The sequence below is a fragment of the Lissotriton helveticus genome, chromosome 1_2, assembly GCF_964261635.1.
Source record: "Lissotriton helveticus chromosome 1_2, aLisHel1.1, whole genome shotgun sequence".
Classification (NCBI taxonomy): domain Eukaryota; kingdom Metazoa; phylum Chordata; class Amphibia; order Caudata; family Salamandridae; genus Lissotriton; species Lissotriton helveticus.
The window spans coordinates 323,666,972-323,730,363 of NC_136058.1; the positions used below are offsets into that span (position 1 = coordinate 323,666,972).

Sequence of the window (63,392 nt, forward strand, 5' to 3'; positions counted from 1 at the left end):
TCCAATTGCACGCCATCTTTCTAGCCCTGAAGTCCTTTCAGGTGACCCTAGAAGGTGCCACAGTCTTGATCCGGACAGACAACACCACCTGCATGCATTACCTAAACAAGCAGGGGGGCACAAGATCAGCCCGGCTGTCGCACCAGGCACAAGAGATTTGGAGTTGGGCCCTAACTCACAATATCCATCTGTCAGCTGTCCATGTCCCGGGAATCGCGAATGTGTTAGCGGACTCTCTCAGCAGGTCCTCAGGTTGCACTCACGAGTGGGAGCTACATCAACCATCTCTAGACCGCATCTTTCAGACATGGGGGCATCCGGATCTGGACTTGTTTGCGACGCATCAGAAACGGAAATGCCCATACTTTGCAAGCTGGGTTCCCCACAAGGACTCATGCGGGGATGCCCTTTCGATGAGTTGGTATCAAATATTCGCTTACGCTTTTCCACCGATACCACTGATCCCGAAAGTCATCAAGAAGATGAAGAAGCAACCATGTCGGTTGATCCTGATTGCTCCACGATGGCCCCGGCAATACTGGTTCACCGAGCTGCTCCTTCTCTCGGAATGCAACCCGATCCAACTTCCTCGCATTCCGAATCTTCTCTCTACCCACAAGGGCAAGGTGTATCATCCGGACCAGAACTCGCTGAAATTGTCGGCTTGGCTCCTCAGCACATGGAATTTGCACACTTAAACATTCCGCAGGATTGCCAGGAGGTACTGGCGAAGGCCAGAGCTCCATCTACGATCAAAACCTACAAACTTAAGTGGAGGCGTTTCTGTGCTTGGTGCCAGTCTAATGGTCTTCATCCCATTCATGCCAAGCCAGAGCAAATTCTACCCTTCTTTTTGCACTTGGCCAGATTGGGTTTGGCGCATTCTACTCTTAAGGTCTTCCTGGCTGCCATTTCCAGATTTCGTCAGGATGGATCAAATTCTTTGTTTTCTGTGCGGAGTATACAGCAATTCTTCAAAGGATTGTTTCGTATGTTTCCGCCTGTGTGGAAACCTTCTCCTACATGGCATCTGAATGTCATACTAACTCAGCTCATGCGTCACCCTTTCGAGCCGATCCATAAGGTGGACCTGAAATTTGTAACATGGAAAGTGTCATTGTTACTAGCTTTAACATCTGCTAGAAGGGTTAGCGATGTTCAGGCATTCACATCTAAATCGCCTTTCATCCAATTTACCACGGACTCGGTAGTACTACGTACTAATCCAACGTTCATGCCAAAAGTGCCTTTGGATTTTCGTCTAAATGAGCCGATTGTTCTCAAGACATTCTTTCCAACCCCACAGTCTCCGGCTGAACGAGCACTGCATTCGTTGGATATTAGGAGATGCCTCAAGTTTTACCTATCAAGAACCTCTACCATCCGCAAGACAGACCAGTTGTTCGTGGCTTATGGGCGGCAACGCCAGGGCTGTGCAGTTTCAAAACAGACCATTGCTAGATGGGTCTCCTCTACAATTGGACTTTGTCATCAGCAGGCCGGTAGACCCTTACAGGCCTTGCCAAGGGCACATTCTACAAGGGCGGTTAGCTCTTCCACTGCCCTTTTTGATGGTGTGCCTCTTCGACAGATCTGCAGAGCTGCTACGTGGTCTAGCAGGCACACCTTTACTAGACACTACTGTCTAGATTCAGCAGACGACGCAGATGCTTCGGTTGGAAGAGCAGTGCTGCGCAATCTTTTCAAATAAGGTGAGCCTCTGTTTCCACCTCCTCATTTATGCTCTTTAGACGTTTGGCCAGATGTTGATGATTATTGTTATACATGTATACTGTATATTTATATATATATATTTGATACTCTGACGTCTACGAGCGTTATGCTGTGAGTACTGCTTACTATTCTGATTTATTTACAACAAGGGGTGGTGAGGGACAGAGTCTCTGAATTAAGCAGAATACTCTCACCCAGTCAAGAGATCAGGGCTAGATCCAACACCGTTTTTTAGCTCATTGCACCATCCCAGTTTCAGAACCTGGCTGTATGCAAATTAGTCTGTCCCTGGCCCAGTGCATCATGGGAACAGGGCAGACCAGACTACAAAAGCCAATTCTTACACTGGGAAGGAAACAAGCTTCCGGGGACCGGTTTCTGGCATTTCAGCCGTCTTCGGAACAGACTAATTTGCAAGGGTATACTCAGAAGTGAGTCCCTTGCTCATTGCACCATCAGGATTCAAGCAAGCCGGTGTTGGATCTAGCCCTGATCTCTTGACTGGGTGAGAGTATTCTGCTTAATTCAGAGACTCTGTCCATCACCACCCCTTGTTGTAAATATTTTTGTCCACCATAAGCGTGGAAGGGTATACTCAGATGTGAGTCCCTTGCTCATTGCACCATCAGGATTCAAGCAAGCCGGGCCGAAGACGGCTGAAATGCCAGAAACCGGTCCCCGGAAGCTTGTTTCCTTCCCAGTGTAAGAATTGGCTTTTGTAGTCTGGTCTGCCCTGTTCCCATGATGCACTGGGCCAGGGACAGACTAATTTGCATACAGCCAGGTTCTGAAACTGGGATGGTGCAATGAGCTAAAAAACGGTGTTGGATCTAGCCCTGATCTCTTGACTGGGTGAGAGTATTCTGCTTAATTCAGAGACTCTGTCCATCACCACCCCTTGTTGTAAATATTTTTGTCCACCATAAGCGTGGAAGGGTATACTCAGATGTGAGTCCCTTGCTCATTGCACCATCAGGATTCAAGCATGCCGGGCCAAAGACGGCTGAAATGCCAGAAACCGGTCCCCGGAAGCTTGTTTCCTTCCCAGTGTAAGAATTGGCTTTTGTAGTCTGGTCTGCCCTGTTCCCATGATGCACTGGGCCAGGGACAGACTAATTTGCATACAGCCAGGTTCTGAAACTGGGATGGTGCAATGAGCTAAAAAACGGTGTTGGATCTAGCCCTGATCTCTTGACTGGGTGAGAGTATTCTGCTTAATTCAGAGACTCTGTCCATCACCACCCCTTGTTGTAAATATTTTTGTCCACCATAAGCGTGGAAGGGTATACTCAGATGTGAGTCCCTTGCTCATTGCACCATCAGGATTCAAGCAAGCCGGGCCGAAGACGGCTGAAATGCCAGAAACCGGTCCCCGGAAGCTTGTTTCCTTCCCAGTGTAAGAATTGGCTTTTGTAGTCTGGTCTGCCCTGTTCCCATGATGCACTGGGCCAGGGACAGACTAATTTGCATACAGCCAGGTTCTGAAACTGGGATGGTGCAATGAGCTAAAAAACGGTGTTGGATCTAGCCCTGATCTCTTGACTGGGTGAGAGTATTCTGCTTAATTCAGAGACTCTGTCCATCACCACCCCTTGTTGTAAATATTTTTGTCCACCATAAGCGTGGAAGGGTATACTCAGAAGTGAGTCCCTTGCTCATTGCACCATCAGGATTCAAGCAAGCCGGGCCGAAGACGGCTGAAATGCCAGAAACCGGTCCCCGGAAGCTTGTTTCCTTCCCAGTGTAAGAATTGGCTTTTGTAGTCTGGTCTGCCCTGTTCCCATGATGCACTGGGCCAGGGACAGACTAATTTGCATACAGCCAGGTTCTGAAACTGGGATGGTGCAATGAGCTAAAAAACGGTGTTGGATCTAGCCCTGATCTCTTGACTGGGTGAGAGTATTCTGCTTAATTCAGAGACTCTGTCCATCACCACCCCTTGTTGTAAATATTTTTGTCCACCATAAGCGTGGAAGGGTATACTCAGATGTGAGTCCCTTGCTCATTGCACCATCAGGATTCAAGCAAGCCGGGCCGAAGACGGCTGAAATGCCAGAAACCGGTCCCCAGAAGCTTGTTTCCTTCCCAGTGTAAGAATTGGCTTTTGTAGTCTGGTCTGCCCTGTTCCCATGATGCACTGGGCCAGGGACAGACTAATTTGCATACAGCCTGGTTCTGAAACTGGGATGGTGCAATGAGCTAAAAAACGGTGTTGGATCTAGCCCTGATCTCTTGACTGGGTGAGAGTATTCTGCTTAATTCAGAGACTCTGTCCATCACCACCCCTTGTTGTAAATATTTTTGTCCACCATAAGCGTGGAAGGGTATACTCAGATGTGAGTCCCTTGCTCATTGCAGCATCAGGATTCAAGCAAGCCGGGCCGAAGATGGCTGAAATGCCAGAAACCGGTCCCCGGAAGCTTGTTTCCTTCCCAGTGTAAGAATTGGCTTTTGTAGTCTGGTCTGCCCTGTTCCCATGATGCACTGGGCCAGGGACAGACTAATTTGCATACAGCCAGGTTCTGAAACTGGGATGGTGCAATGAGCTAAAAAACTGTGTTCAATCTAGCCCTGATCTCTTGACTGGGTGAGAGTATTCTGCTTAATTCAGAGACTCTGTCCATCACCACCCCTTGTTGTAAATATTTTTGTCCACCATAAGCGTGGAAGGGTATACTCAGAAGTGAGTCCCTTGCTCATTGCACCATCAGGATTCAAGCAAGCCGGGCCGAAGACGGCTGAAATGCCAGAAACCGGTCCCCGGAAGCTTGTTTCCTTCCCAGTGTAAGAATTGGCTTTTGTAGTCTGGTCTGCCCTGTTCCCATGATGCACTGGGCCAGGGACAGACTAATTTGCATACAGCCAGGTTCTGAAACTGGGATGGTGCAATGAGCTAAAAAACGGTGTTGGATCTAGCCCTGATCTCTTGACTGGGTGAGAGTATTCTGCTTAATTCAGAGACTCTGTCCATCACCACCCCTTGTTGTAAATATTTTTGTCCACCATAAGCGTGGAAGGGTATACTCAGATGTGAGTCCCTTGCTCATTGCACCATCAGGATTCAAGCAAGCCGGGCCGAAGACGGCTGAAATGCCATAAACCGGTCCCCGGAAGCTTGTTTCCTTCCCAGTGTAAGAATTGGCTTTTGTAGTCTGGTCTGCCCTGTTCCCATGATGCACTGGGCCAGGGACAGACTAATTTGCATACAGCCAGGTTCTGAAACTGGGATGGTGCAATGAGCTAAAAAACGGTGTTGGATCTAGCCCTGATCTCTTGACTGGGTGAGAGTATTCTGCTTAATTCAGAGACTCTGTCCATCACCACCCCTTGTTGTAAATATTTTTGTCCACCATAAGCGTGGAAGGGTATACTCAGATGTGAGTCCCTTGCTCATTGCACCATCAGGATTCAAGCAAGCCGGGCCGAAGACGGCTGAAATGCCAGAAACCGGTCCCCAGAAGCTTGTTTCCTTCCCAGTGTAAGAATTGGCTTTTGTAGTCTGGTCTGCCCTGTTCCCATGATGCACTGGGCCAGGGACAGACTAATTTGCATACAGCCTGGTTCTGAAACTGGGATGGTGCAATGAGCCAAAAAACGGTGTTGGATCTAGCCCTGATCTCTTGACTGGGTGAGAGTATTCTGCTTAATTCAGAGACTCTGTCCATCACCACCCCTTGTTGTAAATATTTTTGTCCACCATAAGCGTGGAAGGGTATACTCAGATGTGAGTCCCTTGCTCATTGCAGCATCAGGATTCAAGCAAGCCGGGCCGAAGATGGCTGAAATGCCAGAAACCGGTCCCCGGAAGCTTGTTTCCTTCCCAGTGTAAGAATTGGCTTTTGTAGTCTGGTCTGCCCTGTTCCCATGATGCACTGGGCCAGGGACAGACTAATTTGCATACAGCCAGGTTCTGAAACTGGGATGGTGCAATGAGCTAAAAAACGGTGTTGGATCTAGCCCTGATCTCTTGACTGTGTGAGAGTATTCTGCTTAATTCAGAGACTCTGTCCATCACCACCCCTTGTTGTAAATATTTTTGTCCACCATAAGCGTGGAAGGGTATACTCAGATGTGAGTCCCTTGCTCATTGCACCATCAGGATTCAAGCAAGCCGGGCCGAAGACGGCTGAAATGCCAGAAACCGGTCCCCGGAAGCTTGTTTCCTTCCCAGTGTAAGAATTGGCTTTTGTAGTCTGGTCTGCCCTGTTCCCATGATGCACTGGGCCAGGGACAGACTAATTTGCATACAGCCAGGTTCTGAAACTGGGATGGTGCAATTAGCTAAAAAACGGTGTTGGATCTAGCCCTGATCTCTTGACTGGGTGAGAGTATTCTGCTTAATTCAGAGACTCTGTCCATCACCACCCCTTGTTGTAAATATTTTTGTCCACCATAAGCGTGGAAGGGTATACTCAGATGTGAGTCCCTTGCTCATTGCACCATCAGGATTCAAGCAAGCCGGGCCGAAGACGGCTGAAATGCCAGAAACCGGTCCCCGGAAGCTTGTTTCCTTCCCAGTGTAAGATTTGGCTTTTGTAGTCTGGTCTGCCCTGTTCCCATGATGCACTGGGCCAGGGACAGACTAATTTGCATACAGCCAGGTTCTGAAACTGGGATGGTGCAATGAGCTAAAAAACGGTGTTGGATCTAGCCCTGATCTCTTGACTGGGTGAGAGTATTCTGCTTAATTCAGAGACTCTGTCCATCACCACCCCTTGTTGTAAATATTTTTGTCCACCATAAGCGTGGAAGGGTATACTCAGATGTGAGTCCCTTGCTCATTGCACCATCGGGATTCAAGCAAGCCAGGCCGAAGACGGCTGAAATGCCAGAAACCGGTACCCGGAAGCTTGTTTCCTTCCCAGTGTAAGAATTGGCTTTTGTAGTCTGATCTGCCCTGTTCCCATGATGCACTGGGCCAGGGACAGACTAATTTGCATACAGCCAGGTTCTGAAACTGGGATGGTGCAATGAGCTAAAAAACGGGGTTGGATCTAACCCTGATCTCTTGACTGGGTGAGAGTATTGTGCTTAATTCAGAGACTCTGTCCATCACCACCCCTTGTTGTAAATATTTTTGTCCACCATAAGCGTGGAAGGGTATACTCAGATGTGAGTACCTTGCTCATTGCACCATCAGGATTCAAGCAAGCCGGGCTGAAGACGGCTGAAATGCCAGAAACCTGTCCCCGGAAGCTTGTTTCCTTCCCAGTGTAAGAATTGGCTTTTGTAGTCTGGTCTGCCCTGTTCCCATGATGCACTGGGCCAGGGACAGACTAATTTGCATACAGCCAGGTTCTGAAACTGGGATGGTGCAATGAGCTAAAAAACGGTGTTGGATCTAGCCCTGATCTCTTGACTGGGTGAGAGTATTCTGCTTAATTCAGAGACTCTGTCCATCACCACCCCTTGTTGTAAATATTTTTGTCCACCATAAGCGTGGAAGGGTATACTCAGATGTGAGTCCCTTGCTCATTGCACCATCAGGATTCAAGCAAGCCGGGCCGAAGACGGCTGAAATGCCAGAAACCGGTCCCCAGAAGCTTGTTTCCTTCCCAGTGTAAGAATTGGCTTTTGTAGTCTGGTCTGCCCTGTTCCCATGATGCACTGGGCCAGGGACAGACTAATTTGCATACAGCCTGGTTCTGAAACTGGGATGGTGCAATGAGCCAAAAAACGGTGTTGGATCTAGCCCTGATCTCTTGACTGGGTGAGAGTATTCTGCTTAATTCAGAGACTCTGTCCATCACCACCCCTTGTTGTAAATATTTTTGTCCACCATAAGCGTGGAAGGGTATACTCAGATGTGAGTCCCTTGCTCATTGCAGCATCAGGATTCAAGCAAGCCGGGCCGAAGATGGCTGAAATGCCAGAAACCGGTCCCCGGAAGCTTGTTTCCTTCCCAGTGTAAGAATTGGCTTTTGTAGTCTGGTCTGCCCTGTTCCCATGATGCACTGGGCCAGGGACAGACTAATTTGCATACAGCCAGGTTCTGAAACTGGGATGGTGCAATGAGCTAAAAAACGGTGTTGGATCTAGCCCTGATCTCTTGACTGTGTGAGAGTATTCTGCTTAATTCAGAGACTCTGTCCATCACCACCCCTTGTTGTAAATATTTTTGTCCACCATAAGCGTGGAAGGGTATACTCAGATGTGAGTCCCTTGCTCATTGCACCATCAGGATTCAAGCAAGCCGGGCCGAAGACGGCTGAAATGCCAGAAACCGGTCCCCGGAAGCTTGTTTCCTTCCCAGTGTAAGAATTGGCTTTTGTAGTCTGGTCTGCCCTGTTCCCATGATGCACTGGGCCAGGGACAGACTAATTTGCATACAGCCAGGTTCTGAAACTGGGATGGTGCAATTAGCTAAAAAACGGTGTTGGATCTAGCCCTGATCTCTTGACTGGGTGAGAGTATTCTGCTTAATTCAGAGACTCTGTCCATCACCACCCCTTGTTGTAAATATTTTTGTCCACCATAAGCGTGGAAGGGTATACTCAGATGTGAGTCCCTTGCTCATTGCACCATCAGGATTCAAGCAAGCCGGGCCGAAGACGGCTGAAATGCCAGAAACCGGTCCCCGGAAGCTTGTTTCCTTCCCAGTGTAAGATTTGGCTTTTGTAGTCTGGTCTGCCCTGTTCCCATGATGCACTGGGCCAGGGACAGACTAATTTGCATACAGCCAGGTTCTGAAACTGGGATGGTGCAATGAGCTAAAAAACGGTGTTGGATCTAGCCCTGATCTCTTGACTGGGTGAGAGTATTCTGCTTAATTCAGAGACTCTGTCCATCACCACCCCTTGTTGTAAATATTTTTGTCCACCATAAGCGTGGAAGGGTATACTCAGATGTGAGTCCCTTGCTCATTGCACCATCGGGATTCAAGCAAGCCAGGCCGAAGACGGCTGAAATGCCAGAAACCGGTACCCGGAAGCTTGTTTCCTTCCCAGTGTAAGAATTGGCTTTTGTAGTCTGATCTGCCCTGTTCCCATGATGCACTGGGCCAGGGACAGACTAATTTGCATACAGCCAGGTTCTGAAACTGGGATGGTGCAATGAGCTAAAAAACGGGGTTGGATCTAACCCTGATCTCTTGACTGGGTGAGAGTATTGTGCTTAATTCAGAGACTCTGTCCATCACCACCCCTTGTTGTAAATATTTTTGTCCACCATAAGCGTGGAAGGGTATACTCAGATGTGAGTACCTTGCTCATTGCACCATCAGGATTCAAGCAAGCCGGGCTGAAGACGGCTGAAATGCCAGAAACCTGTCCCCGGAAGCTTGTTTCCTTCCCAGTGTAAGAATTGGCTTTTGTAGTCTGGTCTGCCCTGTTCCCATGATGCACTGGGCCAGGGACAGACTAATTTGCATACAGCCAGGTTCTGAAACTGGGATGGTGCAATGAGCTAAAAAACGGTGTTGGATCTAGCCCTGATCTCTTGACTGGGTGAGAGTATTCTGCTTAATTCAGAGACTCTGTCCATCACCACCCCATGTTGTAAATATTTTTGTCCACCATAAGCGTGGAAGGGTATACTCAGAAGTGAGTCCCTTGCTCATTGCACCATCAGGATTCAAGCAAGCCGGGCCGAAGACGGCTGAAATGCCAGAAACCGGTCCCCGGAAGCTTGTTTCCTTCCCAGTGTAAGAATTGGCTTTTGTAGTCTGGTCTGCCCTGTTCCCATGATGCACTGGGCCAGGGACAGACTAATTTGCATACAGCCAGGTTCTGAAACTGGGATGGTGCAATGAGCTAAAAAACGGTGTTGGATCTAGCCCTGATCTCTTGACTGGGTGAGAGTATTCTGCTTAATTCAGAGACTCTGTCCATCACCACCCCTTGTTGTAAATATTTTTGTCCACCATAAGCGTGGAAGGGTATACTCAGATGTGAGTCCCTTGCTCATTGCACCATCAGGATTCAAGCAAGCCGGGCCGAAGACGGCTGAAATGCCAGAAACCGGTCCCCGGAAGCTTGTTTCCTTCCCAGTGTAAGAATTGGCTTTTGTAGTCTGGTCTGCCCTGTTACCATGATGCACTGGGCCAGGGACAGACTAATTTGCATACAGCCAGGTTCTGAAACTGGGATGGTGCAATGAGCTAAAAAACGGTGTTGGATCTAGCCCTGATCTCTTGACTGGGTGAGAGTATTCTGCTTAATTCAGAGACTCTGTCCATCACCACCCCTTGTTGTAAATATTTTTGTCCACCATAAGCGTGGAAGGGTATACTCAGATGTGAGTCCCTTGCTCATTGCACCATCGGGATTCAAGCAAGCCGGGCCGAAGACGGCTGAAATGCCAGAAACCGGTCCCCGGAAGCTTGTTTCCTTCCCAGTGTAAGAATTGGCTTTTGTAGTCTGGTCTGCCCTGTTCCCATGATGCACTGGGCCAGGGACAGACTAATTTGCATACAGCCAGGTTCTGAAACTGGGATGGTGCAATGAGCTAAAAAACGGTGTTTGATCTAACCCTGATCTCTTGACTGGGTGAGAGTATTGTGCCTAATTCAGAGACTCTGTCCATCACCACCCCTTGTTGTAAATATTTTTGTCCACCATAAGCGTGGAAGGGTATACTCAGATGTGAGTCCCTTGCTCATTGCACCATCAGGATTCAAGCAAGCCGGGCTGAAGACGGCTGAAATGCCAGAAACCGGTCCCCGGAAGCTTGTTTCCTTCCCAGTGTAAGAATTGGCTTTTGTAGTCTGGTCTGCCCTGTTCCCATGATGCACTGGGCCAGGGACAGACTAATTTGCATACAGCCAGGTTCTGAAACTGGGATGGTGCAATGAGCTAAAAAACGGTGTTGGATCTAGCCCTGATCTCTTGACTGGGTGAGAGTATTCTGCTTAATTCAGAGACTCTGTCCATCACCACCCCTTGTTGTAAATATTTTTGTCCACCATAAGCGTGGAAGGGTATACTCAGATGTGAGTCCCTTGCTCATTGCACCATCAGGATTCAAGCAAGCCGGGCCGAAGACGGCTGAAATGCCAGAAACCGGTCCCCAGAAGCTTGTTTCCTTCCCAGTGTAAGAATTGGCTTTTGTAGACTGGTCTGCCCTGTTCCCATGATGCACTGGGCCAGGGACAGACTAATTTGCATACAGCCAGGTTCTGAAACTGGGATGGTGCAATGAGCTAAAAAACGGTGTTGGATCTAGCCCTGATCTCTTGACTGGGTGAGAGTATTCTGCTTAATTCAGAGACTCTGTCCATCACCACCCCTTGTTGTAAATATTTTTGTCCACCATAAGCGTGGAAGGGTATACTCAGATGTGAGTCCCTTGCTCATTGCACCATCAGGATTCAAGCAAGCCGGGCCGAAGACGGCTAAAATGCCAGAAACCGGTCCCCGGAAGCTTGTTTCCTTCCCAGTGTAAGAATTGGCTTTTGTAGTCTGGTCTGCCCTGTTCCCATGATGCACTGGGCCAGGGACAGACTAATTTGCATACAGCCAGGTTCTGAAACTGGGATGGTGCAATGAGCTAAAAAACGGTGTTGGATCTAGCCCTGATCTCTTGACTGGGTGAGAGTATTCTGCTTAATTCAGAGACTCTGTCCATCACCACCCCTTGTTGTAAATATTTTTTTCCACCATGAGCGTGGAAGGGTATACTCAGATGTGAGTCCCTTGCTCATTGCACCATCAGGATTCAAGCAAGCCGGCCGAAGACGGCTGAAATGCCAGAAACCGGTCCCCGGAAGCTTGTTTCCTTCCCAGTGTAAGAATTGGCTTCTGTAGTCTGGTCTGCCCTGTTCCCATGATGCACTGGGCCAGGGACAGACTAATTTGCATACAGCCAGGTTCTGAAACTGGGATGGTGCAATGAGCTAAAAAATCGGTGTTGGATCCAGCCCTGATCTCTTGACTGGGTGAGAGTATTCTGCTTAATTCAGAGACTCTGTCCATCACCACCCCTTGTTGTAAATATTTTTGTCCACCATAAGCGTGGAAGGGTATACTCAGATGTGAGTCCCTTGCTCATTGCACCATCAGGATTCAAGCAAGCCGGGCCGAAGACGGCTGAAATGCCAGAAACCGGTCCCCGGAAGCTTGTTTCCTTCCCAGTGTAAGAATTGGCTTTTGTAGTCTGGTCTGCCCTGTTCCCATGATGCACTGGGCCAGGGACAGACTAATTTGCATACAGCCAGGTTCTGAAACTGGGATGGTGCAATGAGCTAAAAAAACGGTGTTGGATCTAGCCCTGATCTCTTGACTGGGTGAGAGTATTCTGCTTAATTCAGAGACTCTGTCCATCACCACCCCTGTTGTAAATATTTTTGTCCACCATAAGCGTGGAAGGGTATACTCAGATGTGAGTCCCTTGCTCATTGCACCATCAGGATTCAAGCAAGCCGGGCCGAAGACGGCTGAAATGCCAGAAACCGGTCCCCGGAAGCTTGTTTCCTTCCCAGTGTAAGAATTGGCTTTTGTAGTCTGGTATGCCCTGTTCCCATGATGCACTGGGCCAGGGACAGACTAATTTGCATACAGCCAGGTTCTGAAACTGGGATGGTGCAATGAGCTAAAAAACGGTGTTGGATCTAGCCCTGATCTCTTGACTGGGTGAGAGTATTCTGCTTAATTCAGAGACTCTGTCCATCACCACCCCTTGTTGTAAATATTTTTGTCCACCATAAGCGTGGAAGGGTATACTCAGATGTGAGTCCCTTGCTCATTGCACCATCAGGATTCAAGCAAGCCGGGCCGAAGACGGCTGAAATGCCAGAAACCGGTCCCCAGAAGCTTGTTTCCTTCCCAGTGTAAGAATTGGCTTTTGTAGTCTGGTCTGCCCTGTTCCCATGATGCACTGGGCCAGGGACAGACTAATTTGCATACAGCCTGGTTCTGAAACTGGGATGGTGCAATGAGCTAAAAAACGGTGTTGGATCTAGCCCTGATCTCTTGACTGGGTGAGAGTATTCTGCTTAATTCAGAGACTCTGTCCATCACCACCCCTTGTTGTAAATATTTTTGTCCACCATAAGCGTGGAAGGGTATACTCAGATGTGAGTCCCTTGCTCATTGCAGCATCAGAATTCAAGCAAGCCGGGCCGAAGATGGCTGAAATGCCAGAAACCGGTCCCCGGAAGCTTGTTTCCTTCCCAGTGTAAGAATTGGCTTTTGTAGTCTGGTCTGCCCTGTTCCCATGATGCACTGGGCCAGGGACAGACTAATTTGCATACAGCCAGGTTCTGAAACTGGGATGGTGCAATGAGCTAAAAAACTGTGTTGGATCTAGCCCTGATCTCTTGACTGGGTGAGAGTATTCTGCTTAATTCAGAGACTCTGTCCATCACCACCCCTTGTTGTAAATATTTTTGTCCACCATAAGCGTGGAAGGGTATACTCAGAAGTGAGTCCCTTGCTCATTGCACCATCAGGATTCAAGCAAGCCGGGCCGAAGACGGCTGAAATGCCAGAAACCGGTCCCCGGAAGCTTGTTTCCTTCCCAGTGTAAGAATAGGCTTTTGTAGTCTGGTCTGCCCTGTTCCCATGATGCACTGGGCCAGGGACAGACTAATTTGCATACAGCCAGGTTCTGAAACTGGGATGGTGCAATGAGCTAAAAAACGGTGTTGGATCTAGCCCTGATCTCTTGACTGGGTGAGAGTATTCTGCTTAATTCAGAGACTCTGTCCATCACCACCCCTTGTTGTAAATATTTTTGTCCACCATAAGCGTGGAAGGGTATACTCAGATGTGAGTCCCTTGCTCATTGCACCATCAGGATTCAAGCAAGCCGGGCCGAAGACGGCTGAAATGCCATAAACCGGTCCCCGGAAGCTTGTTTCCTTCCCAGTGTAAGAATTGGCTTTTGTAGTCTGGTCTGCCCTGTTCCCATGATGCACTGGGCCAGGGACAGACTAATTTGCATACAGCCAGGTTCTGAAACTGGGATGGTGCAATGAGCTAAAAAACGGTGTTGGATCTAGCCCTGATCTCTTGACTGGGTGAGAGTATTCTGCTTAATTCAGAGACTCTGTCCATCACCACCCCTTGTTGTAAATATTTTTGTCCACCATAAGCGTGGAAGGGTATACTCAGATGTGAGTCCCTTGCTCATTGCACCATCAGGATTCAAGCAAGCCGGGCCGAAGACGGCTGAAATGCCAGAAACCGGTCCCCAGAAGCTTGTTTCCTTCCCAGTGTAAGAATTGGCTTTTGTAGTCTGGTCTGCCCTGTTCCCATGATGCACTGGGCCAGGGACAGACTAATTTGCATACAGCCTGGTTCTGAAACTGGGATGGTGCAATGAGCCAAAAAACGGTGTTGGATCTAGCCCTGATCTCTTGACTGGGTGAGAGTATTCTGCTTAATTCAGAGACTCTGTCCATCACCACCCCTTGTTGTAAATATTTTTGTCCACCATAAGCGTGGAAGGGTATACTCAGATGTGAGTCCCTTGCTCATTGCAGCATCAGGATTCAAGCAAGCCGGGCCGAAGATGGCTGAAATGCCAGAAACCGGTCCCCGGAAGCTTGTTTCCTTCCCAGTGTAAGAATTGGCTTTTGTAGTCTGGTCTGCCCTGTTCCCATGATGCACTGGGCCAGGGACAGACTAATTTGCATACAGCCAGGTTCTGAAACTGGGATGGTGCAATGAGCTAAAAAACGGTGTTGGATCTAGCCCTGATCTCTTGACTGTGTGAGAGTATTCTGCTTAATTCAGAGACTCTGTCCATCACCACCCCTTGTTGTAAATATTTTTGTCCACCATAAGCGTGGAAGGGTATACTCAGATGTGAGTCCCTTGCTCATTGCACCATCAGGATTCAAGCAAGCCGGGCCGAAGACGGCTGAAATGCCAGAAACCGGTCCCCGGAAGCTTGTTTCCTTCCCAGTGTAAGAATTGGCTTTTGTAGTCTGGTCTGCCCTGTTCCCATGATGCACTGGGCCAGGGACAGACTAATTTGCATACAGCCAGGTTCTAAAACTGGGATGGTGCAATTAGCTAAAAAACGGTGTTGGATCTAGCCCTGATCTCTTGACTGGGTGAGAGTATTCTGCTTAATTCAGAGACTCTGTCCATCACCACCCCTTGTTGTAAATATTTTTGTCCACCATAAGCGTGGAAGGGTATACTCAGATGTGAGTCCCTTGCTCATTGCACCATCAGGATTCAAGCAAGCCGGGCCGAAGACGGCTGAAATGCCAGAAACCGGTCCCCGGAAGCTTGTTTCCTTCCCAGTATAAGATTTGGCTTTTGTAGTCTGGTCTGCCCTGTTCCCATGATGCACTGGGCCAGGGACAGACTAATTTGCATACAGCCAGGTTCTGAAACTGGGATGGTGCAATGAGCTAAAAAACGGTGTTGGATCTAGCCCTGATCTCTTGACTGGGTGAGAGTATTCTGCTTAATTCAGAGACTCTGTCCATCACCACCCCTTGTTGTAAATATTTTTGTCCACCATAAGCGTGGAAGGGTATACTCAGATGTGAGTCCCTTGCTCATTGCACCATCGGGATTCAAGCAAGCCAGGCCGAAGACGGCTGAAATGCCAGAAACCGGTCCCCGGAAGCTTGTTTCCTTCCCAGTGTAAGAATTGGCTTTTGTAGTCTGATCTGCCCTGTTCCCATGATGCACTGGGCCAGGGACAGACTAATTTGCATACAGCCAGGTTCTGAAACTGGGATGGTGCAATGAGCTAAAAAACGGGGTTGGATCTAACCCTGATCTCTTGACTGGGTGAGAGTATTGTGCTTAATTCAGAGACTCTGTCCATCACCACCCCTTGTTGTAAATATTTTTGTCCACCATAAGCGTGGAAGGGTATACTCAGATGTGAGTACCTTGCTCATTGCACCATCAGGATTCAAGCAAGCCGGGCTGAAGACGGCTGAAATGCCAGAAACCTGTCCCCGGAAGCTTGTTTCCTTCCCAGTGTAAGAATTGGCTTTTGTAGTCTGGTCTGCCCTGTTCCCATGATGCACTGGGCCAGGGACAGACTAATTTGCATACAGCCAGGTTCTGAAACTGGGATGGTGCAATGAGCTAAAAAACGGTGTTGGATCTAGCCCTGATCTCTTGACTGGGTGAGAGTATTCTGCTTAATTCAGAGACTCTGTCCATCACCACCCCATGTTGTAAATATTTTTGTCCACCATAAGCGTGGAAGGGTATACTCAGAAGTGAGTCCCTTGCTCATTGCACCATCAGGATTCAAGCAAGCCGGGCCGAAGACGGCTGAAATGCCAGAAACCGGTCCCCGGAAGCTTGTTTCCTTCCCAGTGTAAGAATTGGCTTTTGTAGTCTGGTCTGCCCTGTTCCCATGATGCACTGGGCCAGGGACAGACTAATTTGCATACAGCCAGGTTCTGAAACTGGGATGGTGCAATGAGCTAAAAAACGGTGTTGGATCTAGCCCTGATCTCTTGACTGGGTGAGAGTATTCTGCTTAATTCAGAGACTCTGTCCATCACCACCCCTTGTTGTAAATATTTTTGTCCACCATAAGCGTGGAAGGGTATACTCAGATGTGAGTCCCTTGCTCATTGCACCATCAGGATTCAAGCAAGCCGGGCCGAAGACGGCTGAAATGCCAGAAACCGGTCCCCGGAAGCTTGTTTCCTTCCCAGTGTAAGAATTGGCTTTTGTAGTCTGGTCTGCCCTGTTACCATGATGCACTGGGCCAGGGACAGACTAATTTGCATACAGCCAGGTTCTGAAACTGGGATGGTGCAATGAGCTAAAAAACGGTGTTGGATCTAGCCCTGATCTCTTGACTGGGTGAGAGTATTCTGCTTAATTCAGAGACTCTGTCCATCACCACCCCTTGTTGTAAATATTTTTGTCCACCATAAGCGTGGAAGGGTATACTCAGATGTGAGTCCCTTGCTCATTGCACCATCGGGATTCAAGCAAGCCGGGCCGAAGACGGCTGAAATGCCAGAAACCGGTCCCCGGAAGCTTGTTTCCTTCCCAGTGTAAGAATTGGCTTTTGTAGTCTGGTCTGCCCTGTTCCCATGATGCACTGGGCCAGGGACAGACTAATTTGCATACAGCCAGGTTCTGAAACTGGGATGGTGCAATGAGCTAAAAAACGGTGTTGGATCTAACCCTGATCTCTTGACTGGGTGAGAGTATTGTGCTTAATTCAGAGACTCTGTCCATCACCACCCCTTGTTGTAAATATTTTTGTCCACCATAAGCGTGGAAGGGTATACTCAGATGTGAGTCCCTTGCTCATTGCACCATCAGGATTCAAGCAAGCCGGGCTGAAGACGGCTGAAATGCCAGAAACCGGTCCCCGGAAGCTTGTTTCCTTCCCAGTGTAAGAATTGGCTTTTGTAGTCTGGTCTGCCCTGTTCCCATGATGCACTGGGCCAGGGACAGACTAATTTGCATACAGCCAGGTTCTGAAACTGGGATGGTGCAATGAGCTAAAAAACGGTGTTGGATCTAGCCCTGATCTCTTGACTGGGTGAGAGTATTCTGCTTAATTCAGAGACTCTGTCCATCACCACCCCTTGTTGTAAATATTTTTGTCCACCATAAGCGTGGAAGGGTATACTCAGATGTGAGTCCCTTGCTCATTGCACCATCAGGATTCAAGCAAGCCGGGCCGAAGACGGCTGAAATGCCAGAAACCGGTCCCCAGAAGCTTGTTTCCTTCCCAGTGTAAGAATTGGCTTTTGTAGACTGGTCTGCCCTGTTCCCATGATGCACTGGGCCAGGGACAGACTAATTTGCATACAGCCAGGTTCTGAAACTGGGATGGTGCAATGAGCTAAAAAACGGTGTTGGATCTAGCCCTGATCTCTTGACTGGGTGAGAGTATTCTGCTTAATTCAGAGACTCTGTCCATCACCACCCCTTGTTGTAAATATTTTTGTCCACCATAAGCGTGGAAGGGTATACTCAGATGTGAGTCCCTTGCTCATTGCACCATCAGGATTCAAGCAAGCCGGGCCGAAGACGGCTAAAATGCCAGAAACCGGTCCCCGGAAGCTTGTTTCCTTCCCAGTGTAAGAATTGGCTTTTGTAGTCTGGTCTGCCCTGTTCCCATGATGCACTGGGCCAGGGACAGACTAATTTGCATACAGCCAGGTTCTGAAACTGGGATGGTGCAATGAGCTAAAAAACGGTGTTGGATCTAGCCCTGATCTCTTGACTGGGTGAGAGTATTCTGCTTAATTCAGAGACTCTGTCCATCACCACCCCTTGTTGTAAATATTTTTGTCCACCATAAGCGTGGAAGGGTATACTCAGATGTGAGTCCCTTGCTCATTGCACCATCAGGATTCAAGCAAGCCGGGCCGAAGACGGCTGAAATGCCAGAAACCGGTCCCCGGAAGCTTGTTTCCTTCCCAGTGTAAGAATTGGCTTTTGTAGTCTGGTCTGCCCTGTTACCATGATGCACTGGGCCAGGGACAGACTAATTTGCATACAGCCAGGTTCTGAAACTGGGATGGTGCAATGAGCTAAAAAACGGTGTTGGATCTAGCCCTGATCTCTTGACTGGGTGAGAGTATTCTGCTTAATTCAGAGACTCTGTCCATCACCACCCCTTGTTGTAAATATTTTTGTCCACCATAAGCGTGGAAGGGTATACTCAGATGTGAGTCCCTTGCTCATTGCACCATCGGGATTCAAGCAAGCCGGGCCGAAGACGGCTGAAATGCCAGAAACCGGTCCCCGGAAGCTTGTTTCCTTCCCAGTGTAAGAATTGGCTTTTGTAGTCTGGTCTGCCCTGTTCCCATGATGCACTGGGCCAGGGACAGACTAATTTGCATACAGCCAGGTTCTGAAACTGGGATGGTGCAATGAGCTAAAAAACGGTGTTGGATCTAACCCTGATCTCTTGACTGGGTGAGAGTATTGTGCTTAATTCAGAGACTCTGTCCATCACCACCCCTTGTTGTAAATATTTTTGTCCACCATAAGCGTGGAAGGGTATACTCAGATGTGAGTCCCTTGCTCATTGCACCATCAGGATTCAAGCAAGCCGGGCTGAAGACGGCTGAAATGCCAGAAACCGGTCCCCGGAAGCTTGTTTCCTTCCCAGTGTAAGAATTGGCTTTTGTAGTCTGGTCTGCCCTGTTCCCATGATGCACTGGGCCAGGGACAGACTAATTTGCATACAGCCAGGTTCTGAAACTGGGATGGTGCAATGAGCTAAAAAACGGTGTTGGATCTAGCCCTGATCTCTTGACTGGGTGAGAGTATTCTGCTTAATTCAGAGACTCTGTCCATCACCACCCCTTGTTGTAAATATTTTTGTCCACCATAAGCGTGGAAGGGTATACTCAGATGTGAGTCCCTTGCTCATTGCACCATCAGGATTCAAGCAAGCCGGGCCGAAGACGGCTGAAATGCCAGAAACCGGTCCCCAGAAGCTTGTTTCCTTCCCAGTGTAAGAATTGGCTTTTGTAGACTGGTCTGCCCTGTTCCCATGATGCACTGGGCCAGGGACAGACTAATTTGCATACAGCCAGGTTCTGAAACTGGGATGGTGCAATGAGCTAAAAAACGGTGTTGGATCTAGCCCTGATCTCTTGACTGGGTGAGAGTATTCTGCTTAATTCAGAGACTCTGTCCATCACCACCCCTTGTTGTAAATATTTTTGTCCACCATAAGCGTGGAAGGGTATACTCAGATGTGAGTCCCTTGCTCATTGCACCATCAGGATTCAAGCAAGCCGGGCCGAAGACGGCTAAAATGCCAGAAACCGGTCCCCGGAAGCTTGTTTCCTTCCCAGTGTAAGAATTGGCTTTTGTAGTCTGGTCTGCCCTGTTCCCATGATGCACTGGGCCAGGGACAGACTAATTTGCATACAGCCAGGTTCTGAAACTGGGATGGTGCAATGAGCTAAAAAACGGTGTTGGATCTAGCCCTGATCTCTTGACTGGGTGAGAGTATTCTGCTTAATTCAGAGACTCTGTCCATCACCACCCCTTGTTGTAAATATTTTTTTCCACCATAAGCGTGGAAGGGTATACTCAGATGTGAGTCCCTTGCTCATTGCACCATCAGGATTCAAGCAAGCCGGCCGAAGACGGCTGAAATGCCAGAAACCGGTCCCCGGAAGCTTGTTTCCTTCCCAGTGTAAGAATTGGCTTCTGTAGTCTGGTCTGCCCTGTTCCCATGATGCACTGGGCCAGGGACAGACTAATTTGCATACAGCCAGGTTCTGAAACTGGGATGGTGCAATGAGCTAAAAAATCGGTGTTGGATCCAGCCCTGATCTCTTGACTGGGTGAGAGTATTCTGCTTAATTCAGAGACTCTGTCCATCACCACCCCTTGTTGTAAATATTTTTGTCCACCATAAGCGTGGAAGGGTATACTCAGATGTGAGTCCCTTGCTCATTGCACCATCAGGATTCAAGCAAGCCGGGCCGAAGACGGCTGAAATGCCAGAAACCGGTCCCCGGAAGCTTGTTTCCTTCCCAGTGTAAGAATTGGCTTTTGTAGTCTGGTCTGCCCTGTTCCCATGATGCACTGGGCCAGGGACAGACTAATTTGCATACAGCCAGGTTCTGAAACTGGGATGGTGCAATGAGCTAAAAAAACGGTGTTGGATCTAGCCCTGATCTCTTGACTGGGTGAGAGTATTCTGCTTAATTCAGAGACTCTGTCCATCACCACCCCTTGTTGTAAATATTTTTGTCCACCATAAGCGTGGAAGGGTATACTCAGATGTGAGTCCCTTGCTCATTGCACCATCAGGATTCAAGCAAGCCGGGCCGAAGACGGCTGAAATGCCAGAAACCGGTCCCCGGAAGCTTGTTTCCTTCCCAGTGTAAGAATTGGCTTTTGTAGTCTGGTCTGCCCTGTTCCCATGATGCACTGGGCCAGGGACAGACTAATTTGCATACAGCCAGGTTCTGAAACTGGGATGGTGCAATGAGCTAAAAAACGGTGTTGGATCTAGCCCTGATCTCTTGACTGGGTGAGAGTATTCTGCTTAATTCAGAGACTCTGTCCATCACCACCCCTTGTTGTAAATATTTTTGTCCACCATAAGCGTGGAAGGGTATACTCAGATGTGAGTCCCTTGCTCATTGCACCATCAGGATTCAAGCAAGCCGGGCCGAAGACGGCTAAAATGCCAGAAACCGGTCCCCGGAAGCTTGTTTCCTTCCCAGTGTAAGAATTGGCTTTTGTAGTCTGGTCTGCCCTGTTCCCATGATGCACTGGGCCAGGGACAGACTAATTTGCATACAGCCAGGTTCTGAAACTGGGATGGTGCAATGAGCTAAAAAACGGTGTTGGATCTAGCCCTGATCTCTTGACTGGGTGAGAGTATTCTGCTTAATTCAGAGACTCTGTCCATCACCACCCCTTGTTGTAAATATTTTTGTCCACCATAAGCGTGGAAGGGTATACTCAGATGTGAGTCCCTTGCTCATTGCACCATCAGGATTCAAGCAAGCCGGGCCGAAGACGGCTGAAATGCCAGAAACCGGTCCCCGGAAGCTTGTTTCCTTCCCAGTGTAAGAATTGGCTTTTGTAGTCTGGTCTGCCCTGTTCCCATGATGCACTGGGCCAGGGACAGACTAATTTGCATACAGCCAGGTTCTGAAACTGGGATGGTGCAATGAGCTAAAAAACGGTGTTGGATCTAGCCCTGATCTCTTGACTGGGTGAGAGTATTCTGCTTAATTCAGAGACTCTGTCCATCACCACCCCTTGTTGTAAATATTTTTGTCCACCATAAGCGTGGGAGGGTATACTCAGATGTGAGTCCCTTGCTCATTGCACCATCAGGATTCAAGCAAGCCGGGCCGAAGACGGCTGAAATGCCAGAAACCGGTCCCCGGAAGCTTGTTTCCTTCCCAGTGTAAGAATTGGCTTTTGTAGTCTGGTCTGCCCTGTTCCCATGATGCACTGGGCCAGGGACTGACTAATTTGCATACAGCCAGGTTCTGAAACTGGGATGGTGCAATGAGCTAAAAAACGGTGTTGGATCTAGCCCTGATCTCTTGACTGGGTGAGAGTATTCTGCTTAATTCAGAGACTCTGTCCATCACCACCCCTTGTTGTAAATATTTTTGTCCACCATAAGCGTGGAAGGGTATACTCAGATGTGAGTCCCTTGCTCATTGCACCATCAGGATTCAAGCAAGCCGGGCCGAAGACGGCTGAAATGCCAGAAACCGGTCCCCGGAAGCTTGTTTCCTTCCCAGTGTAAGAATTGGCTTTTGTAGTCTGGTCTGCCCTGTTCCCATGATGCACTGGGCCAGGGACAGACTAATTTGCATACAGCCAGGTTCTGAAACTGGGATGGTGCAATGAGCTAAAAAACGGTGTTGGATCTAGCCCTGATCTCTTGACTGGGTGAGAGTATTCTGCTTAATTCAGAGACTCTGTCCATCACCACCCCTTGTTGTAAATATTTTTGTCCACCATAAGCGTGGAAGGGTATACTCAGATGTGAGTCCCTTGCTCATTGCACCATCAGGATTCAAGCAAGCCGGGCCGAAGACTGCAGAAATGCCAGAAACCGGTCCCCGGAAGCTTGTTTCCTTCCCAGTGTAAGAATTGGCTTTTGTAGTCTGGTCTGCCCTGTTCCCATGATGCACTGGGTCAGGGACAGACTAATTTGCATACAGCCAGGTTCTGAAACTGGGATGGTGCAATGAGCTAAAAAACGGTGTTGGATCTAGCCCTGATCTCTTGACTGGGTGAGAGTATTCTGCTTAATTCAGAGACTCTGTCCATCACCACCCCTTGTTGTAAATATTTTTGTCCACCATAAGCGTGGAAGGGTATACTCAGATGTGAGTCCCTTGCTCATTGCACCATCAGGATTCAAGCAAGCCGGGCCGAAGACGGCTGAAATGCCAGAAACCGGTCCCCGGAAGCTTGTTTCCTTCCCAGTGTAAGAATTGGCTTTTGTAGTCTGGTCTGCCCTGTTCCCATGATGCACTGGGCCAGGGACAGACTAATTTGCATACAGCCAGGTTCTGAAACTGGGATGGTGCAATGAGCTAAAAAACGGTGTTGGATCTAGCCCTGATCTCTTGACTGGGTGAGAGTATTCTGCTTAATTCAGAGACTCTGTCCTTCACCACCCCTTGTTGTAAATATTTTTGTCCACCATAAGCGTGGAAGGGTATACTCAGATGTGAGTCCCTTGCTCATTGCACCATCAGGATTCAAGCAAGCCGGGCCGAAGACGGCTGAAATGCCAGAAACCGGTCCCCGGAAGCTTGTTTCCTTCCCAGTGTAAGAATTGGCTTTTGTAGTCTGGTCTGCCCTTTTCCCATGATGCACTGGGCCAGGGACAGACTAATTTGCATACAGCCAGGTTCTGAAACTGGGATGGTGCAATGAGCTAAAAAACGGTGTTGGATCTAGCCCTGATCTCTTGACTGGGTGAGAGTATTCTGCTTAATTCAGAGACTCTGTCCATCACCACCCCTTGTTGTAAATATTTTTGTCCACCATAAGCGTGGAAGGGTATACTCAGATGTGAGTCCCTTGCTCATTGCACCATCAGGATTCAAGCAAGCCGGGCCGAAGACGGCTGAAATGCCAGAAACCGGTCCCCGGAAGCTTGTTTCCTTCCCAGTGTAAAAATTGGCTTTTGTAGTCTGGTCTGCCCTGTTCCCATGATGCACTGGGCCAGGGACAGACTAATTTGCATACAGCCAGGTTCTGAAACTGGGATGGTGCAATGAGCTAAAAAACGGTGTTGGATCTAGCCCTGATCTCTTGACTGGGTGAGAGTATTCTGCTTAATTCAGAGACTCTGTCCATCACCACCCCTTGTTGTAAATATTTTTGTCCACCATAAGCGTGGAAGGGTATACTCAGATGTGAGTCCCTTGCTCATTGCACCATCAGGATTCAAGCAAGCCGGGCCGAAGACGGCTGAAATGCCAGAAACCGGTCCCCGGAAGCTTGTTTCCTTCCCAGTGTAAGAATTGGCTTTTGTAGTCTGGTCTGCCCTGTTCCCATGATGCACTGGGCCAGGGACAGACTAATTTGCATACAGCCAGGTTCTGAAACTGGGATGGTGCAATGAGCTAAAAAACGGTGTTGGATCTAGCCCTGATCTCTTGACTGGGTGAGAGTATTCTGCTTAATTCAGAGACTCTGTCCATCACCACCCCGTGTTGTAAATATTTTTGTCCACCATAAGCGTGGAAGGGTATACTCAGATGTGAGTCCCTTGCTCATTGCACCATCAGGATTCAAGCAAGCCGGGCCGAAGACGGCTGAAATGCCAGAAACCGGTCCCCGGAAGCTTGTTTCCTTCCCAGTGTAAGAATTGGCTTTTGTAGTCTGGTCTGCCCTGTTCCCATGATGCACTGGGCCAGGGACAGACTAATTTGCATACAGCCAGGTTCTGAAACTGGGATGGTGCAATGAGCTAAAAAACGGTGTTGGATCTAGCCCTGATCTCTTGACTGGGTGAGAGTATTCTGCTTAATTCAGAGACTCTGTCCATCACCACCCCTTGTTGTAAATATTTTTGTCCACCATAAGCGTGGAAGGGTATACTCAGATGTGAGTCCCTTGCTCATTGCACCATCAGGATTCAAGCAAGCCGGGCCGAAGACGGCTGAAATGCCAGAAACCGATCCCCGGAAGCTTGTTTTCTTCCCAGTGTAAGAATTGGCTTTTGTAGTCTGGTCTGCCCTGTTCCCATGATGCACTGGGCCAGGGACAGACTAATTTGCATACAGCCAGGTTCTGAAACTGGGATGGTGCAATGAGCTAAAAAACGGTGTTGGATCTAGCCCTGATCTCTTGACTGGGTGAGAGTATTCTGCTTAATTCAGAGACTCTGTCCATCACCACCCCTTGTTGTAAATATTTTTGTCCACCATAAGCGTGGAAGGGTATACTCAGATGTGAGTCCCTTGCTCATTGCACCATCAGGATTCAAGCAAGCCGGGCCGAAGACGGGTGAAATGCCAGAAACCGGTCCCCGGAAGCTTGTTTCCTTCCCAGTGTAAGAATTGGCTTTTGTAGTCTGGTCTGTCCTGTTCCCATGATGCACTGGGCCAGGGACAGACTAATTTGCATACAGCCAGGTTCTGAAACTGGGATGGTGCAATGAGCTAAAAAACGGTGTTGGATCTAGCCCTGATCTCTTGACTGGGTGAGAGTATTCTGCTTAATTCAGAGACTCTGTCCATCACCACCCCTTGTTGTAAATATTTTTGTCCACCATAAGCGTGGAAGGGTATACTCAGATGTGAGTCCCTTGCTCATTGCACCATCAGGATTCAAGCAAGCCGGGCCGAAGACGGCTGAAATGCCAGAAACCGGTCCCCGGAAGCTTGTTTCCTTCCCAGTGTAAGAATTGGCTTTTGTAGTCTGGTCTGCCCTGTTCCCATGATGCACTGGGCCAGGGACAGACTAATTTGCATACAGCCAGGTTCTGAAACTGGGATGGTGCAATGAGCTAAAAAACGGTGTTGGATCTAGCCCTGATCTCTTGACTGGGTGAGAGTATTCTGCTTAATTCAGAGACTCTGTCCATCACCACCCCTTGTTGTAAATACTATTCTGATTTAGGCATGTGAATCTATGAAAGACACCCCTAATACTGGAGAAGAACAATAGTTACTTACCTTTAAACAGGTGGTTCTCCAGTATTGGTGTCTTTCATAGATTCACATGCAACCTGCCCGCCTCCCCCCAGAGACTCACTCAGGCATTAGGGGGTTTCACTCCTGTGCGAGAAAATCTGAGAGCCTGAGCCTCTGGGGAGAACATTCTGGTGGGTGCTGTCGCCTGATTGGCTGCAGTTTGGACTAACACATAATGACTAAGATAGTCACGAGTGTGGAGTTTTTTTTTACTGTAGCTGGTGCTACTTTACTTTCTGGTTTGTTACTTCTGATATTTGCTATATATATTATGGCATATTATTGCTTTTTTATGTACCGTGGGACTCCCACTCCGACGACAGGGAATGATTCAGGCATGTGAATCTATGAAAGACAGTAATACTGGAGAACCACCTGTTTACAGGTAAGTAACTATAGTTCTTCATCACCATCTCAGTGATTGTGGTAACCAATCCTCAAATGATAAGGTGTCCCGTAAAAACCTCTTCCCCTTTAAGAATGTTTCAAAACAATCATTGTATATAGTGGCATTGGTCCTATGTACCACTGCCTATTCAAATAAAATAATAATGAAACAAATACATCTGTTTTTTAAATGATCCAGTTTTCCTTTAATAAATAATATTAAGGACTACTTCTCCTGTTCCACAGTTTCAAGGTTGTACTTTCCGGCACAACTTAGTATGATCCTCACACTCTTTCATGATGTACTGATATTTTGTCATTCTGATTTTACTGAAAAGCTGGGGATATAGCTCAGTGGTAGAGCATATGACTGCAGATCAAGAGGTCCCTCGTTCAAATCCGGGTGTCCCCTCACACTATTTTGATTCTGTTGTTTGTAATTTGGACTTTTCATCAATTCCATTTGGATCATCTTTGACAGAGTCAGTGTTCCCTTGGATATTGCACTTTAATAGCATTTCAGTGTTTCCTGCTCAAAGCCTGTGAGAAAATGCAGTTTTTAACACTCGGCTTGGTATTCCCTTTGGGAAATTTCTGAAACATCATTGATCAATTTTGGAATTCAGCTCTTCCTTTCACAGCACTAAACAAAGGGAATGGACTATGAAACCAATTGACAACTTTGTTATACTGTTTGGTGCTTTCTTGTATTGCACTGAAGAAATGGCGTACAAAACTTGGCAGCGAAGCAGTCAATCTATTTCTCATTTCACCTGTGTCTTCAGTCTTACATATATTTCACCTCTTCTCTGTGCATGCAAAGTATGTGTTTGTTTGAAGCACTTCATTTTTGTGCAACGTAGGAACTATTTAATTTCTCCTTAAAAGCTCTGCCTACGTGCAAGATGTACGAACTATCATTGCAGTTGCAAGAAGGCTGGTCTGAAGAATCAGGCCATTTGCAAACGCAAAATGGCTTTTTCTGATGTATTAAATGGAAGGTATTTGAAAGGGGTGTTTGGGTTTACCTTCCAAATACCGAATTGTAGTGGTACGTAGAAATGTTTTTCCACCATAATTTGGCCCAAAACAATCATACTTCATCACCAGCTCAGTGATTGTGGTAACCAATCCTCAAATGATAAGGTGTCCCGTAAAAACCCCTTCCCCTTTAAGAATGTTTCAAAACAATCATTGTATGTAGATGCATTTTTCCTATGTACCACTGCCTCTTCAAATAAAATAACAATGAAACAAATAAATCTGTTTTTTAAATGATCCAGTTTTCCTTTAATAAATAATATTAAGGACTACTTCTCCTGTTCCACAGTTTCAAGGTTGTACTTTCCGACACAACTTAGTATGATCCTCACACTCTTTCATGATGTACTGATATTTTGTCATTCTGATTTTTCTGCAAAGCTGGGGATATAGCTCAGTGGTAGAGCATTTGACTGCAGATCAAGAGGTCCCTGGTTCAAATCCTGGTGTCCCCTCACCCAATTTTGATTCTGTCGTTTGTAATTGGGACTTTCCATCAATTACATTTGGATCATCTTTGACAGAATCAGTGTTCCCTTGGATATTGCACTTTAATAGCATTCCAGTGTTTCCTGCTCAAAGCCTGTGAGTAAATGCAGTTTTTAACACTCTGCTTGGTATTCCCTTTGGGAAATTTCTGAAACATCATTGATCAAATTTGGAATTCGGCTCTTCCTTTCACAGCACTAAACAAAGGGAATGGACTACGAAACCAATTGACAACTTTGTTATACTGTTTGGTGCTTTCTTGTATTGCACTGAAGAAATGGCGTATAAAACTTGGCAGCGAAGCAGTCAATCTATTTCTCATTTCACCTGTGTCTTGCATGCACCTCTTCTCTGTGCATGCAAAGTATGTTTTTGTTTGAAGCACTTCATTTTTGTGCAACGTAGGAACTATTTAATTTCTCCTTAAAAGCTCTGCCTACGTGCAAGATGTACGAACTATCATTGCAGTTGCAAGAAGGCTGGTCTTAAGAATCAGGCCATTTGCAAACGCAAAATGGCTTTTTCTGATGTATTAAATGGAAGGTATTCAAAAGGGGTGTTTGGGTGTACCTTCCAAATACCGAATTGTAGTGGTACGTAGAAATGTTTTTCCACCATAATTTGGCCCAAAACAATCATACTTCATCACCATCTCCGTGACTGTGGTAACCAATCCTCAAATGATAAGGTGTCCCGTAAAAGCCTCTTCCCCTTTAAGAATGTTTCAAAACAATCATTGTATGTAGAGGCATTGGTCCTATGTACCACTGCCTATTCAAATAAAATAACAAAGAAACAAATAAATCTGTTTTTTAAATGATCCAGTTTTCCTTTAATAAATAATATTAAGGACTACTTCTCCTGTTCCACAGTTTCAAGGTTGTACTTTCTGGCACAACTTAGTATGATCCTCACACTCTTTCATGATGTACTGATATTTTGTCATTCTTATTTTACTGAAAAGCTGGGGATATAGCTCAGTGGTAGAGCATTTGACTGCAGATCAAGAGTTCCCTGGTTCAAATCTGGGTGTCCCCTCACCCTATTTTGATTCTGTTGTTTGTAATTGGGACTTTTCATCAATTCCATTGGGATCATCTTTGACAGAGTCAGTGTTCCCTTGGATATTGCACTTTAATAGCATTGCAGTGTTTCCTGCTCAAATCCTGTGAGTAAATGCAGTTTTTAACACTCAGCTTGGTATTCCCTTTGGGAAATTTTTGAAACATCATTGATCAATTTTGGAATTCGGCTCTTCCTTTCACTGCACTAAACAAAGGGAATGGACTATGAAACCAATTGACAACTTTGTTATACTGTTTGTTGCTTTCTTGTATTGCACTGAAGAAATGGCGTATAAAAATTGGCAGCGAAGCAGTCAATCTATTTTTCATTTCACCTGTGTCTTCAGTCTGACATATGTTCCACCTCTTCTCTGTGCATGCAAAGAATGTGTTTGTTTGAAGCACTTCATTTTTGTGCAACGTAGGAACTATTTAATGTCTCCTTAAAAGCTCTGCCTACGTGCAAGATGTACGAACTATCATTGCATTTGCAAGAAGGCTGGTCTGAATAATCAGGCCATTTGCAAACGCAAAATAGCTTTTTCTGATGTATTAAATGGAAGGTATTCGAAAGGGGTGTTTGGGTGTACCTTCCAAATACCGAATTGTAGTGGTACATAGAAATGTTTTTCCACCGTAATTTGGCCCAAAACAATCATACTTCACCACCATCTCAGTGATTGTGGTAAGGAGAGGAGTTGGCCTAACGGCTAAGGAGCTCGACCTCGGACCTGGGGATCTGGGTTCGAGTCTCAGTAACAACGCCAAAACCCCCTGTGATTCTGGGCAAAAAACGTAATCTCCCTGTGCCTAAAAATGAATGTGTCTTCGTCCTCATGTAACGTAACTGGTGCTATGTAAAGGGCTCTGATACCTGATTCAGTTCGGGTCTAGTTCGCGCTATATAAAACTCTGCAAAAAAAAAACTCATATGATAAAGTGTCCAGTAAAAACCTCTTCCCCTTTGAGAATGTTTCAAAACAAACATTTTAAGTGCAGGCATTGGTCCTATGTACCATTGCCGTTTCAAATATAATACCAATCAAACATATACATCTTTTTCTTTTTTTAAATGATCCAATTTTATTTTAATAAATATTATTATGAACTACTTCTCCTGTTCCACAGTTTCAAGGTTGTACTTTCTGGCACAACTTAGCATGATCCTCTCACTCTTTCATGATGTACTGATATATTGTCATTCTGATTTTGGCAAACAGATGGGGATATAGCTCAGTGGTAGAGCATTTGACTACAGATCAAGAGGTCCCTTGTTCAAATCCGAGTGTCCCCTCAGACTATTTTGATTCTGGTGTTTGTAATTGTGACTTTTCATGAATTCCATTTGGATCATCTTTGACAGAGTCAGTGTTCCCTTGGATGTTACACTTTAATAGCATTACAGTGTCGCTGCTCAAAACTTGTGAGTAAATGCATTTTTTACTGAGGGCTTGGTATTCCCTTGGGGAAATTTCTGAAACATCATTGATCTATTTTGGAATTTGGCTCTTCCTTTCACAGCACTAAACAAAGGGAATGGACTATGAAACCAATTGACAAATTTGTTATACTGTTTGGTGCTTTCTTGAATCGCACTAAAGAAATGGCTTAGAATACTGTGCAGCGATGCAGTCAATCTATTTCTCATTTCACCTGTGTCCTCAGTCTTACCTATATTCCACCTCTTCTCTGTGCATCCAAAGTATGTGTTTGTTTGAAGCACTTCATTTTTGTACAACATAGCAACTATTTAATTTCTCCTTAAAAGCTCTGCCTACGTGCACGATGTTCGAACCCTCGTTGCAGTTGCAAAAAGGCTGGTCTGAAAAATAATGCCATTTGCAATCACAAAGTGGCTTTTTCTGTGGCCTTTTCTGATGTATTAAATCGAAGGTACTTGAAAGGGGTGTTTGGGTGTACCTTCCAAATACCGAATTGTAGTGGTATGTAGAAATGTTTTTCCACCGTAATTTGGCCCAAAACAATCATACTTCAGCACCATCTCAGTGATTGTGGTAAGCAATCATCAAATGATAAGGTATGCCGTAAAATCCTCTTCCCCTTTGAGAATGTTTCAAAACAAACATTTTAATTGCAGGCATTGGTTCTATGTACCACTGCCTATTCAAATAAAATACTAATCAAACAAATACATCTTTTTTTTAAATGATCCAGTTTTCCTTTAATATATAATATTAAGAACTACTTCTGTTCCACACTTTCAAGGTTGTACTTTCCGGTACAACTTAGCATGATTCTCTCACTCTTTCATGATGTACTGATATTTTGTCATTCTGATTTTACTGATAAGCTTGGGATACAGCTCAGTGGTAGAGCATTTGACTGCAGATCAAGAGGTTCCTGGTTCAAATCTGGCTGTCCCCTCACCCTATTTTGATTCTGTTGTTTGTAATTGGGACTTTTCATCAATTCCAGTTTGATCATCTTTGACAGAGTCAGTGTTCCCTTGGATATTGCACTTTAATAGCATTACAGTGTTTGCTCCTCAAAACCTGTGAGTAAATGCATTTTTTACACTGGGCTTGGTATTCCCTTTGGGAACTTTCTGAAACAACATTGATCTATTTTGGCATTCAGCTCTTCCTTTCACAGCACCAAACATAGGGAATGGACTATGAAACCAATTGACAACTTTGTTATACTGTTTGGTGCTTTCTTGTATTGCACTGAAGAAATGGCGTAGAATACTGGGCAGCGAAGCAGTCAATCTATTTCTCATTTCACCCGTGTCTACAGTCTTACATATATTCCACCTCTTCTCTGTGCATGCAAAGTATGTGTTTGTTTGAAGCACTTCATTTTTGTGCAACGTAGGAACTATTTAATTTCTCCTTAAAACTTCTGCCTACGTGCAAGATGTACGAACTATCATTGCAGTTGCAAGAAGGCTGGTCTGAAGAATCAGGCCATTTGCAATCGCAAAATGGCTTTTTCTGATGTATTAAATGGAAGGTATTCGAAAGGTGTGTTTGGGTGTACCTTCCAAATACCGAATTGTAGTGGTACGTAGAAATGTTTTTCCACCATAATTTGGCCCAAAACAATCATACTTCATCACCATCTCCGTGATTGTGGTAATCAATCCTCAAATGATAAGGTGTCCCGTAAAAACCTCTTCCCCTTTAAGAAGGTTTCAAAACAATAATTGTATGTAGAGGCATTGGTCCTATGTACCACTGCCTATTCAAATAAAATAACAATGAAACAAATAAATCTGTTTTTTAAAAGATCCAGTTTTCCTTTAATAAATAATATTAAGGACTACTTCTCCTGTTCCACAGTTTCAAGGTTGTACTTTCTGGCACAACTTGGTATGATCCTCACACTCTTTCATGATGTACTGATATTTTGTCATTCTGATTTTACTGAAAAGCTGGGGATATAGCTCAGTGGTAGAGCATTTGACTGCAGCTCAAGAGGTCCCTGGTTCAAATCCGGGTGTCCCCTTGCCCCATTTTGATTCTGTTGTTTGTAATTTGGACTTTTCATCAATTCCATTCGGATCATCTTTGACAGAGTCAGTGTTCTCTTGGATATTGCACTTTAATAGCATTTCAGTGTTTCCTGCTCAAAGCCTCTGAGTAAATGCAGTTTTTAACACTCGGCTTGGTATTCCCTTTGGGAAATTTCTGAAACATCATTGATCAATTTTGGTATTCGGCTATTCCTTTCACAGCACTAAACAAAGGGAATGGACTATGAAACCAATTGACAACTTTGTTATACTGTTTGGTGCTTTCTTGTATTGCACTGAAGAAATGGCGTATAAAACTTGGCAGCGAAGCAGTCAATCTATTTCTCATTTCACCTGTGTCTTCAGTCTTACATATATTCCACATATTCCCTGTGCATGCAAAGTATGTGTTTGTTTGAAGCACTTCATTTTTGTGCAACGTAGGAACTATTTAATTTCTCCTTAAAAGCTCTGCCTACGTGCAAGATGTACGAACTATCATTGCAGTTGCAAGAAGGCTGGTCTGAAGAATCAGGCCATTTGCAAACGCAAAATGGCTTTTTCTGATGTATTAAATGGAAGGTATTCGAAAGGGGTGTTTGGGTGTACCTTCCAAATACCGAATTGTAGTGGTACGTAGAAATGTTTTTCCACCATAATTTGGCCCAAAACAATCATACTTCATCACCATCTCCGTGATTGTGGTAACCAATCCTCAAATGATAAGGTGTCCCGTAAAAGCCTCTTCCCCTTTAAGAATGTTTCAAAACAATCATTGTATGTAGAGGCATTGGTCCTATGTACCACTGCCTATTCAAATAAAATAACAAAGAAACAAATAAATCTGTTTTTTAAATGATCCAGTTTTCCTTTAATAAATAATATTAAGGACTACGTCTCCTGTTCCACAGTTTCAAGGTTGTACTTTCTGGCACAACTTAGTATGATCCTCACACTCTTTCATGATGTACTGATATTTTGTCATTCTTATTTTACTGAAAAGCTGGGGATATAGCTCAGTGGTACAGCATTTGACTGCAGATCAAGAGTTCCCTGGTTCAAATCCGGGTGTCCCCTCACCCTATTTTGATTCTGTTGTTTGTAATTGGGACTTTTCATCAATTCCATTGGGATCATCTTTGACAGAGTCAGTGTTCCCTTGGATACTGCACTTTAATAGCATTTCAGTGTTTCCTGCTCAAATCCTGTGAGTAAATGCAGTTTTTAACACTCGGCTTGGTATTCCCTTTGGGAAATTTTTGAAACATCATTGATCAATTTTGGAATTCGGCTCTTCCTTTCACAGCACTAAACAAAGGGAATGGACTATGAAACCAATTGACAACTTTGTTATACTGTTTGCTGCTTTCTTGTATTGCACTGAAGAAATGGCGTATAAAAATTGGCAGCGAAGCAGTCAATCTATTTCTCATTTCACCTGTGTCTTCAGTCTTACATATGTTCCACCTCTTCTCTGTGCATGCAAAGAATGTGTTTGTTTGAAGCACTTCATTTTTGTGCAACGTAGGAACTATTTAATGTCTCCTTAAAAGCTCTGCCTACGTGCAAGATGTACGAACTATCATTGCATTTGCAAGAAGGCTGGTCTGAAGAATCAGGTCATTTGCAAAGGCAAATGGCTTTTTCTGATGTATTAAATGGAAGGTATTCGAAAGGGGTGCTGGGTGTACCTTCCACATACCGAATTGTAGTGGTACGTAGAAATGTTTTTCCACCATAATTTGGGCCAAAACAATCATACTTCATCACCATCTCAGTGATTGTGATAACCAATCCTCAAATGATAAGGTAAAAACCTCTTCCCCTTTAAGAATGTTTCAAAACAATCATTGTATGTAGAGGCATTGGTCCTATGTACCACTGCCTATTCAAATAAAATAACAATGAAACAAATATCTGTTTTTTAAATGATCCAGTTTTCCTTTAATAAATAATATTAAGGACTACTTCTCCTGTTCGACAGTTTCAAGGTTGTACTTTCCGGAACAACTTAGTATGATCCTCTCACCCTTTCATGATGTACTGATATTTTGTCAATCTGATTTTACTGTAAAGCTGGGGATATAGCTCCGTGGCCGAGCATTTGACTGCAGATCAAGAGGTCCCTGGTTCAAATCCTGGTGTCCCCTCACCCAATTTTGATTCTGTTGTTTGTAATTGGGACTTTCCATCAATTCCATTTGGATCATCTTTGACAGAGTCAGTGTTCCCTTGGATATTGCACTTTAATGGCATTACAGTGTTAGCTTCTCAAAACCTATGAGTAAATGCAGTTTTTAACACTCGGCTTGATATTCCCTTTGGGAAATTTCTGAAACATCATTGATCAATTTGGGAATTTGGCTCTTCCTTTCACAGCACTAAACAAAGGGAATGGACTATGAAACCAATTGACAACTTTGTTATACTGTTTGGTGCTTTCTTGTATTGCACTGAAGAAATGGCGTATAAAACTTGGCGGCGAAGCAGTCAATCTATTTCTCATTTCACCTGTGTCATCAGTCTTACATATATTCCACCTCTTCTCTGTGCATGCAAAGTATGTGTTTGTTTGAAGCACTTCATTTTTGTGCAACGTAGGAACTATTTAATTTCTCCTTAAAAGCTCTGCCCACTTGCAAGATGTACGAACTATCATTGCAGTTGCAAGAAGGCTGGTCTGAAGAATCAGGCCATTTGCAAACGCAAAATGGCTTTTTCTGATGTATTAAATGGAAGGTATTCGAAAGGGGTGTTTGGGTGTACCTTCCAAATACCGAATTGTAGTGGTACATAGAAATGTTTTTCCACCGTAATTTGGCCCAAAACAATCATACTTCACCACCATCTCAGTGATTGTGGTAAGGAGAGGAGTTGGCCTAACGGCTAAGGCGCTCGACCTCGGACCTGGGGATCTGGGTTCGAGTCTCAGTAACAACGCCAAAACCCCCTGGGATTCTGGGCAAAAAAAGTAATCTCCCCGTGCCTAAAAATGAATGTGTCTTCGTCCTCATGTAACGTAACTGGTGCTATGTAAAGCGCTCTGATACCTGATTCAGTTCGGGTCTAGTTCGCGCTATATAAAACTCTGCAAAAAAAAAACCTCATATGATAAGGTGTCCAGTAAAAACCTCTTCCCCTTTAAGAATGTTTCAAAACAAACATTTTAAGTGCAGGCATTGGTCCTATGTACCATTGCCTTTTCAAATAAAATACCAATCAAACATATAGATCTTTTTCTTTTTTTAAATGATCCAATTTTATTTTAATAAATATTATTATGAACTACTTCTCCTGTTCCACAGTTTCAAGGTTGTACTTTCCGGCACAACTTAGCATGATCCTCTCACTCTTTCATGATGTACTGATATATTGTCATTCTGATTTTGGCAAACAGATGGAGATATAGCTCAGTGGTAGAGCATTTGACTACAGATCAAGAGGTCCCTTGTTCAAATCCGAGTGTCCCCTCAGACTATTTTGATTCTGGTGTTTGTAATTGTGACTTTTCATGAATTCCATTTGGATCATCTTTGACAGACTCAGTGTTCCCTTGGATGTTACACTTTAATTTCATTACAGTGTCGCTGCTCAAAACTTGTGAGTAAATGCATTTTTTACTGAGGGCTTGGTATTCACTTGGGGAAATTTCTGAAACATCATTGATCTATTTTGGAATTTGGCTCTTCCTTTCACAGCACTAAACAAAGGGAATGGACTATGAAACCAATTGACAAATTTGTTATACTGTTTGGTGCTTTCTTGAATCGCACTAAAGAAATGGCTTAGAATACTGTGCAGCGATGCAGTCAATCTATTTCTCATTTCACCTGTGTCCTCAGTCTTACCTATATTCCACCTCTTCTCTGTGCATCCAAAGTATGTGTTTGTTTGAAGCACTTCATTTTTGTACAACATAGCAACTATTTAATTTCTCCTTAAAAGCTCTGCCTACGTGCAAGATGTTCGAACCCTCGTTGCAGTTGCAAAAAGGCTGGTCTGAAAAATAATGCCATTTGCAATCACAAAGTGGCTTTTTCTTTGGCCTTTTCTGATGTATTAAATCGAAGGTACTTGAAAGGGGTGTTTGGGTGTACCTTCCAAATACCGAATTGTAGTGGTATGTAGAAATGTTTTTCCACCGTAATTTGGCCCAAAACAATCATACTTCAGCACCATCTCAGTGATTGTGGTAACCAATCATCAAATGATAAGGTATGCCGTAAAATCCTCTTCCCCTTTGAGAATGTTTCAAAACAAACATTTTAATTGCAGGCATTGGTTCTATGTACCACTGCCTATTCAAATAAAATACTAATCAAACAAATACATATTTTTTTTAAATGATCCAGTTTTCCTTTAATATATAATATTAAGAACTACTTCTGTTCCACACTTTCAAGGTTGTACTTTCCGGTACAACTTAGCATGATTCTCTCACTCTTTCATGATGTACTGATATTTTGTCATTCTGATTTTACTGATAAGCTTGGGATACAGCTCAGTGGTAGAGCATTTGACTGCAGATCAAGAGGTCCCTGGTTCAAATCCGCGTGTCCCCTCACCCTATTTTGATTCTGTTGTTTGTAATTGGGACTTTTCATCAATTCCAGTTTGATCATCTTTGACAGAGTCAGTGTTCCCTTGGATATTGCACTTTAATAGCATTACAGTGTTTGCTCCTCAAAACCTGTGAGTAAATGCATTTTTTACACTGGGATTGGTATTCCCTTTGGGAACTTTCTGAAACAACATTGATCTATTTTGGCATTCAGCTCTTCCTTTCACAGCACCAAACATAGGGAATGGACTATGAAACCAATTGACAACTTTGTTATACTGTTTGGTGCTTTCTTGTATTGCACTGAAGAAATGGCGTATAAAACTTGGCAGCGAAGCAGTCAATCTATTTCTCATTTCACCTGTGTCTTCAGTCTTACATATATTCCACATATTCCCTGTGCATGCAAAGTATGTGTTTGTTTGAAGCACTTCATTTTTGTGCAACGTAGGAACTATTTAATTTCTCCTTAAAAGCTCTGCCTACGTGCAAGATGTACGAACTATCATGGCAGTTGCAAGAAGGCTGGTCTGAAGAATCAGGCCATTTGCAAACGCAAAATTGCTTTTTCTGATGTATTAAATGGAAGGTATTCGAAAGGTGTGTTTGGGTGTACCTTCCAAATACCGAATTGTAGTGGTATGTAGAAATGTTTTTCCACCATAATTTGGCCCAAAACAATCATACTTCATCACCATCTCCGTGATTGTGGTAACCAATCCTCAAATGATTAGGTGTCCCGTAAAAACCTCTTCCCCTTTAAGAATGTTTCAAAACAATCATTGTATGTAGAGGCATTGGTCCTATGTACCACTGCCTATTCAAATAAAATAACAATGAAACAAATAAATCTGTTTTTTAAATGATCCAGTTTTCCTTTAATAAATAATATTAAGGACTACTTCTCCTGTTCCACAGTTTCAACGTTGTACTTTCTGGCACAACTTAGTATGATCCTCACACTCTTTCATGATCTACTGATATTTTGTCATTCTGATTTTACTGAAAATCTGGGGATAAGCTCAGTGGTAGAGCATTTGACTGCAGATCAAGAGGTCCCTGGTGTAAATCCGGGTGTCCCCTCACCCTCTTTTGATTCTGTTGTTTGTAATTGGGACTTTTCATCAATTCCATTTGGATCATCTTTGACAGAGTCAGTGATCCCTTGGATATTGCACCATAATAGCATTTCAGTGTTTCCTGCTCAAAACCTGTGAGTAAATGCAGTTTTTAACACTCGGCTTGTTATTCCCTTTGGGAAATTTCTGAAACATCATTGATCAATTTTGGAATTCGGCTCTTCCTTTCACAGCATTAAACAAAGGGAATGGACTATGAAACCAATTGACAACTTTGTTATACTGTTTGGTGCTTTCTTGTATTGCACTGAAGAAATGGCGTATAAAACTTGGCAGCGAAGCAGTCAATCTATTTCTCATTTCACCTGTGTCTTCAGTCTTACATATATTCCACCTCTTCTCTGTGCATGCAGAGTATGTGTTTGTTTGAAGCACTTCACTTTTGTGCAACGTAGGAACTATTTAATTTCTCCTTAAAATTTCTGCCTACGTGCAAGATGTACGAACTATCATTGCAGTTGCAAGAAGGCTGGTCTGAAGAATCAGGCCATTCGCAAACGCAAAATGGCTTTTTCTGATGTATTAAATGGAAGGTATTTGAAAGGGGTGTTTGGGTGTACCTTCCAAATACCGAATTGTAGAGGTACGTAGAAATAGTTTTCCACCATATTTTGGCCCAAAACAATCATACTTCATTACCATCTCAGTGATTGTGGTAACCAATCCTCAAATAATAAGGTGTCCCGTAAAAACCTCTTCCCCTTTAAGAATGTTTTGAAAACAATCATTGTATGTAGAGGCACTGGTCCTATGTACGACTGCCTATTCAAATAAAATAACAATGAAACAAATACATCTGTTTTTTAAATGATCCAGTTTTCCTTTAATAAATAATATTAAGGACTACTTCTCCTGTTCCACAGTGTCAAGGTTGTACTTTCTGGCACAACTTAGTAAGATCCTCACACTCTTTCATGATGTACTGATATTTTGTCATTCTGATTTTACTGAACAGCTGGGGATATAGCTCTGTGGTAGAGCATTTGACTGCAGATCAAGAGGTCCCTGGTTCAAATCTGGGTATCCCCTCACCCTATTTTGATTCTGTTGTTTGTAATTGGGACTTTTCATCAATTCCATTTGGATCATCTTTGACAGAGTCAGTGTTCCCTTGGATATTGCACTTTAATAGCATTTCAGTGTTTCCTGCTCAAAACCTGTGAGTAAATGCAGTTTTTAAAACTCGGCTTGTTATTCCCATTGGGAAATTTCTGAAACATCATTGATCAAGTTTGGAATTCAGCTCTTCCTTTCACAGCACTAAACAAAGGGAATGGACTATGAAACCAATTGACAACTTTGTTATACTGTTTGGTGCTTTCCTGTATTGCACTGAAGAAATGGCGTATAAAACTTGGCAGCGAAGCAGTCAATCTATTTCTCATTTCACCTGTGTCTTCAGTCTTACATATATTCCACCTCTTCTCTGTGCATGCAAAGTATGTGTTTGTTTGAAGCACTTCATTTTCGTGCAACGTAGGAACTATTTAATTTCTCCTTAAAAGCTCTGCCTACGTGCAAGATGTACGAACTATCATTGCAGTTGCAAGAAGGCTGGTCTGAAGAATCAGGCCATTTGCAAACGCAAAATGGCTTTTTCTGATGTATTAAATGGAAGGTATTCGAAAGGGGTGTTTGGGTGTACCTTCCAAATACCGAATTGTAGTGGTACATAGAAATGTTTTTCCACCATAATTTGGCCCAAAACAATCATACTTCATCACCATCTCAGTGATTGTGGTAACCAATCCTCAAATGATAGGGTGTCCTGTAAAAACCTCTTCCCCTTTAAGAATGTTTCAAAACAATCATTGTATATAGAGGCATTGGTCCTATGTACCACTGCCTATTCAAATAAAATAGCAATGAAACAAATATCGGTTTTGTAAATGATCCAGTTTTCCTTTAATAAATAATATTAAGGACTACTTCTCCTGTTCCACAGTTTCAAGGTTGTACTTTCCGGAACATCTTAGTACAGGTGATCCTCTCACTCTTTCATGATGTACTGATATTTTGTCATTCTGATTTTCCTGTAAAGCTGGGGATATAGCTCAGTGGTAGAGCATTTGACTGCAGATCAAGAGGTCCCTAGTTCAAATCCTGGTGTCCCCTCACCCTATTTTGATTCTGTTGTTTGTAATTGGGACTTTCCATCAATTCCATTTGGATCATCTTTGACAGAGTCAGTGTTCCCTTTGATATTGCACTTTAATGGCATTACAGTATTTGCTTCTCAAAACCTGTGAGTAAATGCAGTTTTTAACACTCGGCTTGGTATTCCCTTTGGGAAATTTCTGAAACATTATTGATCAATTTTAGAATTCGGCTCTTCCTTTCACAGCACTAAACAAAGGGAATGGACTATGAAACCAATTGACAACTTTGTTATACTGTTTGGTGGTTTCTTGTATTGCACTGAAGAAATGGCGCATAAAACTTGGCAGCGAAGCAGCTAATCTATTACTCATTTCACCTGTGTCTTCAGTCTTATATATATTCCACCTCTTCTCCGTGCATGCAAAGTATGTGTTTGTTTGAAGCACTTCATTTTTGTGCAACGTAGGAACTATTTAATTTCTCCTGAAAAGCTCTGCCTATGTGCAAGATGTACGAACTATCATTGCAGTTGCAAGAAGGCTGGTCTGAAAAATCAGGCCATTTGCAAACTCAAAATGGCTTTTTCTGATGTATTAAATCGAAGGTATTCGAAAGGGGTGTTTGAGTGTACCTTCCAAATACCGAATTGTAGTGGTACGTAGAAATGTTTTTCCACCGTAATTTGGCCCATAACAATCATACTTCACCACTATCTCAGTGATTGTGGTAAGGAGAGGAGTTAGCCTAATGGCTAAGGCGCTCGACCTCGGACCTGGGGATCTGGGTTCGAGTCTTGATAACGACGCTAAAACCTCCTGTGATTCTGGGCAAATAACTTAATCTCCCCGTGCCTAAAAATGAATGTGTGTATGTCCTCATGTAACGTAACCGGTGCTATGTAAAGCGCTCTGATACCTGATTCAGTTCGGGTCTAGTTCGCGCTATTTAAAACTCTGCAAAAAAAAAAAAAATGGTAAGGTGTCCAGTAAAAATCTCTTCCCCTTTGAGAATGTTTCAAAACAAACATTTTAAGTGCAGGCATTGGTCCTATGTACCATTGCCGTTTCAAATAAAATACCAATCAAACATATACATCTTTTTCTTTTTTTAAATGATCCAATTTTATTTTAATAAATATTATTATGAACTACTTCTCCTGTTCCACAGTTTCAAGGTTGTACTTTCCGGCACAACTTAGCATGATCCTCTCACTCTTTCATGATGTACTGATATATTGTCATTCTGATTTTGGCACACAGATGGGGATATAGCTCAGTGGTAGAGCATTTGACTACAGATCAAGAGGTCCCTTGTTCAAATCCGAGTGTCCCCTCAGACTATTTTGATTCTGGTGTTTGTAATTGTGACTTTCATGAATTCCATTTGGATCATCTTTGACAGAGTCAGTGTTCCCTTGGATGTTACACTTTAATAGCATTACAGTGTCGCTGCTCAAAACTTGTGAGTAAATGCATTTTTTACTCAGGGCTTGGTATTCCCTTGGTATTCCCTTGGGGGAATTTCTGAATTTCTGAAACATCATTGATCTATTTTGGAATTCGGCTCTTCCTTTCACAGCACTATACAAAGGGAATGAACTATGAAACCAATTGACTAATTTGTTTTACTTTTTGGTGCTTTCTTGAATCGCACTAAAGAAATGGCTTAGAATACTGTGCAGCGATGCAGTCAATCTATTTATCATTTCACCTGTGTCCTCAGTCTTACCTATATTCCACCTCTTCTCTGTGCATCCAAAGTATGTGTTTGTTTGAAACACTTCATTTTTGTACAACATAGCAACTATTTAATTTCTCCTTAAAAGCTCTGCCTACGTGCAAGATATACGAACCCTCGTTGCAGTTGCAAAAAGACTGGTCTGAAAAATAATGCCATTTGCAATCACAAAGTGGCTTTTTCTGAGGCCTTTTCTGATGTATTAAATCGAAGGTACTTGAAAGGGGTGTTTGGGTGTACCTTCCAAATACCGAATTGTAGTGGTATGTAGTGGTAGTGGTATGTAGTGGTTTTTCCACCGTAATTTGGCCCAAAACAATCATACTTCAGCACCATCTCAGTGATTGTGGTAACCAATCATCAAATGATAAGGTATGCCGTAAAATCCTCTCCCCCTTTGAGAATGTTTCAAAACAAACATTTTAATTGCAGGCATTGGTCCTATGTACCACTGCCTATTCAAATAAAATACCAATCAAAGAAATACATCTTTTTTTTAAATGATCCAGTTTTCCTTTAATATATAATATTAAGAACTACTTCTGTTCCACACTTTCAAGGTTGTACTTTCCGGTACAACTTAGCATGATCCTCTCACTCTTTCATAATGTAATTTGTCATTCTGATTTTACTGATAAGTTTGGGATACAGCTCAGTGGTAGAGCATTTGACTGCAGATCAAGAGGTCCCCTCACCCTATTTTGATTCTGTTGTTTGTAATTGGGACATTTCATCAATTCCATTTGGATCATCTTTGACAGAGTCAGTGTTCCCTTGGATATTGCACTTTAATAGCATTTCAGTGTTTCCTACGCAAAACCTGTGAGTAAATGCAGTTTTTAAAACTCAGCTTGTTATTCCCTTTGGGAAATTTCTGAAACATCATTGATCAATTTTGGAATTCGGCTCTTCCTTTCACAGCACTAAACAAAGGGAATGGACTATGAAACCAATTGACAACTTTGTTATACTGTTTGGTGCTTTCTTGTATTGCACTGAAGAAATGGCGTATAAAACTTGGCAGCGAAGCAGTCAATCTATTTCTCATTTCACCTGTGTCTTCAGTCTTACATATATTCCACCTCTTCTCTGTGCATGCAAAGTATGTGTTTGTTGGAAGCACTTCATTTTCGTGCAACGTAGGAACTATTTAATTTCTCCTTAAAAGCTCTGCCTAAGTGCAAGATGTACGAACTATCATTGCAGTTGCAAGAAGGCTGGTCTGAAGAATCAGGCCATTTGCAAACGCAAAATGGCTTTTTCTGATGTATTAAATGGAAGGTATTCGAAAGGGGTGTTTGGGTGTACCTACCAAATACCGAATTGTAGTGGTACGTAGAAATGTTTTTCCACCATAATTTGGCCCAAAACAATCATACTTCATCACCATCTAAGTGATTGTGGTAACCAATCCTCAAAAGATAAGTTGTCCCGTAAAAACCTCTTCCGCTTTAAGAATGTTTCAAAACAATCATTGTATGTAGAGGCATTGGTCCTATGCACCACTGCCTATTCAAATAAAATAACAATGAAACAAATAAATGTGTTTTTTAAATGATCCAGTTTTCCATTAATAAATAATATTAAGGACTACTTCTCCTGTTCCACAGTTTCAAGGTTGTACCTTCTGGCACAACTTAGTATGATCCTCACACTCTTTCATGATGTACTGATATTTTGTCATTTTGATTTTACTGAAAAGCTGGGGATATAGCTCAGTGGTAGAGCATTTGACTACAGATCAAGAGGTCCCTGGTTCAAATCCTGGTGATCCTTCACCCAATTTTGATTCTGTTGTTTGTAATTGGGACATTTCATCAATTCTATTTGGATCATCTTTGACAGAGTCAGTGTTCCCTTGGATATTGCACTTTAATAGCATTTCAGTGTTTCCTGCTCAAAACCTGTGAGTGAATGCAGTTTTTAACAGTCGGCTTGTTATTCCCTTTGGGAAATTTCTGAAACATCATTGATCAATTTTGGAATTCGGCTCTTCCTTTCACAGCACTAAACAAACGGAATGGACTATGAAACCAATTGACAACTTTGTTAGACTGTTTGGTGCTTTCTTGTATTGCACTGAAGAAATGGCGTATAAAACTTGGCAGCGAAGCAGTCAATCTATTTCTTATTTCACCTGTGTCTTCAGTCTTACATATATTCCACCTCTTCTCTGTGCATGCAAAGTATGTGTTTGTTTGAAGCACTTCATTTTTGTGCAACGTAGGAACTATTTAATTTCTCCTTAAAAGCTCTGCCTACGGGCAAGATGTACGAACTATCATTGCAGTTGCAAGAAGGCTGGTCTGAAGAATCAGGCCATTTGCAAACGCAAAATGGCTTTTTCTGATGTATTAAATGGAAGGTATTCGAAAGGGGTGTTTGGGTGTACCTTCCAAATACCGAATTGTAGTGGTACATAGAAATGTTTTTCCACCATAATTTGGCCCAAAACAATCATACTTCATCACCATCTCAGTGATTGTGGTAACCAATCCTCAAATTATAGGGTGTCCCGTAAAAACCTCTTCCCCTTTAAGAATGTTTCAAAACAATCATTGTATATAGAGGCATTGGTCCTATGTACCACTGCCTATTCAAATAAAATAGCAATGAAACAAATATCTGTTTTGTAAATGATCCAGTTTTCCTTTAATAAATAATATTAAGGACTACTTCTCCTGTTCCACAGTTTCAAGGTTGTACTTTCCGGAACAACTTAGTACAGGTGATCCTCTCACTCTTTCATGATGTACTGATATTTTGTCATTCTGATTTTCCTGTAAAGCTGGGGATATAGCTCAGTGGTAGAGCATTTGACTGCAGATCAAGAGGTCCCTGGTTCAAATCCTGGTGTCCCCTCACCCTATTTTGATTCTGTTGTTTGTAATTGGGACTTTCCATCAATTCCATTTGGATCATCTTTGACAGAGTCAGTGTTCCCTTGGATATTGCACTTTAATGGCATTACAGTATTTGCTTCTCAAAACCTGTGAGTAAATGCAGTTTTTAACACTCGGCTTGGTATTCCCTTTGGGAAATTTCTGAAACATTATTGATCAATTTTGGAATTCGGCTCTTCCTTTCACAGCACTAAACATAGGGAATAGACTATGAAACCAATTGACAACTTTGTTATACTGTTTGGTGCTTTATTTTATTTTATTTTATATTCCTATATAGCGCCTGACTAGACTCCCGAAGGGGTATCTCCGCGCTTTTTGCAAGTGGTAGAATATAACTCATAGTGACCATGAAACAATGAAGGATTATTGCTCAAAGGAGATTAATTGCTTGTGAATAGGTGAGTTTTGAGAATCTTTCGGAAGGCCAGATGGTTGGTATGTGATCTCAGTGTGAGAGGAAGTGAATTCCAGAGCTTTGGTCCTGCGTGGGCTAGAGCACGGCCTCCTTGCCTGGCCTTTTTTATTCTAGAAACCTGTAGCAACTGAAGGTTGCTGGATCGTAAAGAACGTCCAGGAACATAAGGTTGAAAGATTTTAGTCAGGTATTTGGGGCCGGTGCCTATTAGACACTTGTGAATGGTGCATAGGGTCTTAAATTGTACTAGTTTTCGCACTGGGAGCCAGTGGAGTTTAGTCAGCAGGGGGCGGGAGGGAGTCCTAGGTGGAACATTCAGGACAATCCTTGCCGCAGTGTTTTGGACTACCTGTAGCCTATTGAGTTGTTCTTCGTTTGCTTCTAAGAGCAGACCATTACAGTAGTCCACTCTGCTAATGACTAGCGCCTGGACGAGTGTTTTTCTGTGACAGTCTGGCAAATAAGGGAAGACCCTCCTTAACTGTCCAATGGCCCGAAAGCATGTACCAGCCACTTCGTTAACGTGGTCTTTTAGTGTGAGTGCCTGATCTAGTAGCACCCCCAAGTTTTTAACAGTATGCTTAGGACTGGGAACAGGTCCCAGTTCCGGGGGCCACCACTCAGGGGACCAAAGTGTTGATGCTTGCCCAAACAACATAACTTCTGTTTTCCCTACATTGCACTGAAGGCAGTTTGATGACATCCACTACGATACTGCCCTCATTCCGTCTGCAAATGATTTTCTTAATGCAGGCGTCAAGGTTTTAAAGGGAAACAGGAGTTGGGTGTCGTCGGCGTACGACACCGGGGTGAACCCAAAAGATCTTACTAAGTTGGCCAAGGGGGCCACATACACATTAAATAGTGTAGGGCTCAGGCATGAGCCCTGTGGCACTCCCTTGTTTAGCTCCCTAGAGGTGGATTAATGGGAGCCCAGCCTGACTTCTTGAGAGCGGCCGGACAAGAAACTCTCCATCCAGGACAGAGCTACGCCCCCCAGGCCTACATCCCTTAGACGGCCGAGAAGCACCTTATGTGACACCGTATCAAAAGCGGCGGAAAGATCCAACAGCACCAGAATCATAGAGCTTCCCCCGTCCAGTGCCATTCTGATGTTATTGGTCACTGTTTGGAGGGCTGATTCGGTGCTGTGGTTGGGCCTGAACCCAGATTGTGAATAGTCCAGGCCCTCCGTTGCTTCAAGGTGTTTGGATAGATAGGTGTTTACGTGCTTCTCTGCTAACTTGCCGATGTATGGCAAGAGGGAGATATGGCATAGGTTTGAGAAGTCTGACCACGGAGATGCCGCTTTTTTTCTTATTGGGTTTACCACCGCCTTTTTCCATTCCGCAGGGACCTGTCCCTCCGTAAGGGAGATGTTAATCACGGTTTGTATGGAGGGGCCAAGGAGGGAGATCAGGGGGGCAACCATTTTAGCAGGGAGAAGGTCATTGGGGGACCCTGATTTTATGTGGGTAATAAGAGGGAGAAGGTCTGTATTACCAATAGGTGCAAATGATAGCAGAGAATGTTTCTTTTGATTAGGCAGGTTGAAGGAGGGGAGCTTATTATTGTTTCCCATGTTGTTAGATGCTATTATTCTTTCGTAAATAAGATGATTTTATCTTCAAAGAACCGTGAAATTTCGTCACAAAGAGTCTGCGCAAAGTCATCGGAGCTTTCGCAGGCTGTGGGTTTTACGAAATTTTGTAAAATTTTAAAAAGCTCCCTAGGGCAATTACCCGCTTCTGCTAGTTGTTGCGTCAGACAAGTCTTCCTAGCTTGCTTTATATTTTTGTAATAGGTTGATTGAGCTTCCAAGAAGGTTTTTTGGTTCTCCTTGGTTTTCAGTTTCCTCCACGCTTTTTCAGCTCGCCTACACTTCTGCTTTTCTACTCTAAGTTCTTGTGTGTACCAATTTTCTTGTTTGGAGGAAGGGTATTGTTTGTGTAGCTTTAATGGAGCCAAGATATCAATGGCTTGCTTAAGTGAAGCATTGAGTTTAGCTAGTGCTGTGTCTGCTGTGTCTTCCCCCAATATGGTAGGTTGTTTCCAAATTTCCCGCAATTTTTCCGCTGAGACTTTATGCCATTGGCGACGCAAAATAGGTGGAAGTGATGTTTGGTTGAAGGTTTTTTTTGGAGCCAATAGAGTAAACTCGATCAGAAAATGGTCAGACCATGGAATCTCTCTGGCTGGGGAGCAGCTTATTTTAGTACAATTACAGAAAAGTAAGTTTAAAGTGTGGCCGCCTTTGTGCGTGGCCCCATTATTCTGTATTTTTACACCCAGGTTGGAGAGGTCGGTAGTCAAGGAGATAGATTCGGGGAGCGCTGGATTATCCACATGAATATTAAAATCTCCCAGGAGGATGAAGTCCTCTTTAGATTTAAGGTGGGGAGCTAAAAGCTCCAGGAGGGAGAGAGCAAAGTCTGGATTGGATCCTGGCTAGCGATATACTAAGGCACCTTTCCAGGAAATGTGGCCTGCCGAGGCAATTTTAAAGATCATGATTTCTAACTGTGGGCTGTGATGTTGTTCAAGAATCGTGACCTTTATTTCATCTTTATGTATTATGGCCAGGCCACCGCCTGTTTTTTTTTCTCGGTCTAAATGCCTAAATTTATACCCAGATGGAATCCCCATCACTATGGCTGTAACCGTGTGTGGTTTCATCCACGTCTCTGTGAGGAAGCATATATCTGGCTGTGTTGTATAAACTAGGTCCCATATTTGATGTTGGTGCTTGGGTAGGGATCGGACATTTAGAAGGAAGCTCTTTAATCGTTCTAAGGAAGTGCTTTCCTCTGTGTGTGTCCCGATGTCAGGAGGTTGGAACCGGCATTGTAAATACGAGAAACAACCCTCTAGGCTCTGTATTTTAATGCAGCAGCCATCTATAGGTTTCAGGTCTACTAATGTTTGGGCAGAGTAAATGATTTTAGGTTGCCTCATACCTGTGGAAGCGGGACGAGGGGAAGCAGAGTCCATGGCCCCTGTGCCCCGTCCTGTCACGGACGTGCACAGACGGGCAGCTCTTTGGCGGGTCTTCGGCGGGGCTGCGCGCGATCGCTGCGCACTCAAGGGGGTGCGAGGGCTAAATAGCCCTTTCTTGTATTGCGCTGAAGAAATGGCGTATAATACTTGGCAGCGAAGCAGTCAATCTATTTCTCATTTCACCTGTGTCTTCAGTCTTACATATATTCCACCTCTTCTCTGTGCATGCAAAGTATGTGTTTGTTTGAAGAACTTAATTTTTGTGCAACGTAGGAACTATTTAATTTCTCCTTTAAAGCTCTGCCTACGTGCAAGATGTACGAACTATCATTGCAGTTGCAAGAAGGCTGGTCTGAAAATTCAGGCCAATTGCAAACTCAAAATGGCTTTTTCTGATGTATTAAATCGAAGGTATTCGAAAGGGGTGTTTGGGTGTACCTTCCAAATACCGAATTGTAGTGGTACGTAGAAATGTTTTTCCACGGTAATTTGGCCCAAAACAATCATACTTCACCACCATCTCAGTGATTGTGGTAACCAATCATCAAATGATAAGGTATGCCGTAAAATCCTCTTCCCCTTTGAGAATGTTTCAAAACAAACATTTTAATTGCAGGCATTGGTCCTATGTACCACTGCCTATTCAAATAAAATACCAATCAAACAAATACATCTTTTTTTAAATGATCCAGTTTTCCTTTAATATATAATATTAAGAACTACTTCTGTTCCACACTTTCAAGGTTGTACTTTCAGGTACAACTTAGCATGATCCTCTCACTCTTTCATGATGTACTGAAATTTTGTCATTCTGACTTTACTGAAAAGCTTGGGATATAGCTCAGTGGTAGAGCATTTGACTGCAGATCAAGAGGCCCCTGGTTCAAATCTGGGTGTCCCCTCACCCGATGTTGATTCTGTTGTTTGTAATTGGGACTTTTCATCAATTCCATTTGGATCATCTTTGACAGAGTCAGTGTTCCCTTGGATCTTGCACTTTAAAAGCATTACAGTGTTTGCTCCTCAAAACCTGTGAGTAAATGCATTTTTTACACTGGGCTTGGTATTCCCTTTGGGAACTTTCTGAAACAACATTGATCTATTTTGGCATTCAGCTCTTCCTTTCACAGCACCAAACATAGGGAATAGACTATGAAACCAATTGACAACTTTGTTATACTGTTTGGTGCTTTCTTGTAAGGCACTGAAGAAATGGCTTAGAATACTGGGCAGCGAAGCAGTCAATCTATCTCTCATTTCACCCGTGTCTTCAGTCTTACATATATTCCACCTCTTCTCTGTGCATGCAAAGTATGTGTTTGAAGCACTTCATTTTTGTGCAACGTAGGAACTATTTAATTTCTCCTTAAAACTTCTGCCTACGTGCAAGATGTACGTACTATCATTGCAGTTGCAAGTAAGGCTGGTCTGAAGAATCAGGCCATTTGCAAACGCAAAATAGCTTTTTTCTGATGTATTAAATGGAAGGTATGCGAAAGGGGTGTTTGGGTGTACCTTCCAAATACCGAATTGTAGTGGTACATAGAAATGTTTTTCCACCATAATTTGGCCCAAAACAATCATACTTATTTATTTTTTATTTATTTAAAGTTTTTGTGATTGTGGTTACCAATCCTCAAATGATAAGGTGACCCGTAAAAACCTCTTTCCCTTTAAGAATGTTTCAAAACAATCATTGTATGTAGAGGCATTGGTCCTATGTACCACTGCCTATTCAGATAAAATAACAATGAAACAAATAAATCTGTTTTTAAATGATCCAGTTTTACTTTAATAAATAATATTAAGGACTACTTCTCCTGTTCCACAGTTTCAAGGTTGTACTTTCTGGCACAACTTAGTATGATCCTCACACTCTTTCATGATGTACTGATATTTTGTCATTCTGATGTTACTGAAAAGCTGGGGATATAGCTCAGTGGTAGAGCATTTGACTGCAGATCAAGAGGTCACTCGTTCAAATCCGGGTGTCCCCTCACCCTATTTTGATTCTGTTGTTTGTAATTGGGACTTTTCATCAATTCCATTTGGATCATCTTTGACAGAGTCAGTGTTTCCTTGGATATTGCACTTTAATAGCATTTCAGTGTTTCCTACTCAAAACCTGTGAGTAAATGCAGTTTTTAACACTCAGCTTGCTATTCCCTTTGGGAAATTTCTGAAACATCATTGATCAATTTTGGAATTTGGCTCTTCCTTTCACAGCACTAAACAAAGGGAATGGACTATGAAACCAATTGACAACTTTGTTATACTGTTTGGTGCTTTCTTGTATTGCACTGAAGAAATGGCTTAGAATACTGTGCAGCGATGCAGTCAATCTATTTCTCATTTCACCTGTGTCCTCAGTCTTACCTATATTCCACCTCTTCTCTGTGCATCCAAAGTATGTGTTTGCTTGAAGCACTTCATTTTTGTACAACATAGCAACTATTTAACTTCTCCTTAAAAGCTCTGTCTACGTGCAAGATGTACGAACCCTCGTTGCAGTTGCAAAAAGGCTGGTCTGAAAAATAATGCCATTTACAATCACAAAGTGGCTTTTTCTGAGGCCTTTTCTGATGTATTAAATCGAAGGTACTTGAAAGGGGTGTTTGGGTGAACCTTCCAAATACCGAATTGTAGTGGTATGTAGAAATGTTTTTCCACCGTAATTTGTCCCAAAACAATCATACTTCAGCACCAGCTCAGTGATTGTGGTAACCAATCATCAAATGATAAGGTATGCCGTAAAATCCTCTTCCCCTTTGAGAATGTTTCAAAACAAACATTTTATTTGCAGGCATTGGTCCTATGTACCTCTGCCTATTCAAATAAAATACCAATCAAACAAATACATCTTTTTTTAAATGATCCAGTTTTCCTTTAATATATAATATTAAGAACTACTTCTGTTCCACACTTTCAAGGTTGTTCTTTCCGGTACAACTTAGCATGATCCTCTCACTCTTTCATTATGTACTGATATTTTGTCATTCTGACTTTACTGAAAAGCTTGGGATATAGCTCAGTGGTAGAGCATTTGACTGCAGATCAAGAGGTCCCTGGTTCAAATCCGGGTGTCCCCTCACCCGATTTTGATTCTGTTGTTTGTAATTGGGACTTTTCATCAATTCCATTTGGATCATCTTTGACAGAGTCAGTGTTCCCTTGGATATTGCACTTTAAAAGCATTACAGTGTTTGCTCCTCAAAACCTGTGAGTAAATGCATTTTTTACACTGGGCTTGGTATTACCTTTGGGAACTTTCTGAAACAACATTGATCTATTTTGGCATTCAGCTCTTCCTTTCACAGCACCAAACATAGGGAATAGACTATGAAACCAATTGACAACTTTGTTATACTGTTTGGTGCTTTCTTGTATTGCACTGAAGAAATGGCGTAGAATACTGGGCAGCGAAGCAGTCAATCTATCTCTCATCTCACCCGTGTCTTCAGTCTTACATATATTCCACCTCTTCTCTGTGCATGCAAAGTATGCGTTTGTTTGAAGCACTTCATTTTTGTGCAACGTAGGAACTATTTAATTTCTCCTTAAAACGTCTGCCTACGTGCAAGATGTACGAACTATCATTGCAGTTGCAAGTAAGGCTGGTCTGAAGAATCAGGCCATTTGCAAACGCAAAATAGCTTTTTCTGGTGTATTAAATGGAAGGTATATGAAAGGGGTGTTTGGGTGTACCTTCCAAATACCGAATTGTAGTGGTACATAGAAATGTTTTTCCACCATAATTTGTCCCAAAACAATCATACTTCATCACCATCTCAGTGATTGTGGTAACCAATCCTCAAATGATAAGGTGTCCCGTAAAAACCTCTTCCCCCTTTAAGAATGTTTCAAAACAATCATTGTATGTAGAGGCATTGGTCCTATGTACCACTGCCTGTTCAAATAAAATAACAATGAAACAAATATCTGTTTTTTGAATGATCCTGTTTTCCTTTAATAAATAATATTAAGGACTACTTCTCCTGTTCCACAGTTTCAAGGTTGTACTTTCCGGAACAACTTAGTATGATCCTCTCACTCTTTCATGATGTACTGATATTTTGTCATTCTGATTTTACTGTAAAGCTGGGGATATAGCTCAGTGGTAGAGCATTTGACTGCAGATCAAGAGGTCCCTGGTTCAAATCCTGGTGATCCTTCACCATATTTTGATTCTGTTGTTTGTAATTGGGACTTTTCATCAATTCCATTTGGATCATCTTTGACATAGTCAGTGTTCCCTTGGATATTGGACTTTAATAGCATTTCAGTGTTTCCTGCTCAAAGCTTGTGAGTAAATGCAGTTTTTAACACTCGGCTTGGTATTCCCTTTGGGAAATTTCTGAAACATCATTGATCAATTTTGGAATTCGGCTCTTCCTTTCACAGCACTAAACAAAGGGAATGGACTATGAAACCAATTGACAACTTTGTTATACTGTTTGGTGCTTTCTTGTATTGCACTGAAGAAATGGCGTATAAAACTTGGCGGCGAAGCAGCCAATCTATTTCTCATTTCACCTGTGTCTTCAATCTTACATATATTCCACCTCTTCTCTGTGCATGAAAAGTATGTGTTTGTTTGAAGCACTTCATTTTTGTGCAACATAGGAACTATTTAATTTCTCCTTAAAAGCTCTGCCTACGTGCAAGATGTACGAACTATCATTGCAGTTGCAAGAAGGCTGGTCTGAAGAATCAGGCCATTTGCAAACGCAAAATGGCTTTTTCTGATGTATTAAATGGAAGGTATTCGAAAGGGGTGTTTGGGTGTACCTTCCAAGTACCGAATTATAGTGGTACGTAGAAATGTTTTTCCACCATAATTTGGCCCAAAACAATCATACTTCATCGCCATCTCAGTGATTGTGGTAACCAATCCTCAAATGATAAGGTGTCCCGTAAAAACCTCTTCCCCCTTTAAGAATGTTTCAAAACAATCATTGTATGTAGAGGCATTGGTCCTATGTACCACTGCCTGTTCAAATAAAATAACAATGAAACAAATATCTGTTTTTTAAATGATCCTGTTTTCCTTTAATAAATAATATTAAGGACTACTTCTCCTGTTCCACAGTTTCAAGGTTGTACTTTCCGGAACAACTTAGTATGATCCTCTCACTCTTTCATGATGTACTGATATTTTGTCATTCTGATTTTACTGTAAAGTTGGGGATATAGCTCAGTGGTAGAGCATTTGACTGCAGATCAAGAGGTCCCTGGTTCAAATCCTGGTGATCCTTCACCCTATTTTGATTCTGTTGTTTGTAATTGGGACATTTCATCAATTCTATTTGGATCATCTTTGACAGAGTCAGTGTTCCCTTGGATATTGCACTTTAATAGCATTTCAGTGTTTCCTGCTCAAAACCTGTGAGTGAATGCAGTTTTTAACAGTCGGCTTGTTATTCCCTTTGGGAAATTTCTGAAACATCATTGATCAATTTTGGAATTCGGCTCTTCCTTTCACAGCACTAAACAAAGGGAATGGACTATGAAACCAATTGACAACTTTGTTATACTGTTTGGTGCTTTCTTGTATTGCACTGAAGAAATGGCGTATAAAACTTGGCGGCGAAGCAGTCAATCTATTTCTCATTTCACCTGTGTCTTCAGTCTTACATATATTCCACCTCTTCTCTGTGCATGCAAAGTATGTGTTTGTTTGAAGCACTTCATTTTTGTGCAACGTAGGAACTATATAATTTCTCCTTAAAAGCTCTGCCTACTTGCAAGATGTACGAACTATCATTGCAGTTGCAAGAAGGCTGGTCTGAAGAATCAGGCCATTTGCAAACGCAAAATGGCTTTTTCTGATGTATTAAATGGAAGGTATTCGAAAGGAGTGTTTGGGTGTACCTTCCAAATACTGAATTGTAGTGGTACATAGAAATGTTTTTCCACCATAATTTGGCCCAAAACAATCATACTTCATCACCATCTCAGTGATTGTGGTAACCAATCATCAAATGATAAGGTGTCCCGTAAAAACCTCTTCCCCTTTAAGAATGTTTCAAAACAATCATTGTATGTAGAGGCATTGGTCCTTTGTACGACTGCCTATTCAAATAAAATAACAATGAAACAAATATCTGTTTTTGAAATTATCCAGTTTTCCTCTAATAAATAATATTAAGGACTACTTCTCCTGTTCCACAGTTTCACGGTTTACTTTCTGGCACAACTCAGTATGATCCTCACACTCTTTCATGATGTACTGATATTTTGTCATTCTGATTTTACTGAAAAGCTTGGGATGTAGCTCAGTGGTAGAGCATTTGACTGCAGATCAAGCGGTCCCTGGTTCAAATCCGGGTGTCACCTCACCCTATTTTGATTCTGTTGTTTGTAATTGGGACTTTTCATCAATTCCATTTGGATCATCTTTGACAGAGTCAGTGTTCCCTTGGATATTGGACTTTAATAGCATTTCAGTGTTTCCTGCTCAAAGCTTGTCAGTAAATGCAGTTTTTAACACTCGGCCTGGTATTCCCTTTGGGAAATTTCTGAAACATCATTGATCAATTTTGGAATTCGGCTCTTCCTTTCACAGCACTAAACAAAGGGAATGGACTATGAAACCAATTGACAACTTTGTTATACTGTTTGGTGCTTTCTTGTATTGCAATGAAGAAATGGCGTATAAAACTTGGCAGCGAGCAGCCAATCTATTTCTCATTTCACCTGTGTCTTCAATCTTACATATATTCCACCTCTTCTCTGTGCATGCTAAGTATGTGTTTGTTTGAAGCACTTCATTTTTGTGCAACGTAGGAACTATTTAATTTCTCCTTAAAAGCTCTGCCTACGTGCAAGATGTACGAACTATCATTGCAGTTGCAAGAAGGCTGGTCTGAAGAATCAGGCCATTTGCAAACGCAAAATGGCTTTTTCTGATGTATTAAATGGAAGGTATTCGAAAGGGGTGTTTGGGTGTACCTTCCAAATACCGAATTGTAGTGGTACTTAGAAATGTTTTTCCACCATAATTTGGCCCAAAACAATCATACTTCATCACCATCTCAGTGATTGTGGTAACCAATCCTCAAATGATAAGGTGTCCCGTAAAAACCTCTTCCCCTTTAAGAATGTTTCAAAACAATCATTGTATGTAGAGGCATTGGTCCTTTGTACGACTGCCTATTCAAATAAAATAACAATGAAACAAATATCTGTTTTTTAAATGATCCTGTTTTCCTTTAATAAATAATATTAAGGACTACTTCTCCTGTTCCACAGTTTCAAGGTTGTACTTTCCGGAACAACTTAGTATGATCCTCTCACTCTTTCATGATGTACTGATATTTTGTCATTCTGATTTTGGTAACAGATGGGGATATAGCTCAGTGGTAGAGCATTTGACTGCAGCTCAAGAGGTCCCTGGTTCAAATCCAGGTGTCCTCTCACCCTATTTTGATTCTGTTGTTTGTAATTGGGACTTTTCATCAATTCCATTTGGATCATCTTTGACAGAGTCAGTGTTCCCTTGGATATTGCACTTTAATAGCATTACAGTGTTTGCTCCTCAAAACCTGTGAGTAAATGCATTTTTTACACTTGGCTTGGTATTCCCTTTGGGAACTTTCTGAAACAACATTGATCTATTTTGGCATTCAGCTCTTCCCTTCACAGCACCAAACATAGGCAATGGACTGTGAAAACAATTGACAACTTTGTTATACTGTTTGGTGCTTTCTTGTATTGCACTGAAGAAATGGCGTAGAATACTGGGCAGCGAAGCAGTCAATCTATTGCATGCAAAGTATGTGTTTGTTTGAAGCACTTCACTTTTGTGCAACGTAGGAACTATTTAATTTCTCCTGAAAACTTCTGCCTACGTGCAAGATGTACGAACTATCATTGCAGTTGCAAGAAGGCTGGTCTGAAAAATCAGGCCATTCGCAAACGCAAAGAGGCTTTTTCTGATGTATTAAATGGAAGGTATTCAAAAGGGGTGTTTGGGTGTACCTTCCAAATACCGAATTGTAGTGGTACGTAGAAATGTTTTTCCACCATAATTTGGCCCAAAACAATCATACTTCATCACCATCTCAGTGATTGTGGTAACCTATCCTCAAATGATAAGGTGTCCCGTAAAAACCTCTTCCCTTTTAAGAATGTTTCAAAACAATCATTGTATGTAGAGGCATTGGTCCTATGTACGACTGCCTATTCAAATAAAATAACAATGAAACAAATATCTGTTTTTTAAATGATCCAGTTTTCCTTTAATAAATAATATTAAGGGCTACTTCTCCTGTTCCACAGTCAGTTTCAAGGTTGTACTTTCTGGCACAACTTAGTATGATCCTCACACTCTTTCATGATGTACTGATATTTTGTCATTCTGATTTTACTGAAAAGCTGGGGATATAGCTCAGTGGTAGAGCATTTGACTGCAGATCAAGAGGTCCCTGGTTCAAATCCGGGTGTCCCCTCACACTATTTTGATTCTGTTGTTTGTAATTGGGACTTTTCATCAATTCCATTTGGATCATCTTTGACAGAGTCAGTGTTCCCTTGGATATTGCACTTTAATAGCACTTCAGTGTTTCCTGCTCAAAACCTGTGAGTAAATGCAGTTTTTAAAACTCGGCTTGTTATTCCCTTTGGGAAATTTCTGAAACATCATTGATCAATTTTGGAATTCGGCTCTTCCTTTCACAGCACTAAACAAAGGGAATAGACTATGAAACCAATTGACAACTTTGTTATACTGTTTGGTGCTTTCTTGTATTGCACTGAAGAAATGGCGTATAAAACTTGGCAGCGAAGCAGTCAATCTATTTCTCATTTCACCTGTGTCTTCAGTCTTACATATATTCCACCTCTTCTCTGTGCATGCAAAGTATGTGTTTGTTTGAAGCACTTCATTTTTGTGCAACGTAGGAACTATTTAATTTCTCCTTAAAACTTCTGCCTACGTGCAAGATGTACGAACTATCATTGCAGTTGCAAGAAGGCTGGTCTGAAGAATCAGGCCATTTGCAAACGCAAAATGGCTTTTTCTGATGTATTAAATGGAAGGTATTCGAAAGGGGTGTTTGGGTGTACCTTCCAAATACCGAATTGTAGTGGTACTTCGAAATGTTTTTCCACCATAATTTGGCCTAAATCAATCATACTTCATCACCATCTCCGTGATTGTGGTAACCAATCCTCAAATGATAAGGTGTCCCGTAAAAACCTCTTCCCCTTTAAGAATGTTTCAAAACAATCATTGTATGTAGAGGCATTGGTCCTATGTACCACTGCCTATTCAAATAAAATAACAATGAAACAAATAAATCTGTTTTTTAAATGATCCAGTTTTCCTTTAATAAATAATATTTAGGACTACTTCTCCTGTTCCACAGTTTCAAGGTTGTACTTTCTGGCACATCTTAGTATGATCCTCACACTCTTTCATGATGTACTGATATTTTGTCATTCTGATTTTACTGAAAAGCTGGGGATATAGCTCAGTGGTAGAGCATTTGACTGCAGATCAAGAGGTCCCTGGTTCAAATCCGGGTGTCCCCTCACCCTATTTTGATTCTGTTTTTTGTAATTGGGACTTTTCATCAATTCCATTTGGATCATCTTTGACAGAGTCAGTGTTCCCTAGGATATTGCACTTTAATAGCATTTCAGTGTTTCCTGCTCAAAACCTGTGAGTAAATGCAGTTTTTAACACTCTGCTTGTTATTCCCTTTGGGAAATTTCTGAAACATCATTGATCAATTTTGTAATTCGGCTCTTCCCTTCACAGCACTAAACAAAGGGAATGGACTATGAAACCAATTGACAACTTTGTTATACTGTTTGGTGCTTTCTTGTATTGCACTGAAGAAATGGCGTATAAAGCTTGGCAGCGAAGCAGTCAATCTATTTCTCATTTCACCTGTGTCTTCAGTCTTACATATATTCCACCTCTTCTCTGTGCATGCAAAGTATGTGTTTGTTTGAAGCACTTTATTTTTGTGCAACGTAGGAACTATTTAATTTCTCCTTAAAAGCTCTGCCTAAGTGCAAGATGTACGAACTATCATTGGAGTTGCAAGAAGGCTGGTCTGAAGAATCAAGCCATTTGCAAACGCAAAATAGCTTTTTCTGATGTATTAAATGGAAGGTATTCGAAAGGGGTGTTTGGGTGTACCGTCCAAATACCGAATTTTAGTGGTACATAGAAATGTTTTTCCACCGTAATTTGGCCCAAAACAATCATACTTCACCACCATCTCAGTGATTGTGGTAAGGAGAGGAGTTTGCCTGACGGCTAAGGTGCTTGACCTCGGATCTGGGTTCGAGTCTCGGTAACAATGCCAAAACCTCCTGTGATTCTGGGCAAATCACTTAATCTCCCCGTGCCTAAAAATGAATGTGTGTCTGTCCTCATGTAACGTAACTGGTGCTATGTAAAGCGCTCTGATACCTGATTCGGTTCGGGTCTAGTTCGCGCTATATAAAACTCTGCAAAAAAAAAAAAACAATCCTCAAATGATAAGGTGTCCAGTAAAAACCTCTTACCCTTTGAGAATGTTTCAAAACAAACATTTTAAGTGCAGGCATTGGTCCTATGTACCATTGCCTTTTCAAATAAAATACCAATCAAACATATACATCTTTTTTTTTGAATGATCCAATTTTATTTTAATAAATATTATTATGAACTACTTCTCCTGTTCCACAGTTTCAAGGTTGTACTTTCCGGCACAACTTAGCATGATCCTCTCACTCTTTCATGATGTACTGATATATTGTCATTATGATTTTGGTAACAGATGGGGATATAGCTCAGTGGTAGAGCATTTGACTGCAGATCAAGAGGTCCCTGGTTCAAATCCGGGTGTCGCCTCACCCTATCTCAGGGGTGCCCAAACCTGTCCTGGCGGGCCGTATCCATGCCAGATTTTTGGGATATCCCCATCTGGGGATCACGGTTCGATCCCCGGCACCGGCGGCAGATTAGCCCAGCACCAGGTGACTCTGGGAAATAGCTGGCGCCGCGGCTAGGGCGGCTGACTCCGGAATCTGGAGATTTTTTTATTTAAGGTTTTTGTAGAGCGCGTAGTAACCCTCGAGCATCCCAGAGATCAGGGTTCGATCCCCGGCACCGGCCGCAGATTAGCCCAGCACCACGTGACTCTGGGAAATAGCTGGCGCCGCGGCTAGGGAGGCTGACTCCGGAATCTGGAGATCACGGTTCGATCCCCGGCACCGGCGGCAGATTAGCCCAGCACCAGGTGACTCTGGGTAATAGCTGGCGCCGCGGCTAGGGCGGCTGACTCCGGAATCTGGAGATTTTTTTATTTAAGGTTTTTGTAGAGCGCGTAGTAACCCTCGAGCATCCCAGAGATCAGGGTTCGATCCCCGGCACCGGCGGCAGATTAGCCCAGCACCATGTGACTCTGGGCAATAGCTTGCTTAATCTTCCCAACGGCCCCTAGCGCCTAGAGACCCTTACGGGCGATTGTGCGCCTTACAAATGTGGATTATTATTATTATTATTATTATTATTTGGGCCGACTCCGATCCGGTTCGTAAAAGCACATCTGCCCGAATCTGTCGGACAACCACGTACGCCCGGGAGAGGACTGCCCGGGACCCGTGGAGCCCGTCCTGGTCACTCTGACCTGCCATCGGCCTGGAGAAGGGAGCGCCGGACGCCCGGGGGGAGGACTGCCCGGGACCCGTGGAGCCCGTCCTGGGCACTCTGACCTGCCGTCTGCCCGGGGAAGGGAGCCCCGGACGCCCGGGGGGAGGACTGCCCGGGACCCATGGAGCCCGTCCTGGGCACTCTGACCTGCCGACGGCCCGGGGAAGGGAGCCCCGGACGCCCGGGGGAGGACTGCCCGGGACCCGTGGAACTCGTCCTGGGCACTCTGACATGCCGCTGACCCGGGGAAGGGAACCCCGGACGCCCGGGAGCCGTGGAGCCCGTCCTGGGCACTCTGACAAGCCGTCGGACTGGGGAAGGGAGCCCCGGACGCCCGGGACCCGTGGAGCCTGTCCTGGGAACTCCGGCATGCCGTTGGCCCAGGGAAGGGAGTCCCAGATACCCGGGACCCGTGGAGCCCGTCATGGGCACTCTGACAAGCCGGTGTCCCGGGGAAGGGAGCCCCGGACGCCGGGGACTCGTGGAGCCCGTCCTGGGCACTCTGGCATGCCGTTGGCACGGGGAAGGGAGCCCCGGACGTCCGGGGCCCGTGGAGCCCATCCTGGGCACTCTGACAAGCCGTTGGCCCGGGGAAGGGAGAGCCGGACACCCAGCGGAGGAATGCCCGGGACCCATGGAGCCCGTCCTGGGCAATCTGACCTGCCGTCGGCCCGGAGAAGGGAGCGACGGACGCCCGGGGGGGAGGAATGCCCGGGACGCATGGAGCCCATCCTGGGCACTTTGACATGCCATCGGCCTTGAGACCCGGGGGACGACTGCCCGGGAAGCATGGAGCCCGACCTGGGCACTCGCTCATGCCGTTGGCCTGGAGACCCGGGGGACGACTGCCCGGGGCGCATGGAGCCCGACCTGGGCACTCGCTCATGCCGTTGGCCTGGAGACCCGGGGGACGACTGCCCGGGACGCATGGAGCCCGTCCTGGGCACTTTGACATGCCGTTGGCCTGGAGGAGGGAAGCCCCGGGTGTTGTTACCCAGGCATAGCCCATCTGGTCCCCCTGGCAGAGAACCACCAGCCTTGCAGGGGTGTCCGGGCATACCCTTACCCCTAGTAATCCGGAGGAAAATTACCCCCCTTTCTTGTAATCTGTGCACACGAGTTGACAGAGGGGACCCAAGGCGTAAAAGTACCCGACCTCCTGGAGCCCTCGCTGGGATCGGGGAGGCAAATGGCACCTCATAGGGACTTCCAGGGAGGTTTGGCCATCTGGTCGCCCTTTTGGATAGCATTGCGTGCGACCAGATGGCCGAGGGGAAAGGTGCAACCAGGTGGCCGGGAACGAAAGGACTCCCTGCTTCCCACCCCGAGCCTTCGTGGTAGGGCTGCTGCCTGCCCACGCCGGGCAGGGCTCGGGGACCCCGGCTGGGCCTCAGGCACGGTGAGGACCACCGGAGCTCCCAGGCCCGGACGCCCGGGACGACGACTGCCCGGGACGCATGGAGCCCGTCCTGGGCACTTTGACATGCCGTCGGCCTGGAGACCCGGGGGACGACTGCCTGGGACGCATGGAGCCCGTCCTGGACATTTTGACATGCCGTTGGCCTGGAGACCCGGGGGACGACTGCCCGGGACGCATGGAGCCCGTCCTGGGCACTTTGACATGCCGTCGGCCTGGAGACCCGGGGGACGACTGCCCGGGACGCATGGAGCCCGTCCTGGGCACTTTGACATGCCGTCGGCCCGGAGAAGGGAGCGCCGGACACCCAGGGAAGGACTGCCCGGGACCCATGGAGCCCGTCCTGGGCAATCTGACCTGCCGTCGGCCCAGGGAAGGGAGCGGCGGATGCCCGGGGGGAGGAATGCCCGGGACGCATGGAGCCCGTCCTGGGCACTTTGACATGCCGTCGGCCCGGAGACCCGTGGGACGACTGCCCGGGACGCATGGAGCCCAACCTGGGCACTTTGACATGCCGTCGGCCTGGAGACCCGGGGGACGACTGCCCGGGACGCATGGAGCCCGTCCTGGACATTTTGACATGCCGTCGGCCTGGAGACCCGGGGGACGACTGCCCGGGACGCATGGAGCCCGTCCTGGGCACTTTGACATGCCGTCGGCCCGGAGAAGGGAGCGCCGGACACCCAGGGGAGGACTGCCCGGGACCCATGGAGCCCGTCCTGGGCAATCTGACCTGCCGTCGGCCCGGAGAAGGGAGCGGCGGATGCCCGGGGGGACGACTGCCCGGGACGCATGGAGCCCGTCCTGGGCACTTTGACATGCCATCGGCCTGGAGACCCGGGGGTCAACTGCCCGGGACGCATGGAGCCCAACCTGGGCACTTTGACATGCCGTCGGCCTGGAGACCCGGGGGACAACTGCCCGGGACGCATGGAGCCCAACCTGGGCACTTTGACATGCCGTCGGCCTGGAGACCCGGGGGACGACTGCCCAGGACGCATGGAGCCCGTCCTGGACATTTTGACATGCCGTCGGCCTGGAGACCCGGGGGACGACTGCCCGGGACGCATGGAGCCCGTCCTGGGCACTTTGACATGCCGTCGGCCTGGAGACCCGGGGGACGACTGCCCGGGACGCATGGAGCCCGTCCTGGGCACTTTGACATGCCGTCGGCCTGGAGACCCGGGGGACGACTGCCCGGGACGCATGGAGCCCGTCCTGGGCACTTTGACATGCCGTCGGCCTGGAGACCCGGGGGACGACTGCCCGGGACGCATGGAGCCCGTCCTGGGCACTTTGACATGCCGTCGGCCTGGAGACCCGGGGGACGACTGCCCGGGACGCATGGAGCCCGTCCTGGGCACTTTGACATGCCGTCGGCCTGGAGACCCGGGGGACGACTGCCCAAGAGCCATGGAGCCCGTCCTGGGCAATTTGACAAGCCGTTGGCCTGGAGGAAGGAAGCCCCGGGTGGCCTAGGGAGGTGTTACCCAGGCATAGCCCATCTGGTCCCCCTAGCAGAGAACCACCAGCCTTGGAGGGGTGTCCGGGCATACCCTGCCCCCTAGTAATCCGGAGGGAAATTACCTGACTTTCTTGCAATCTATGCACACAAGGTGACAGAGGGGACCCAAGGCGCGAAAGTACCCGACCTCCTGGAGCCCTCGCTGGGTTCCGGGAGGCGAATGGCACCTCATCATGACTTCCAGGGCGACCAGATGGCCGAGGCGAGAGGGGCGACCAGATGGCCGGGACCAAAAGGACGCCAATCTGCCTGCCCCGGAGCTGCAGGGCTCTGGGGCTGCAGGGTTCCGGGGGCTGCAGAGCTGCAGGTCTCTGGGGCTGCAGGGCTCCGGGGCTTCAGGCCTCCCCGGGCCCTGATGGACCCTCCGTCCCGGGTACCTCCGACCCCCGGCCGGCTTGCAGGACGGAGGGGGGATTCCCGCACCACTGGGCCCTGCCGGACGGGGCTCAAGCCCCGGGCCCGGTCCCCGGCCCCAGTCCCGGCTTTCCAAACCCTATGCCGGGCCGGGGAGAGCCTCCCCTGGGCCCCCGGTGGACCCTCCGTCCCGGGCGCCCCGGACCCCCGGCCGGATTGCTGGACGGAGGGGTACCAGCACCCTCGGGGCCTGGCCAGATGGAATTCAAGCCCCGGGTCCGGTCCCACCTTCCGAACCCTAGCCAGGCTGGGGAGAGCCTCCCCGGGAACCGGTGGAGCCCCGTCCCCAGCGCACGGACCCACTGGTGGCCTGCGGGACAGGGGGCTCCAGCACCCTCGGGGCCTGGCCAGATGGAGTTCAAGCCCCGGGTCCGGTCCCACCTTCCGAACCCTAGCCAGGCTGGGGAGAGCCTCCCCGGGCCCCGGTGGACCCTACGTCCCGGGCACCCCGGATCCCCGGCCGGATTGCAGGACGGAGGGGTACCAGCACCCTCGGGGCCTGGCCAGATGGAGTTCAAGCCCCGGGCCCGGTCCCACCTTCCGAACCCTAGCCAGGCTGGGGAGAGCCTCCCCGGGCCCCGGTGGAGCCCCGTCCCCAGCGCCCGGACCCTCTGGTGGCCTGCGGGACAGGGGGCTCCAGCACCCTCGGGGCCTGGCCAGATGGAGTTCAAGCCCCGGGCCCGGTCCCACCTTCTGAACCCTAGCCAGGCTGGGGAGAGCCTCCCCGGGCCCCGGTGGAGCCCCGTCCCCAGTGCCCGGACCCTCTGGTGGCCGGCGGGACGGGGAG

At 45.0% G+C, this 63,392-nt stretch overlaps 11 non-coding genes across 11 annotated transcripts; all 11 read left to right on the forward strand.

Annotated features, from left to right (window-relative positions):
- Nucleotides 1-27,099: 27,099 nt before the first annotated feature.
- Nucleotides 27,100-27,171, forward strand: TRNAC-GCA (transfer RNA cysteine (anticodon GCA)). Its single transcript has one exon. It is a non-coding gene; the product is annotated as a tRNA-Cys (tRNA).
- A 2,320-nt stretch (nucleotides 27,172-29,491) lies between these two features.
- On the forward strand, nucleotides 29,492-29,563 carry TRNAC-ACA (transfer RNA cysteine (anticodon ACA)). The gene has a single exon. It is a non-coding gene; the product is annotated as a tRNA-Cys (tRNA).
- Nucleotides 29,564-31,665: 2,102 nt separating this feature from the next.
- TRNAC-GCA (transfer RNA cysteine (anticodon GCA)) lies at nucleotides 31,666-31,737 on the forward strand. Its single transcript has one exon. It is a non-coding gene; the product is annotated as a tRNA-Cys (tRNA).
- A 3,406-nt stretch (nucleotides 31,738-35,143) lies between these two features.
- Nucleotides 35,144-35,215, forward strand: TRNAC-ACA (transfer RNA cysteine (anticodon ACA)). The gene has a single exon. It is a non-coding gene; the product is annotated as a tRNA-Cys (tRNA).
- Nucleotides 35,216-40,805: 5,590 nt separating this feature from the next.
- TRNAC-ACA (transfer RNA cysteine (anticodon ACA)) lies at nucleotides 40,806-40,877 on the forward strand. Its single transcript has one exon. It is a non-coding gene; the product is annotated as a tRNA-Cys (tRNA).
- Nucleotides 40,878-42,985: 2,108 nt separating this feature from the next.
- On the forward strand, nucleotides 42,986-43,059 carry TRNAC-ACA (transfer RNA cysteine (anticodon ACA)). The gene has a single exon. It is a non-coding gene; the product is annotated as a tRNA-Cys (tRNA).
- A 1,012-nt stretch (nucleotides 43,060-44,071) lies between these two features.
- Nucleotides 44,072-44,143, forward strand: TRNAC-GCA (transfer RNA cysteine (anticodon GCA)). The gene has a single exon. It is a non-coding gene; the product is annotated as a tRNA-Cys (tRNA).
- A 10,800-nt stretch (nucleotides 44,144-54,943) lies between these two features.
- On the forward strand, nucleotides 54,944-55,015 carry TRNAC-GCA (transfer RNA cysteine (anticodon GCA)). Its single transcript has one exon. It is a non-coding gene; the product is annotated as a tRNA-Cys (tRNA).
- Nucleotides 55,016-55,977: 962 nt separating this feature from the next.
- Nucleotides 55,978-56,049, forward strand: TRNAC-GCA (transfer RNA cysteine (anticodon GCA)). The gene has a single exon. It is a non-coding gene; the product is annotated as a tRNA-Cys (tRNA).
- Nucleotides 56,050-57,061: 1,012 nt separating this feature from the next.
- On the forward strand, nucleotides 57,062-57,133 carry TRNAC-GCA (transfer RNA cysteine (anticodon GCA)). Its single transcript has one exon. It is a non-coding gene; the product is annotated as a tRNA-Cys (tRNA).
- Nucleotides 57,134-58,376: 1,243 nt separating this feature from the next.
- Nucleotides 58,377-58,448, forward strand: TRNAC-GCA (transfer RNA cysteine (anticodon GCA)). Its single transcript has one exon. It is a non-coding gene; the product is annotated as a tRNA-Cys (tRNA).
- The last annotated feature ends 4,944 nt before the right edge of the window (nucleotides 58,449-63,392 follow it).